At 53.2% G+C, this 69,838-nt stretch overlaps 2 protein-coding genes and 1 long non-coding RNA gene across 7 annotated transcripts in view; 1 reads left to right on the top strand and 2 right to left on the bottom strand.

The window, feature by feature from the left end:
• Window positions 1-29,829: 29,829 nt before the first annotated feature.
• On the top strand, window positions 29,830-32,838 carry LOC129030056 (uncharacterized). Its single transcript, XR_008500537.1, has 3 exons — window positions 29,830-30,045; window positions 31,639-32,056; window positions 32,366-32,838. It is a non-coding gene; the product is annotated as an uncharacterized LOC129030056 (long non-coding RNA).
• A 956-nt stretch (window positions 32,839-33,794) lies between these two features.
• Window positions 33,795-45,586, bottom strand: LOC129016863 (fatty-acid amide hydrolase 1-like). Its single transcript, XM_054456628.1, has 9 exons — window positions 45,468-45,586; window positions 44,158-44,199; window positions 43,369-43,493; window positions 43,157-43,281; window positions 39,808-39,862; window positions 38,695-38,734; window positions 38,195-38,303; window positions 36,410-36,555; window positions 33,795-34,286 (listed from the first exon to the last, which is right to left on the bottom strand). The coding sequence occupies exons 5-9, from the start codon at window positions 39,810-39,812 to the stop codon at window positions 34,158-34,160; spliced, it is 429 nt and encodes a 142-aa protein (XP_054312603.1). The 5' UTR covers window positions 39,813-39,862; window positions 43,157-43,281; window positions 43,369-43,493; window positions 44,158-44,199; window positions 45,468-45,586; the 3' UTR covers window positions 33,795-34,157.
• An 18,207-nt stretch (window positions 45,587-63,793) lies between these two features.
• The window catches only part of LOC129037329 (fatty-acid amide hydrolase 1), a 19,550-nt gene continuing 13,505 nt past the window's right edge, over window positions 63,794-69,838 (bottom strand). For 3 of the 5 annotated variants that reach the window (XM_054489353.2, XM_054489327.2, XM_054489320.2), the window contains 8 exons: window positions 69,056-69,181; window positions 68,442-68,539; window positions 67,141-67,240; window positions 66,784-66,824; window positions 65,986-66,025; window positions 65,386-65,494; window positions 64,417-64,562; window positions 63,794-64,189 (listed from right to left, as the gene is read on the bottom strand). In XM_054489353.2, the coding sequence (XP_054345328.1) occupies window positions 64,061-64,189; window positions 64,417-64,562; window positions 65,386-65,494; window positions 65,986-66,025; window positions 66,784-66,824; window positions 67,141-67,240; window positions 68,442-68,539; window positions 69,056-69,181 (789 nt within the window). In that variant the 3' untranslated portion in view covers window positions 63,794-64,060. The remainder of the gene's footprint in view (window positions 64,190-64,416; window positions 64,563-65,385; window positions 65,495-65,985; window positions 66,026-66,783; window positions 66,825-67,140; window positions 67,241-68,441; window positions 68,540-69,055; window positions 69,182-69,838) is intronic. The other 2 variants (XM_054489345.2, XM_054489336.2) reach the window with 1 other exon arrangement.

The following is a 69,838-nucleotide window of genomic DNA, read 5'->3' on the forward strand; positions in this document are numbered from 1 at the left end:
ACCCCAGACTCCCAGCCCCTCAGCCACCCAATATCCACCTCTCCTGATTCTCAGCCCACAATCCTTAACTCTCCATCTCACAACCTTCCAGCTTTTCTCCCCCAGTTCCCCACCCCAGGCTCCACAGAATGCCAGCCCTGTTCTCCCAGCCCTTCCCCTCCTGAGCTGGGCAGACACCCCTGCCTTTCCATGGGATGCATCTGGCTCACTCTGCCCTATGCCATTCCACCTGACCAGGCTTCCCAGTACCCCAGGGACCCAGACCTGTGCTCAGTTTGGCCATGAGAAGACGGAGGAGGGAAGTGATTCTGACTCGACCCTGATTAAACCTGTGTCGTGTACCAGACACTCTCTCCACCCATGACCACTTTGAACTCCTGATGCTTCATTCCGGTCTCACAGGTGAGCAGCATCACTGCCAGAGGAAGGGGCAGGGGTCTCTCCTGGGCTCCACGGCTTGAGAAAAGCAGCCCAAAGGGCTAGTTTCTTAGGGAAGAGGGTGTTAACAGGGCTGGGCATTCTGCTGCCCTATCACTCTCCTAAGCTGAGGAGACCCAGGATGCAGAAACCTCCACTAGGCTTAGAGAGGGCCAGGTGCCAGATGGGTCACCCAGGCTGGCAGGGGCCACTGAGGAGCCAGGATGGCCCTGGGGCCCACAGGGGAGGAGGTGGGCAGGGCAAGAGGGTGGATTCCCAGGAGAGAGGTGGGGGCCAGGCCGGCCCAGAGCATTTTCCCACCATAGTTTCTGCTGTCTCCGCTCCACTAATCTGATTATGATATTTACCAACCTCCCATGGCCTGCTTGGGAGGTGTGGCATGTTACGCTGAGGATCTCAGTTCCAGTTCCCAGCATCATGGGAGGCCCAGAAAGGTGTTTATGGGACCTAAAATGACTGCACCAGGCCGTTCCTCCTGCCTGCAGTCACAGGGATGTCTAAAAGACCCCGCCCCATCAAGTCCAGCCTTCTTCAGGAAGTCTCCATTGCCACCCTCTGTGTCCAGGTTCCTGGGTCCTCTCCAGTACATTGGGTTCTCATGGTGTCCCATCACATTATTAATGTAATATAATAATTATATTATTCAAATCTGAGGCAGTGCCTTCCTTCCTGAGGATAAAAACTTTAATAGTGAGTTTGCAGGCACTGAGGATAAAGAGGGTGGTAACACAGGCCCCAGAGGGCTACTCCACCTAATTGGCATCAGTGTCACACACAGTTGCTGTGACCTCACACTCAGGCTCAGCTCCTTCCTTAAAAGTGGGGTTAGGGAGCACTGAAACACTCGTGTCAGGACTCACCGAGAGAACAGACCAGACTGTGGTGTCTCTCTCATACACATACACCTGTGCACACACTGCGAATGCACCTGCTGTCACACTGTCACATAGGGAGGGCCCACTCCTCCCAGACCCTTCTCCCTCCTCTGTGCCAATTAGCATGGGACAGGAGGTCTATAGGGAATGTCTTGGGCTTGCTCCCTTCCAGAGCTGGTGTAGGTATGAGAGTTCCGTGGAGCGAGGACGCTGCCTGTAGATGAGAGAGGGGGATTCTTTGGGGGCTGGGAGGGAGACTCTTACTCCTTCTCTAACCCAAAATAGGACCATTTAAAAGGCAAGATGCCAGCCTCCCTGAGGATTGAGGACAGAGGAGGTAGCGCTCCCCAGGAAAACCAAAATGCCTTTTTCCCCTCCCTCTCCTCCAAGGGTCTAAACCCCAAGCTCATTCATCCCTTGCAGGATTTCAAATAGAGAGGGGTTTTTGGGGTAACAGATAAGGGTTTCTTTAAAAAGCTAACAATCCAGGACCAACTTCAGACTGGGAGAAAGCTTGCCCCTACTGAGGGCCCTAGGGTTCCACCCACAATGTACTCAACACTTAACCCTTTGGGTAATTCCAGCCAGGGGGTTGAAGAATAGGAACAAACCAGACGTCACCAAGGATCGGCCGCCCCCTGCTGTCTGGCTCTCACAACTGCACCCTCTCCCCTGGGTGCCCCTCCCAGGCTCTTTATGTACTCCCGCAATCACACAAGGCCTTCACCTCTCACCTCCACATGCCCGTGGTTGGGTCAAAAAACCCATTCTGCCTTGAGGTTCCAATCCCCCCACTGGCAGCTGCCTCGAAAAGGAGAGGGCCAGGCTGAGGTAAGGGCAGCGAGGTTGGAAAGATGGAGTTTCAAAGGCTGAATCTTTACTTTTCCACCCCTAAGGTACGGAGTGGGAGGGAGAGACCGACACGGGAAACAGGAGAAGTCAGTCTGGGGCAAAGTGGCCCTGAGACTGGAGAGGAGGGGCAAGGGAGAGGGATCTGATGAAGGAAGAGAGAGGGGACAAATCAGAGGGGCACAGGTGAGAAGGGCCCAGAGACATGGCAGGTAAAGTAGACCCAGGTGCCAGGGGAATGGAGATATGGGCACAGGTGAGGGCACAGGTGGGCTGGGGGAGAGAAAGGGGGCAGGGAAGGCATAGGGAGGCCTCCAAGGCAGCCCATGTGTAGCAGTCAGTGCCCCCTGCCGCCTGCCATCCACTGGTCCACATCCAGCTCTGCATGTCCAGCCCTGAGGACTGCCAGCCTTGTGACTGATGGCTAGGCCCCTGCTGGGGGCACTGAGGGTGGCCACTCAGCAGAGGCAAACAGCTTGGACATCTGTGGCCTCTGGACTATGAGACATGGTGGGGGCAGTGGGCAGAACAGACTGAGTTCAGTGCCGCGGTCTGAGGCCCAGACCTGGCAGGGGTCAGGGGAGGTTTGTGAGCCAGGCCTGGCTCCTCTCCCTCCCTCTCTGGCCTGTCCCAAGGGTCCTTTCTCAGGCAGGCCCAGCCTTTCTCTCCTGTTGTGAAGCCCAGAAGGGAGCTTTGTCCAGCTGGCCCAAGTGCCGAGGCTCCTAGCCTACCAGGCACCCTTCAGGACAGGACAGAACCCTGACTTCCAGCCCCTCCATGGGTGTACCCCAGCACACAGAGTCAGGCCCAAGAGCCCTCTTTCTTTTTTTCTTTTTCTTTTTCTTTTCTTTCTTTCTTTCTTTTTTTTTTTTTTTAAGACAGGGTGTCACTCTACTGCCCAGGCTGGAGTGCAGTGGTGCAATCAGTCACAGCTCACTGGCAGCCTCAACCCCCACCTACCAATCCTTTCCCGGCTCAAGCGATTCTCCCACCTCAGCCTCCCAAGTAGCTGGGACTGTAAGTGTGTACCATCTATAGTCCCAGCTACTGGCTAATTTTTTGTATTTTTAGTAGAGACGGGGTTTCACCATGTTGCCCAGGCTGGTCTCAAACTCCTAGGCTAAAGCAATCTTCCCACCTTGGCCTCCCAAAGTGTTGGGATTCCAGGTACGAGCCACTGTACCCAGCCCCAATCCCACTTTCTACTCTGCCTCATTTTCTTCTATCCACATGGTGCTGTGTATGCATAGGTGGAAGGAGTATTAATTAGACTATGCTTATAGACTGTCCAGCCCCAAATTAATAACTTTTACCCCCCAAAGCATTGATCTACCCAGTCCCCTGAGGGAGAGAAGCTGACTTCATCATCCTCTTCTCTCAGCCAGGGCCTTTGTTTTTGTTTTTGTTTTTTTATCATTGTTGTTGTTTTGTTTTTTGAGATAGAGTCTCGCTCTGTCACCCAGGCTGAAGTGCAGTGGCCAACCTCTGCCTCCCAAGTTCAAGAGACTCTCCTGCCCCAGCCTCCCGAGTGGCTGAGATTACAGACATCTGCCACCACACCCACCTAATTTTTGTATTTTTAGTAAAGATGCGGTTTCACCATGTTGTCCAGGCTAATCTCGAACTCATGTCCTCAAGAGATCCACCCACCTCGGCCTCCCAAAGTGCTAGGATTACAGGCGTGAGCCATCATGCCTTGCAGGCCTTTGTTGAGGGGGTGTTGTGGGGAGGCAGACTAGGGTGAGCCATGTGGGTAACTCACCCATGGTCACCAGCAGATGATTTGGGTTGGAACCCGGGTGTCCTGCAGTCACCCAGGGCTCCTTCCACTATCTCCCCTGCCTCTCCAGGGCCCTGTAGTGGGTCCAGCCATCTACCCCCAGACTCTTATAACATTTCGACATATATACTATACATCAATCAGAAGATCTGTGGCCAGGAGGAAGGATGAGGGCCCAGGTGAGCAAACGAGACGTACCTTCTGGCTCCAAAACCCTGGGAGGTTGTCTTGGTTGTGTGGTGAGGGCCTCGGAGCAGTCTTAGTCTAACGTAAATCTTGGTCTAAGGTAAGTCCTGAAAGACCAATCAGTACTCCAAATGAGGAGGCACTTAGCAATGAGACAGGCAGCCCAGGGAGGGGCTGAGCTTCCCATGCCAAAGAGAGTTCCAGGTGAGGCCAGAGAAGGAAGGCTGGATGGGATGCTCCTTGAGGCTCCTTAGACCTGAAACCCCAGGCTGCTCTCAGGGAGTAACGGGAAAAATCACCCACCTTCAGACAGACCACTTGCTCCCCTACTCCTCTTCCTCCCCAGACACATGGTCAGAAGGAAGTGTCTGAGTGGCCTCATTTCTTCAGATTCCCCCTCCTATCCCCATGTCCCCCCAAGAGAGGCTGGTGTCTGGACTTGAGGATGGCTTAGCCTAGCCCCACCCCCGCAGCTGCCTTCCTTCCTGCTCCTCACCCCAGCAGCCCCCAGGCCTCTTGCTGTGCCTGGCTGAGCGGGGATGGGGACGCCAAGGGGCTAGGGAGGGGGCTCATCAGCGGTTGCACTGCTGCTAATAGACCATCCTCGGCCACATCCTATTACTGCACATACCCTCCCCAGCACCCCCCAGCCTGGCTGGCCTGCGCCTCTCTGCGGCTCCGGGGACCAGGCATCAGATTGGAGTCAAGATTCCGAGAGTGTCATTTGCCGCCGTTGATGGTGTTGATAATAGGGACGAGCTGGCGGGTGGGGGGCGGCAGCACAGAGGCGGATTCTCTATTAAGGCTTCCCCTCAGCACAGCAGCAAGCGAGAAGCAGGCCAGGGTCGGCTCTAGGCGGGCGCGAGGCAGGGAGGTTCTCAGATGGGGTGGGCGGCTTACCTCTGCTGCTGTCTGCTCCATTAGTTCAGATCAGGCCCTGGCATGGAGCATGCAGACTTGGTAGTTATGGGGTCAGAGAATGCCAAATCGCAGGGAAAAGGTGGAGAGCCAGTGGAAAACCCTGCCCACCCCTCTACCCCTCTACCCCTCTACCCTGAGTCTGCCTGTTTCCATTCCACTTCACTGTCTGGGACCTACAACCCCCAGCTGCTGAACAGAAAGTGAGCTCCTTGCTGTCCTCCCTGCTCTCAGAGCACAGCCTCATAGCAGCAGCTGCAAAGCCCTGCTGGGAGCTGGGCAGTGGGTGTTCTTGTAGCTGGCCTTCACTGCCCCCTCAGACCCCATCACCTTCACCTCCTCCATCACCACTTCACTGCCACCTCCTTCTCCTGTCATCACCACAGCCACTGCTGCCCAGGCCACCTCAACCATGGTCTCTACCCCCAGCCCTGCTTCCACAAGGACACCGTAATCACTACTGCTATCGCCAACTCCATCCTCATCCCCACTTAGCAATGGTTATGAGCACAGGCTCTGGAGTGCCTCCATTTACTAGCTGTGTCGCCTTGGATCACATATTTTAACCCCTCGGTGTCTAAGTTTCATAGTGTTTAAATGAGGGTAATATTAGCCGCCTCAGAGGGCTGTCATGATTAAACAAGTTATTACACATAAAGTACTTAGAATAGTGCAGGGTGCATAGTTAGTACTCAATAAATCTTATCCTCATTATTATTATCCCTATTCTCACCATTATCAACTTCATTGCCACCACTCCCACCTTCATCACCACCACCTCCACTGCCCTCCTTAACAGAAATAGCAGGCCAGGTGCAGTGGCTCATGCCTGTAATCCCAGCACTTTGGGAGGCTGAGGTGGGCAGATCACCTGAGATCAGGAGGTGGGTGGATCACCTGAGGTCAGGAGTTCGAGACCAACCTGGCCAACATGATGAAACCCTGTCTCTACTAAAAATACAAAACTTAGCTGGGTGTGGTGGCATGCGTCTGTAATCCCAGCTACTAAGGGAGGCTGAGGCAAGAGAATCACTTGAACTTAGGAGGCGAGGTTGCAGTGAGCCGAGATCTCGCCACTGCATGCCAGCCTGGGCGACAAACTGAGACTCCATCTAAAAAAAAAAAAAAAAAGTAATAGCAGCTATCACTTACATAGTATTTATTATGGGCCAGGCACTAGTCTAAGTATTGTGTATATTTTATTAACTCATTTAATCCTCACAAGAACTCTATGAGGTAGGCATTATTAGCATCCCTATTTTATGGGAGAGGAAACTGAGGCAGAGAAAAGTTAAATTAGTTGCCTGGGGTCACATGGCTAATGTCAGAACCAGAAGTCAACCTATCTCCCATTAGGGCCTACTTTGCCCACAGTATTTTGACTATATCCATCACTTCCCTGTCACCTTCATCATTATCAACATTCCAGCTCTTCCCCCACCTCCATCAGCATGTTAGCACCACCACCACCTCCATGGCTATCCAATATCTCCACCTCAATGATGTCATCGTCTCCATCCCACTCTCAACAACCATCAGACCCTCAGCACCGTTGCTCCTTACTCACAGCCCATCTAAAACAGATTCTTGTTTTACCCTCCCTAGGCCCTTTGCTCTGAGAGGTATGCATGTGCCCTGTGATACAGACCTGTTAATGTGGCCAGACCTGGAAAGGACAGGCAGAGAAATTTAAATTGCTACAAAGCTATTCAGGTGCCAGCTAGAATTTAAGGTTGGCTGGAGCCTGCAAGATGTGCTTTGCAAAGCTGACTTCTCAGTTCTCCTAGGAGGCCCAATGTGGTTTAAACACCCTTTTAGCATTCTGAGAGCCTCTGATGTGGAAAGATACCTTCCACCTCACAAATAGCTAGGCTGAGAACAGATTTGTCAACACAGACACAATCCTTCTATTTGGCTACTTAGAAGTCTGTCTTCTCCACCAACTGAAAGCCTTGAGAGTGGGAACACGGCCTTGTTCTTCTCCTTGTCCAACTTCTCACTTACATCCTCCACCCCACAACACATACCCAACATCAGTGAATAAGTGGACAGAGGTGCTCTAGTTAGGCCTGGAAGGGAATGGGATGTGTGTGTTGGGGGGGTCGGGGGTTGGGGGGGGGGGGCTTGCTGTCCATGGTACTGAGACAGAGCTTTATTCTTTAGGGACCCACAGGAGGGATCTCTTGTCCTTTAAGAATGATTATTCAGTTTTTTCAGAGCCTATCGTGGCTTGCCATCACTATTTGCAAAGCCCATTACCCTTCACAGAATCTCTCCCTCTTTATAAGGCTCATCATTGTTTGCAGAGCCTTAAAGTTTGCAGTCTGCCATTGTTTGCAGAGCCTGAAATCATATGCAAAGCTCATCAGTATTTGCGGAGCCTACTACCATCTGCAGAGCACATCCCATCACTGATTTCTGAATCTGTCACTGTCACAGATCCAATGATAATTTGCAGAACATGTTACCATTTTCAGAACCCTAGACTTTACAAAGACCCTATTTGCAGAGCCAAACCCCACATATAGATCTTATTATTGTTTACGGAGCCTGTCACCATTTGCAGAACCAGGCTCAAGGCTGGGTGCATACAGGATGCTCAAAAGGTTCTCCTGGCCCATTCATCCATAGAAGGAAAGGGAGCCAGAAGGAAAATAAGGAAACAAACAACAGAGAACTCCGCATTCATTCAATAAGATTCCTATGGGTCTACGCATGTGTTGGGCTCTGTAAACAAAAAATCAAGGAAATGCAATAAAAATGGCTTCCAGTTCTTGAGTCAGGCTCTGTGTTAAGTGCTTTACACATTTTACTTCACCACAATCCAGAGAGATAGGGACTGTTCCTATCCCCATTTTATAGATGATGAGGTGTCCCTGGCTGAGAGAGATCAAATACCTTACTCCTTATCACAGAGCTTACTACTAGCAAGTCCAGAACTTGAACTTGAGTTTGTTTGACTCCAAAAATCATTTCTCTATTCCTTCTCATTTTGGAAAAAAAAAAATGGAGAAAGGGGGAAATTGCAGAGAAATTGACTGCCTGTCTGAATGGAGGCAAGGCTCTTCCCCTGAAACATAGTATAAAGTGGGAGGCTAAGTCTTTGGAGCCTTCAGAGTGTTCCGGACTGACCTAGACTGAGTCCAAGTACAGATTCTGAAGAATAAAGCCCCTCAGAGGGGACACTAGGCATCCAGGACACCCTGTCTCCCAGCCTCTTCTCTCCATTCAGCTCCTGACCTACAGCATCCTTAGAACCTGAGCATAGGCCAGGCTCAGTGGCTCATGCCTGTAATCCCAGCACTTTGGGAGGCAGAGGCGGGTGGATTGCTTGAGGCCAGGAGTTCAAAACCAGCCTGGCCAACATGGTATAACCCCGTCTCTACTAAAAATACAAAAATCAGTCAGGTGTGGTGGCACATGCCTGTAATCCCAGTTACTCGGGAGGCTGAGGCACGAGAATTGCTTGAACCCGGGAGGCAGAGGTTGCAGTGAGCCAAGATCATGTCGCTGCACTCCAGCCTGGGTGACAGAGCAAGACTCTGACTCAAAAAAAACAAAACAAAAAAAACAAAAAACAAAACCTGAGCACAGAGACCACATCGAGCCGCACAGAGGCTTGCCGAGGGCAAGATGAGCCTTGAAGCAGAGAGGTACAGATGGAGAGACACCAAGATTTAGAGACAGACAAGGAAGAGCCGGAGATCGTCACAGAGACAGAGAGAGATACAGCCAGACAAAGACAGGGACACAGATTCACAGGCCCTTGACAAGACACTAAGAGGTAGAAACAGGGACATGGAGCAGCCAAGAGTAGAGAGGCCAAGAGGATAGAAGCCAGGAGGGCATGAGGCAGAAGAGGACTCAGTGGCATCCGTCGCACTCAGAGGGTCCAAGCACCCAGCAGAGATGGGGAAGGTGCTTGCTGAAGAGGCAAAATAAGCCCTTTCCAGGATGCCCTGCATGTGGGCTGCACACAAACCTACAGTCCCACTCCTGGGTAAGAACGTGCACACAGCCCACGCCCGGGGGTTCAGCCCATCCCTGACGCCCTTTACCCACCTTGGGGATGACCCAACAGACTGCCATCTTGAGCTCAAATGACTTCTGGGCCTGGACTTTTGTAGGCCAGTGCTTTCCCTGAGCTTGACCCCACTGGTGTCCGGGTGATTTAGGCAGCACTAGCCCTTCCCTCAATTACCAGCAGTCCTGAGCAGTCCTAAATAGGCAGGCAATCTTCATAAGACAGCACATTTGCTATGCAAAGCCAGCAGGCAGAGTCTCAAGCCCCCATCCCTCCAGTCCACACTCCAGCGTCCCTCATATGGAAATCTTCCCATTCCCACTGTCCAGTCACGCCCCCAGGCTAGATAGTCGGATGACTTTCTTGAAAAGGTCCCTGCTGGTTTCCAGCTGTGTCAAGGGTACAAAGTAAACAGGAGATGCCTGGCCCCTAGCACACAGTAGGCACAATCAATGACAATCACAGAAGGCACTGCGGGCAGGGACCCCTCTCTCCTCCTGGTCCCCTTCTCACCCCACCCCCTGGGCCAGTGCCAAGCAGACCCAAACTGGAGAAGAGCAGGGACTTTGCCTCTTCACCTGGGCAGACAAGGGGAATGGGGAAGGCAAGGAGGCCCCAGGGTGGGCCCGGAGTCTCACTCCGATCTGTACCCCAGCTTGCCCCTGCCCCAGCCTCAGATGGGCCATGGGCTTCTCTCTCCGGGAAGGTAATGGCTTCTGGCCTGAAACAACTGAGCCACTGAGCCACTTCAGATTCAGCCTCTCCTCTTCTCACCCACCCCTACACACACTCTTGGGGACTGGAGGGAGGGGAGGGAGTTCAAGCTCCCCTTCCCACAGGGCAGGCTGCCCCAGACTGGCTCCCCACCCCTCTGTGCTCTCCTAAGTGATGAGCCTGAATGGGGTGGGGAAAATTGCAGTGGATCCCAAAAGTCTCCCTTCTCCCCAGCCGTCCTCCTTTGGGGGAGGGGGTTTCAAGAGCTCATTGGCTGTTGGATTCTTTCTGCAGTCTGCCTGTCTGCCTGTTCTGAACTAAAAACCATAGTAACAATAATAGAAGTTCCTACAGCTTGAGCACCTACTAGGTGCCAGCCACTCTGCTACCTGCTTTACATTTTCTTTTATAGGTCCTATGAGGAAGGTATTGTTTTCATCCTTATTTTAAAAATGAGGCCTGAGGCACAGAGAGGCTAAGTACCTTGGCCAAGGATACACATCCACTAAGCGGTGCAGCAGGATCTGGACCAGGGCAGGGCTCTGGGGAAGGAGGCCATGGCCCAGCCCCCACCTGGAGGTTCCCTGGGTATGTAGGGGCCTGCTTTTTCCTGTCCTCACTCCCTCTAGCTCCATAGGGATGGAGGCATCCAGGGAGGATGGGGCTCCTCCCTGGGTGGGCCTCTGCCCACAGCCTGGCTGCTGATTAATTGTAACCAAGCACTCTCTGCAGCCGCCTAATCAGATCTGCCCCATTGGTGGCCAGAGGAAGCCTTGCTAAGCTTCCTAAGCTTCCTTAGGAAGCTTCCTAAGCCTTCCTAAAATTGGGCCCGATTGCCCCATAAGGGGCTAGACACCTTAATGGGGGGGTGAGGCTGCCTGGTGGGTCCTGTCCAGTGGGTCAGGGATGCCCCAGAGAAGAGGGTTTGATGGGATTTCTTCTAAAGGGTCTGACTCTTCTGGCTTCTCCTCCCAGGGACTCCGAACCAGAAAGGCTAGAGGAGGAAAAGCCAGTGAGAGACCCAGGCCCAGACAGGGCCAGGGCTTAGCTATGGCTACACAGGGAGGGGCACATGCCTCTCTCCCCCATCACTCTCACTGACCCCAGTAGACTAAACTACCCAGCGCACATCTTCATCCTGCCATAGAGCACCCCATCCCACCATGACTGGGATCCCAGGGGCCAGCCCAGGCCACCTCGAGGTGGATCCCAGATTCTGGAGATAACACACACACACACACACCCCCTCTGTGTGTGTGACAAGAGTGATGGGTGTGATTGACACACAGGTGTACACATGCACGCAGCATGGGGGCTGGAGGCAACAGCCGGTGCCCTGCTTGCTAAAGACTTATTGACCCTGACCTCTCTTTCCTCATTGATCCAGTCAGCCACAGGGTCACTCCATCACTGCCTAGGGCATGGGGTGGGGTGCCCTCCATGCCACAGCAATTACCCTCTGCCACTCTGGGTTTTTGATTTTTAAATTTTTTTTTTTTTTTTATAGAGACAGGGTCACACTATGTTGCCCAGGCTGGTCTCGAATTCCTAGCCTCAAGTGATCCACCTGATCAGCCTCCCAAAATGCTGGGATTATAGGTGTGAGCCACCACGCCCAATGCCCTGTGCCACTATGGCAACAATTCAGTGTCCACCATCTGTCCATTCAAAGGACTGGCCTCTATCAGGAGTTTTGTGTGTGTGTGTGTCAGAGAGAGAACAGTGTGTCCATCGCCATTGCATGTGTCCATGATGAGTGCCTGTCTGTGGTCAGTGTGTGTCCACAGTCATTGTGTGTGATGTGATGTTTGTGCGAGGGGTGTGAGGCTAGAGATACACATTCCACTGACCACAAACACATGCTGTATAAAAACATATATATTACCATGGACGTACACAAAGACTGTGGACACACACTGGGCATGAACACATGTATGGACCATGGACACACACTGATCACACACAATGGGCGTTTTACAAATGGAACGAGTCTGAGCCTTTCTCACATCCTGCGTTGGGTAGGCTTGGAGCTGGGTTCTGTGTCCTTTTCCTAGATGGATAAAAGGAAGCCACTCTCCCTCTCCCCCGCCTCCTCCCTGCTAGCACCTCAGGGAAGGGGCAGACCCAGAGGGGCCTGGTGAGGAATGTCTTGGATCCCCAGCCCTGCAAAGAGGACCCCTTAGCCAGAGTCACCAAGAGGACTCGGCCTGTTTCCATCCCAGCGTCCTGCCTCAGTCTCTTCCACCTACCCTGAGAAGGCCCCAGTTGCAGAAGCCAAAACTGGGCCCAGACTCCAGAGACAGGCCACACTCAAACACACACACACTCACAGACACTAACACACACTTGTTCTCAAGGTCCTTCAGAGGAGAGGAGCTGCAGGGAGGTCCGTGGGAGAGCACAGGTGGAGGGCTGTGCACCAATCCTACGTCTACATAGGCTGGCAGGGACACCTTGTGTCACCGAGTGATTCTGCTGGAACCACAGGGAGGCAGGCATCCGAACATCAAATTGTCTGTGAGTACGTGCATGCTCGTGTGAGCACGAGGCAGTGCTGCGTGCGCGTGTGAGCCGGCGTGGGCCTGGCTATGTGGGCTGGCGCGGCCCCGCACGTTCGCGAGTGTTTTGTGGCTTGAGAGGGTGATCGTGGGCAGCGCGCGTGCGCCCGTGGGCTGGTGCAGGCACGGCTGTTGTGGCCTGGGTGTGCGTGTGAGTGTACGCGCCTGCAAAGTGTGGCTGTGGCTGTGGCTCAGCAGGCGCGCCCGCTCCACCCTTTCGCGGCTGCTCCTGCAGGCGGGTCCTCCATTCACTCGGCTGGGAGAAGTCCCGGCCGCCCGCCCGGGGGAGTCTCCGCCCCCTCCGCCAGAGTAAACTTTTCCCAAATCCGCGAGCCGCTTAGGGCGAAGCCGCCCCCGAGGCCTAATCCGCGCCCCCCGCGGATCTGCATAATCGGGTTAGCGGCCGCGCTCCCTCCCGCTCCCGCCGCCGCTGTCGCCGCCGCGCGCGATTCTCTCGCTGTCACTTAGGGAGGCTCAGCGCGATTTGCGGCCTAATCCCCCGGGATCGCTCGGCCGCCGCTCCCCGAGGGGCCGCCAGATTGTTCCCTTCATAATTGATTGACTCTATTTGCCGGATTGGGACTTCAAAGCGCCGGCGGCGCGGGGGCGCCTGGGAAGGAGCTGGGCCCGAGGCGGGCGGGGCGGGGGCCTGGCGGGCCTGGCCCGGAGATGCAGCCCCGCGGCCGCGTCGCCCGGCCTGGGAGGCCAGAGCATGAAATGCGCAAGTGACGAGGCGGTGACCACGTCCGGGCCTGGCACTGCGCTCAGAGCTCGCCCGGTCCCCTCTCTGAATCCCCCTCACAACCACCTCAGAGGCTGCAGGGTATGTGATTAGCCCCACTTTCCAGGTGAGGGAACAGGTTCAGAGAGGCCTCTTCCTTCTCCCAGTGCCTTCTGTGTGCCCAGCGCTGTTTGGGGTTCGGCAGGTACCCCTGTGAGCACACCGACCCCGTCTGTGCCTCCGTGGAACTTGACTCTAGTGAAGGAGGCAGGCGACACACAGGAAACAAGAAATAAATGAACGGAAAATAAGGCAAGGTGATGTGGCAGTGACTGCAGGGGAAGGGGAGGTAAATGAGACTGAGTGGTCAAAGATGGCTTCTTAAGGAGGTGCGTTTTGGCTGAAATCTGCATGGCATGAAGGAACCTGCTCTGGGAATGTCTGGAGGACAAGCATTGGGGCAGAGGGTAAAGCATTTTGGGGGGAGCCCTCAGCCAAGGGCACACTATTAGCAAATAGTAATGCAGAGACTGAAACTCGGGGCTGCCTGACTCCAAAGCCCAGAGGCTGAAATGCCACATTTTTTTTTCACCCACCCAGCGTGGACTGATCCCAGCCTTGACACAGGCTAAGCACTTCACAAAAATGCTCCAGACCCACAGGCACAGGCACCTGTTCAGTTCCACACAGCCCACTGTGTGGGCTTGTAAGGGTTTATTTTATTTATTTATTTTTTATTTTTTATTTTTTTTTGAGACAGGATCTCATTCTGTCACCCAGGCTGGAGTGCAGTAGTGGTGTAATCACGGCTCACTGCAGCCTCAACCTCCCAGGCTGAAGCAATCCTCCCACCTCAGCCTCCTGAGTAGCTGCCACCATGCCCAGCTAATTTTTTGCTTTTGATTTTTTGTAGAAATGAGGCCTCAACATGTTGCTCTGGCTGGTCTTAACTACTGAGCTCAAGCAATCCTCCTGCCTCAGCCTCCCAAAGTGGTAGGATTACAGGCAGGAGCCACTGTGCCCGGCCCTCACTGTGTGGTTACATATCCCATTGATCAGAGGTTGCCTTAGTGGATGGACAGCCCTTTACTCAGAACCTTCCTGCACCTAGGGCCTGCTGTTTCCCCAACTCCTGAGGAGCCAGGAACAGGGTAGGGGGTAGCTAGAGGGGCCCCACTCCCTACCCAGCCATCGCCAGGCTCCCAGGAATCCCTAGCCCAGACTTGGGAATCCCCAGAAACGCTTAATTAATTCTTGATTACTCACTGTCTCTGCTGCTGCCATTAACTGCCTCCTCAGCCTGGGCCCAGTTAGGCCATGTAATTAAATTAGCACAGCAAGAACACTTCCAGGCGAGAGCAAGGTAGTCCTGCTGGGCCTTGCAGAACTTTTAGGGGGCTGATGAGGAAATCAAGGCTCAGAGACACCAAGGGGAGCACCCAGGGTCACTCACTAGGGCTAGAACGGAGGCCCAACTGTACCTTCCCGGAATTAGTTCTGGCCCCCTCATCCCACCTCTCTTGAGACCTCTACTCTCAGCATGTATTTTAAACCTTAAATGTCTTTAAAACGACAAGAGATTTGCTGCTGTCCTTAATTAAATTTATGCCAATTCACTGAGCTTTTGGAGGGATGGATTTGGGACAGGGGAGGGGAGACCGGGATTTCTATAAGGTGGGAAGCAGAAGACATAGGCTTTGCAGCCTGGAGGCTTTTCCCACTTACAGGATCAAAGGGGTGGGGCAGGGAAAGATGGGGGCAGGATTCTCCTAGCAGGGCGGTGGCAAGGGAGGGAGAAGGGCATTAGAGGCCCTGTCCACAGAGGCTTCCTTGAGTGAAGGGAGGGGAGGAAGTCATTTTCCTTTTTACAGAGGAAACCAGAGAAAATAGAATCTAGCCTAAAAGAACACCCTAAGGTTGGAAGTATATGCACTATCAGCCAAGGCAGAAGGGGCTGGAGAACTTGGCCTCCCTGTTCAGAGTGAGGAGGGCCTAGCCAGAGTCTCCACCACTCCATCCCACCAGCCAGGCCTCCCTCCCTGCGTCCTTCCCTCCCTCAATCCTGGGAGATGCTGGCTGACAGCCCTCCCTCCCCCCAAACCCAGCTCCTTGTCACTTCAGAAAATCAGAAATAAGCCTTAGTGATTAGAGGGAGACGAGAGTGAGATGGGGCTTAGAGGCCCAGGCTCAGGGAGGTGTTAAGAGGCGAGTGGGACTCAGAGTATTAGGGGGGCAGAGCTAATAGCTTCTCTGGCTGCCCTCCCCCAGGGACTGCAGTATCCAAGGGAGGAGGGAGAAGAGGAGGGGAAAGAAAGAATGAGAAGATATGGGGAAGAACGTGTGGAAGGGACAAAGGAGGTGAGGAAAGAGGGGGCTGAAGGAGAGACAGGAGCAAGGCAGGAGGGAGGGAATTGAGGAAGTGGTGAGGCACAAAAGTAGTGGAGAGGTGAAGAGGGAAAGGAGATGAGGAAAAAGAAGTACAAATCAAATAAGATTAAAATAAAAATAGTAATCTTTTTTTTTTTGAGATAGCATCTCACTTCATTGTCCAGGCTGGAGTGCAGTGACACAATCATGGCTCACTGCAACCTCAATCTTTGGCTGAAGCAATCCTCCCAGCCTCCCACCTCAGCCTCCCAAGTAGGTGGTACTACAGGCGTAAGCCATCACGCCCAACTAATTTTTGTATTTTTTGTAGAGACGGGGGTTTCACCATGTTGCCCAGGCTGGTCTTGAACTCCTGGGTTCAAGCCATCCACCCACCGCGGCCTCCCAAAGTGCTGGGATGGCAGGTATAAGAAACTGCACCTGGCCAATAATTATTTTAAAAAAGATAATACCCAATACTGATGAAAGTAGGGTGAAATGGAGACTCTTGGGAGTATAAATTGGTACAACCTTGGAGGTTCTGGAGATAAAGGGCAATTATTGATTAATTATTTGGCAATAATTATCAAAATTTTAAATATGCATCCCCCGTAGCCAAATAATTCCAACTCTAGGAATCTGTCCCACAGAAACTCTGACTTCTGCACATAATGTAAGTACAGAGGTGGTCCCTGCAATGATGCTTGTCATTGCCAAACATTAGAAACAACTAAATGTCCATCAAGAAGAGGCTGATTAAATATGTTAGAGGGTGTCCAAACCATGGAATACTATGTGTCCAAGGAGAAGGATGAGGTATAGAAAGATGCAGGAGAGGTACAGAGGGAAAGTAGATGAGGGAAAAGAGAAGTACGAACTAAATAAGATGTCATTGGTTGGTGAAAAGAATAAGTATGGGCCAGGCACGGTGGCTCATGCCTGTAATCCCAGCACTTTGGGAGGCTGAGGCAGGCGGATCATTCGAGGTCCGGAGTTTGAGACCAGCCTGGCCAACATGGTGAAACCCTGTCTCTACCAAAAAATACAAAAATTAGCCAGGCATGGTGGGCATGCCTATGATTCTAGCTACTGGGGAGGCTGAGGCAGGAGAATCGCTTGAACCCCGGAGGCAAAGGCTGCAGTGAGCCAAGATCGCACCACTGCACCTCCAGCCTGGGTGATGGAGCAAGATTCTGTCTCAAAAAAAAAAAAAAAAGAAAGAAAGGAAAGAAAAGAAAGAAAGAAAAAAGGAAAAAAGAGTAGGTACGAATAGTTATATGACTATTCATATATAGTGTGATCCCAATTTGAAGATGTTTAAAGAACACTTAAAACTATGTTGGGGGGCGTTGTAAATGTATAGAGTCCAACATAGGGAAGGAAGAACCCCCAATTACTGACAGCAGGATTTACAGGATGGGAAGTAGAGCGGGATTTAGTTTTTCATTTTCTTTTCTTTTGCATTATGTTTTTACGAGTTTTTGCAAACTTCATGTATTGGGTATGTACATTTTAAAACAATGATTGTTTTTAGAGAGGTGTAGGAAAGGGGTCAGGACAGAAGAATAAGAAGGAAAGAAGGTGGTATAGGGCAGGAGGGAGCGCAGAGGGGAGCAGGCTGGCTGCAACAGGAGTGCTAGTGCATGGGTGGGGGCGTTGGCCAAAGGGCAGGAGTACCACCCAGGCAGTGTCCAGATGCATTCCTCACCCCTGTCCCCACCACAGAAAATCTGACTAAGGCCTGAGTAATTGAAGGCTAATTGGGTTTTAGGCTTGTTAATGCTCCTGTGAATGTTTGCACTGAGGAGAGCCAGTCGATCGGATAAATGACTCCCCGTGGGACACAACGGTGGGAGGAAATGCAGAACAAGAAGGGCCTTCTGGATGATGAGCAGGACAGCAGAGTTTTTCAGCCCACTCCAGAGGTGGGGGGTGCTGTGCATGGAGAGCTGAGGAGCCCTTGGACTTCTGTGGGGCAGGGGCAGTGAAAGGGAGGGGCTGGTCCAGGTATATTCTGAGGCCAAGCCCTAGTTGGGGCAGAGTTCTGGCAGGCAGTAGGGAGGAGACCAGGAGGGAGGCAGAGACTGGCAACCCCAGCCCAAACCCTACAGACTGCAAGGTGAAGGGTCTGGTCTCCAAAGGGAGGGAGGAGATAGGTCTACCAGTGATAGGCACTGGGGGGCTGCCAGGGCCTCTGCCCACACCCAGAGAGAAGGTTATTTGGTTTGCAAAGAGATAGGGTCCCTTTTAGAATGATTTCCTGGGCTGGGCTGGAGTAGACCCCTTCATATCCACTGGAGCATCATGCAGTGCCCAGGAGCAAGGCCACAGCCTGCTCTCTCAAATTCCTCTCCACTGAGTCCTTGTTTGTGACCCATCCCTTGGGCTAAAGGGTCTCTGAGGCTCCCCCATCTCTGACCAGCAGGTGTTGTTGGCTTCCGATTGTTAACACCAGAGGAGGCACCCTGAAGGGGTGTCAAGCCCAGGCAGCTAAGGAAGAGAGAGGGAGATTCTTAAAGAAAATGGAAGGTTTTGTTTTCTAGAGTTGTTGTTTGGAGGAGTTGTGGGTGTGTTATAGGGGCTAGAAATGCTAGCTCCCTAGGAACCCACAGAGAGGGCCTTCCAGGGGTAATCCTCACCCTCAGTAATCCCCTCGTCTCTTCTCCAGGGTCAGAAATACAGGATGTGCTTTTAAAGGATCAACTGCACATTTGTTTCCTCCTCCTCCTCCTCCTTCTCCTCAGGCTTGACTCGGGGACTAAGGCCCCTGGGACAGGGCAGGGAAACGTTTAATGAGTTTGTATTCCCAGAGAGCACAGTGACTGACGGCCGCCCTGGGGGTCACTGTTCTTCTTGTGTCCTGGAAGAGGATGCCGCAGCTGCGGGGCAGGCTCTGTGTGTCCCTGTGAGTGCCCGCCTGTGCCCCTGTGCAGGTGCACCTGGAGCGGGGCTACAGAGGGACTTCCCAGGACCGCCCTGCCTGTGAAGAGACGCTGCTGCCAGTATCTGGGAAAAGGGGAAGAACTTGGGGGACTGCTGTCCTTTGGGCAGTGGGGTCCCTGTGGTCTGAGCCACAAGCCTCAGCCCTCCACCTGGTCCCCTCAGGTAACCCCCTGCACATGCTACTTGGGCAAGGTTGGTGGGAGGGAAGCCTGAGGCTGCCCACAGTGGGGTTTGGAGGAATCGGGGGACATGGTCGATGTGGAGGCTTGAGTCTGCATGGGTAATGAGACCAGGGACTGGCTTGTCAATAGCATTTAAGTACTTTTCTCCCATTTTCAGGCCAGACTGAATTATTTATTCGTTTCTAGTCAATCGCTGGTAATGTCATTAGCATTTGTCCATCAAAGGTAGGGAACAGAGTGGGAGTGGTCCCCCTCCACTGACCCCACATCCCAAACTGACTCTCAAAGGTCAATCCATCCCCTTCCCTGCCCCTGCTCTCAAGTTACCCTGGGACCAGAATTCTTCAGAGACCCTGCATGCAGGAAGGTCTCCATCCCCACAGAGCTTCAAGCCTGATGGCGCCAAGGAGCCAGCTATTCTTCAATGTCCTCTCCTGTTATTCTCCAACGCCCTCCCATTATTAACACATTGACCCATTCCCCCACATGCAGGCATCACACCGGCTGCCTGCTTGGAGAGCCAGCCAAGGCTGGCAAGTGAAGACCCAGCTGATGGTGGGGCCAGGGACCCAGTAGAGCAGGCAGTTTGGGTTGGCACCGGCCTCTTCTCTTGGTCTAGAGGCCAGCCTGCACCCTCAGACTCAGCTCTCAGTATAGAGTCCTTCCTCCCTGCTCAGAGCAGTTTCCCAAGTCAGACTTCTGCCTCTCCTCTCAGGCCAGACTCATGGGGAGTTGAAGGGAGGCACGATTTGTTTCCATTCTCAGATGAAGCTCTCATTCCTTAATCAGCTCCCTGGACAGAATCTGCCTCCCCCTTGAGACCAGGATCCCAGACTGGCTCTCCAGGGCAGCACCTCTCTCCCTTCTCAGCCCATGGGGCTGCTACCTACACCACTAAAACTAAAGGAGCCCCGAGGAGAATTAATCCCCAGGGAAAGGACTGCTGGTCCTCACTTGATATCCAGATCAGGAGCTCCTAATCCAGGCCCTTCCCTGATCAATCTAATCTTCCATCCTCGAACCTGGGACTTAAGAAAGTGAAAGGTGAGATGTCTTGCAGAGGATCGGGAAGGGAGTATGCAGTGGGGTCTTTGGAATGCTCTGGGGAACAATGGCCTGGTGAGGCAGTAAGGACACCGCAACAGCCAGAGGGAGAGGTTGAACTGGGCTACCCTTGCAACAGTGGGCTTGGCCAGTCTCACATCCCATTCTGCTGCTGGAATGGCCTTTCAGAGATGTCCCAGATTGAAGTGGGGAGGCCAGACTCCCACATTGACCAGTCGCCTGTGGACTGCCCCCAACAAGGGGACATAACCTTGGGAGAGGCAGCTGAGGACACTTCCCCGGGAAGGAACTCAACCGTGAGGGCACAGCGGCCAACACTCCCAGCACTGCAGGAATGTCTCGGCCCTCAACGGCAATCTGGGCAGCACCACAGCATCCACTGCAGACTTTCTGGGCAGAGGGATGAATGGGCCCTAGCGATGGCTCGGTTCATGGAGATGTAGGTGGTAATGAAGGTTGGTGGACATGGCTAGATGGGGCAGTTTGGGCGGGCACAGCAGGATAAGTTTTGAGGTTATGTGGAGGGCTGGGGCTCTGTGGAGGACAAGGCAGAGCAGGATGGTTTGGAGGGACACGAGACAAAATGTTTGGAGGACAGAGGGAGTGGATGGGTGTTCATGCTGCTCCTGTTGGGCCTGGGCAGCCCAAGAGGATGGGAAGAAGCCCCCGTCAGCATGACAGCTCCTCAGTCGCTAAGCAGGATTAGCCTCCTCTTCCTCAGAAGGAGGGGCTCCGCTCCTGCATCAGCCACCAGCTCTGGCCCTAATCCCCCTCGCTTTCTAATCCACCCACGACTTTCTTAGGCATTAGCGTTGGGCTCTCAGCTCCCTAAGCCCCACCCTGAAGATGGGAGCCGGGCTCTGAAGGGAATTAGGCCAGCTTCAGAGGATGGCTTTCCAGACAACTGGAGGAAGGCTGAGAGCACCACCCACCCTTCAGCCTTTCCTCCCCTGTGGCTCACCCCCACCCCCAGCCAGGGACCAGGGTCTCAGAGGGATCCCTACCAGCTCCCTGCTAGGACCAGGTGAGGACGAGGCAGAGGGGGCTGAAGAGGAAGAGGCTCCCCACCTCTCAGGTCCATGCTGAATCTAGAGGGGGTGCTAGGCAAGGATACAAGGGTAACCCACAGCTTGGCAAAGGCAGACAGAGTGGAGCTCAGGAGAGTGTGCCAGGAGAGAAACCGGAAGGCAAATGAGGCCAGATTGTGTAGGGCCTTGAATGCCAGCTGAGGGATTTGGCTCTCCCCTGGGGATGCTGAGGAGTCATGGTGGGATTCAGAGCAGTTGGTTTGGTGCCTGTGAAGCCTGGCTGGGGTGGGCTGCAAAGGAGGAATGGCAAAGGAGTGGGTGGCACTCTCCAGCTCCCTACGGTTGTCTGGCAAGCCGTCCTCTGAGGCAGGCAGAGGCTGGGGTGAGGCTCTTGCTGTGATGTCAGCAACAGGCAATGGGACCCAGAGAGAACAGCCAGCACTGGCTCCCAGGCAGCCAAGCAGCACAACACCCTGTGTGGCAGCAGGGACAGGTGCAGCCTGAGCCTGGGGGATGGGGGCATCCACATGCACCTGTGAGGGAGCAGAGCTGGGGGCACCCAGGGAAAGGTAAGGTAGGGCAACAGCCCATTACCTCTCGGCAGCTGCCCTCCAGAGCCTCATAATCATCTATTATTCCAACTACTAAGAACAGGCAGCAAGAGCCTGGCTGCAGTATGGGACGGGAAGGAGTGGCCTGGGAGGCGGGACCCTCACCTGCCCAAGACACCCCTTCCCAGAGTTGGGAGACCCATCAGCCCTACTCCAGGCCCTGAGAATGGCCATGAGCTTCTTTCCTATTAGAGGTGTCCAGGCATGGAGCTGAGAAGGCAGGGGAGGGTGCCAGTCTAGAGGTGTCCAGGTCCCAAGCACCAGGAAGGGCCTGTGGTCTGTTCATGAGCTGCTTCCTGGGAAAATCTGGCATCTTTCTCTCCCCTTCAGACTCATCCCTTCCTACCCCCACCCCCCCGGCTAAGTTGTCTGCAGATATTGCAGGGGTGGTTATGAGTATTCATTAAGCCAAATACTTACTAAAATTCTCCTTACCCTAACCCTTGCCCTGGGCAACTGTTGTTCACCCATTTTTTACCGATGAAATAAACAAAGTTCAAAGGGAAGTCACTTTTTCTAGACCCACACAGCTGGTGACAACACTGAAAGCAGGCAGGCAGAAAGGAAGGACAATCATTTACAATCCAGGAAGGCAGAGTAGGACAGTGGTTACAAGTGTGACTGTTGGAGTCTGATGGACTGGGGTTCAAGTCCGCACTCCGCCTGCCTCTTTCTAGCCGGGCAACCTCCCTGAGCCCCAAGTTTCTCATTCGTGAGTTAATCATGCCAACTCACAGGACCCCTACAGTGTGGGCCTTGTAGGAGAATAGAAACACTGTGATCCAGTGGGATCTCTGGGGGAATGGTTGCTGTTGTCACTGCCCAAGGCCACTGAGTGGACAGGCAGAGAAGCAGGGCCTGGTTCCCAGCTCTGTCTGCTTCCAAAGCCCTCAGATGCACCTTCCCAGAGGTGGTGGTAGGCAGCTGGGGTCCCCAGACTCCGTGAGGGGTTGGGCAGTAGGGCAGAAGAGTCAGGGTATTGAGCGGGTGGTGGGATGCTAAGAGGCTGAGAGGTTCATCATGACAGGTCCGTTAGGCCATCCCAGCAGAGCCCTCTCATTGGGCCTCGCTAATGAGCCTCCACTGGATTATCCGCTCCCACCTCCGCTCCGTTTACTCTGTCAAATCGAGTTTGCATTTTAAATGGGAATTTGACAAGATGGGCAATTTGTCTGCTGACGAGGTTAATGGGTGTTAGCCCTGCGGACTGGGGAGGGAGAACCCATGCCCCTGCACAGTGTGGCCTCTGCTCAGATCAATGACCCCGGCTGCTGCTCCTCTCTACTCTGCAGCCACTCTGGGCCTCTGTGTATCCAGAGGTTGTCCCTGTGTCTAGCTCACCACCTCCAGGCAGCCTTCCCAAAAGCACCCTGACCTGGGCTACCTCAGTTAGTCAGGCTGGGTGATGTCCCCTCCACCTGAATGCAGATAGGATTGCTGAGGGGTGGGCCATGTCACCCCCTCTCAGAGGAGGGGCCTCCTGTCTCAGCCCAGGCTTCTAGGGCAGGGCCAGATTTTCCCTCAGAGTTGGGATCCCAAGGGCTGGGATGTCTTTCCTCCTGCTTCCCTCTACTCCCCGCTCCCATATGGAACTTGGAATGGAGCCAGCAGAGCTGGTGTTGCCACATCCTGAGTTTCAGTGCCGGGATGGGGACTGGTTGGCAAGAAAAGGTTTTAAATCCATCACCTCCAAGCCAGCGCCTTTGTGGAGCAACTCCCGATGTTGGGGCTCACAGGAGAGCTGGGGAACCACCTGAGACTTCCTGATGAGGCCCGAGTTGACCTCTTCCACATGGGTTCCTTCCCAAGATCCTCTCCCTCAAGAATGAGCAAGAATCCAGAACCCAGGGGCTGGGCCAGGCCAGGATGAGTTGTGGCTATAGAAGAAGATGCCTTGGCCTCCCCCTCCTCCCGGGGGCCCAGCGCCCTTCCCCGCCCCGGCTAATGTGCCACAATTACCTCCTAAGTGCCCAAACAAATGTGGCTGCTGGGGAAAGTGACACGGGCTCCAGGTGATGGATTCGTGCCATCGGGGAGCCGGGCGGAGCGGGCTCTGAAAGGGGGGGCAACACTAATATTGTATCAGCGTCGGCGCCGGCGCCACGAGCCGGTGATGAATATGTGTCACTTTACACGGCGCACACTCGGGGGCCTGGCTGCGCAGGCATGGAAAATAGAGTGTCTGGGATTAATGATATTGAAAATGATAGAGAGCAGATTGGAAATAGCTTCGCCCGCCCGACCCGCAGAGATGGAAACGTACCTCACAGCTGTCTGCCCAGGTCTGGCCCCCCACCTGCCCCCCTTCACCTTCCACAAGCTGCAGAGGCCCACAATGAGGACCCTGAGTCTTGGTCCTGCCAGGGGCTCCTCAGGGTGGCACACATTGGGGTGGGTACACCTGTGAGCAGAGACACAGAAAGCAAGAAAACCTCAGCCCCAACTCACCTTTGACCTTGGTCCCAGATGAGCCTGATCCCAGCCACCCAGTGAACCTTGGCCTTGTCCACAGACCAAGCCCTGACCCCAGTTCCAGCCGAGACCTGCCTCTGGCCACAGAGTGAGTCTGCAGAAGCTTGAGTCTCTCACAAGACCATGACGGCAGGGGTAGGGGAAGGGGGTCAGGGGTGGGGGTGGAGAACATGGACCCCTCAGTGTAACACACCCCACTGCCAGAGGGGAGGTCCAAGCCCAGTCTGTTACTCCATGGTGTGGATGCCCCAGCCAGCAAGCAGGTGAACAGGTGTCTTCTCCATTGATGTCATTCTAAGTGTTTATGTTGGGTTTTTGACTGTGTCTGCACACATACGTACCTACTTGCAGGTATGTGTACATGTATGTATATATCTGCTCACAAATACACCTGTGGGATTCTGTCTGGCATGTGCAGGAATGTGCATAACTGGGTTTGTCACTTTGTGTGCCTAGGTGTGTGTACAGCATCTCTGAGCACTGTATGTGTGTGAGTGTGGCTTGCCTGAGACCACTCTGTGCATGGAGATGCCTGTGGTGAGCACACATGTGTGTCTGTGTGTGTGAGTGTGTGTCTGTACGTTTACCCACAGATGAAGGGACTCCAGAGTGTGGCCGTTAGTTAAGAAAAACTCTCTTTTATGAGGCCTGACCCTGGTCATAGGCTAAATTCCCAACATCAGGGCAAGATGCCTTTCCATGTTGGAATAGATCCTATCACACTGGAATTTTATCAAATTTCCCAGATGGACAGCAACCCTGAGACCATCAGTCCAACCTCAATATCCATCCCAACATCAGTCCCCATCCAAACCAAGGTCAGAGGATGCACCTACATCAACATCATTCATTCAGTCAACAAACACTCCTTGAAGGCTCATAACATGGCAGGTGCCATCTCTGGTGAGCAGAACAAACACAGCTCCTGACCTCATGGAGGTACAGCCCATCAGAGGAGTCTGACACTGAGCAAGTACACAGATGAGGAAACACAATGACAGTGGGCAAAAAGGGCCACAAAACAGGTGTTCAGAAGACCATGACAGAGATTCATGGGGTGACCTGGCATTTGATCAGGGTCGGCTCCTCTGTGCAGTGACATTTGAGCTGAGGAATGAGGAGCCACCTCTGTGGAAAAAGGGGAACAGAAAGAGCAGAGACACTGGACATATTCTTGGTCTTATCAGGAGACAGAGGTCCATGGAGAAAGAGGAGGAGAGGCTGGGGCCAGCAGGGGCTTCGGTTTTGTTCACCATGGGCGGTAGAGCCACTGGAGGGGTTAAGCAGGAGAGTGTCATGATCAGATTTGCATTGTTTTCTTTTCATTTATTTATTTAGAGATGGGGTCTTGCTCTGTCACCCAGGCTGGAGTGCAGTGGCTATTCACAGGTGCAATCATAGTTCACCGCAGCCTGGAACTCCTGGGCTCAAGCAGATCTTCCTGCCTCAGGAAGATCACTCTGTTAGGTGGAGGGACACTTGGAGGTATGGATAGCAGAAGCTGGTAAACCTTTCTGGAAGTTCTGGTACCCACACCAGGCCTAGGGTCCATACCCTCCCAGCAATAGCAGCAGTGTGCATACATCACAGCCATCACTAATACCACCAGCTGGTGCTTCCCAGACACATCTCGGAGGCCTGGGGTTCCCTGTCCACTTTCTCCCAGTCCTGCTACTTTACTCCTGCCTGGGAGAGTGACCCTTCCTTAACTCCACTCTCTGTCCCATGGGGTTACCTGGAAATGCTCTCTCCCCAGACCACCTGGATCTTCCCAGCTCTGCTCTGCTCTGCTCTCATCCAAAGAACCAGTCCTGCAAAAGCTAGGCGTTCCTATGGAGATAGGAGAGAAGAAGGGAGCTTCAAAATGGTGGTGAGAAGCCCTGGTCTGAGCAGAGAGTCCCTTGTGCCCAGAGTCCTTTTCTGGAGAAAGAGGCACGGCTCCCAGGGCAGCTCCACCCCCAGAAGGAACTCTGAACACACCTGACAGTGTCCCCACGGAGTCCTATTGCACAGCATAGCAGTGTCCCCTTGGGGCCCTATTGCACTGCACAGCAGTGTCCCCACGGGGTCCTATTGCACTGCACAGCAGTTTCCCCTCGGGATCCTATTGCACTGAACAGCAGTGTCCCCACGGGGTCCTATTGCACTGCACAGCAGTGTCCCCACGGGGTCCTATTGCACTGCACAGCAGAGGGCCTATTGCACTGCAGAGCAGAGAGCCGGCCTCCTGAAACGAGAAAATACCAGCACAGGGCTGGCACAAGGGTGGTGCACAGGAAATGTGAGTGGAGGGGAAGGACAGAGTCCCATAATGGGTGCAGGCAGAGCTGGGCGACCTGACTCCACCCCAGGCTCAGCACCAGCCCCCAATCCTACCCTGTTGCCTGCCCCACCCCCGGCGCAGGCAGGCTCCCTGTTGGCAGTGACCTCTGTGTTTGGAAGAGGATGAGGGGCTGAGCCCTACCCCGGGCTGCCTCTCTCCCTCTCTGCTTCCGTCTCTTTCTGCTCACTTGCTTTCTCTCTCAATCTCTCTTCGTCTCTGCTCCTTTCTCTCCTTCCTTGCCTGCCTCTCTCTCCCTGAGTCATTTGCAGAGCGGAGATGGCCTAGCCCATCTGGGAGAGAGAGCGCGGCCCGGTGACGGAGGCGCAGGTAATAGCCGAGTGGAGGAGAGAGACGTGGAAATTTATGACATTGAAAATGACTGAGAGAGAGCGTGTATGTGAGTATGGGAGGAGGAGAGGGCGGGAGGGGAGAGGGAGGGAGCTCGGGTGTGCTCTCACCGCACTCACGGCCCTCCCCCTCCCTCCAAGGGAGACCAACCTTGTGGAGAGGAGAGGACAAGGGGGAGTGGGAGGAAGCAGCCAGACCAGAGACAAAGGCAGACAGACAGACAGACAGACAGATGGTAAGACAGGGACGGAAGGTGGAAGGAGGGGAGGGAGAGGAGCAGGTGAGCCCAGGACACAGAGCAAGGCTGAGAACCACTGTGGAGAGACGCCCAGAGTGTCTGGCTTGTCCCTGCCCTGGCCCCCGTCTCAGGAGCTCTGCTCTGAGGGGAGGATGTCCCCGTGGCATATGGTAACATGTAAGCTGGAGTCTGAGCTGGAGATTTGATAAAGCAGGAGGCCCAGAGGAGGCCAGGCATGCTCCAGGTTGCACAGCAGGTCAGTGACCACATGGGGCCTGAACCTAGAACTTCCTCCCAGCTTAGGCTCCGTGTCCCACAGGTGCTGGGGTATGGGGAGCCAGGAGGTAAAGGAGCTAGATCTTGTAGCCATCTGTCCCTCCAACAGCTCTTCCCTCTGGACCACGGGAGGCAGGGGAGTGGCCAGAATGACCTCTCCATATCCTCTGGTAGTCAGAAGAGAATCTGTTTCCTTGGGGTGCTAAGCCCATAATCCTCTCTTCCATAGCCACCCTCAGACCACCTGGGACTCTGTTTCTGAGGACATAAATAACTAGACATCCTCCAGAGAGCTGAGCCCCTCACCTCCACCCATGGCCACCCAGGCCCACAGACGATACTCCACCCCTCAGCCCCACTTTGCTTCCTCTTGGCTGTCATGCTGCTGAGTCCCCACCCCACCCCAGTCACCATCCCTTGCCCTGGGACTCCATTCTTTGTTAAGATCCCCTCCCTTTCTGGGCCTCAGTTGCCTCATCTGTAAAATGGGAATAACAATGCCTTTCCATACCCATCATCCTGGAGCTGGAGAAGCAATGCCAGGACTCAGAGCGTGGACCTCAGTCTCCTCAAGTCTCAGAATTTTTCACTGGAACATGGGGGGGTCATCTTAACTCCAGAGGAGTTGGCAGTAGCTGTGGCCGATTTTGTGGGTGACGTTGGCGGAAACAAGACTCCGAGGCATCCCAATATATATACGCACTCAGCCATCTCCCAAGGAAGCTGGTATATCAAGTAGTCAAAAGGTAGAATCCTCCATGCCCATGTGCAGGAGAAGGTTGAGTCCTAAATATGAGGGGTGCTCTGGCCCAGGCATACAGCTGAGGAGGTCTGAGCTAGGCCCTAGTCCTCTAGCCCAGGCTCTGGCAAGACAGGTAGCTTCTGGCTCTTAGAGACCTTACCCCCTACCCCCAGCAACATGGGGCCTGACTGAACAGGTGTCCAAGTTTCCCTGACTGGAAAGCAAAAGAGGTTACTCCCTACTCCGCATCCCTGCCCACTTCTCCCGATCAGCCTTCCACAGGGGCCCCCCGTCCTCCCCTCTCTTTATCTCCCTCTCCTGCTCCATAACACTCTGGAAAACTTTCTTTGATTAACCTCTCCCAGCCAAGAGCATTCAAAGAGGCTGTATAGTGCAGTGGTTGAAAGCACCAGCTTTGGGGCCAGAAAAGCCCCAAATCACAGCTCTGCCCTTTGGCTGGGTGATCTTGGGCTCTTCATTTAACGTCTCTGAGCCTTGTTTCCTCATCCTCATCTGGCAAATGGAGCCATAAATGCCTGGGCCTAGGATTGTGTGAAGATCATATGAAGTCACGAATGCAAAGTGACTGGCACAGAAGAGATGCTCAGCAAATGCCAGCTGCCATCTCCCCACAACCCCATACTACATCTAACTGTGTCTTAGTTTTCTGCTGCACTTAGAGGATAAGGATGAGAGCTGAGGGTGGGGAGAGAAGGAAGAGCAACAGCAGTAGCAGCTTCAGGAGGCCCCTGATCACTTAGAAGAGATGAAGGCTGAGCTACAGTAGGAGAGACTCAGGTTAACCCTGAGAGGGACTTCCCACACTGAGACCCTGGAGGAAGCCACATTTCAAAGGCCCCGCGTAAGTCCAGTCTGTTCCCAGGACCGTATCCTCATCCTAGAGGCAACTCCAAGGAGGCAGCAGCTGCCCTGTCTGGGGAGCAGTGGGGGAGGTGAAGAGTTCACTGGGCTCCGGGGCTGTGGGCTTCAGGCCTCCCACCCAGCCCTGGTGCCCTGGCCTGGCCCACTGTGGCCACATAAAAGGTGACGGACGGTTAATAGGCGAGATAACAGGATTCATAAGGGAAATTTATCGGTCACCCCGGTGGTATAAATATGTTTATAGCGGACCAAGGGGAAATGAAGCCCCAATAAATCACCACGAAGCCACCAGCCACTAATAGGCAAGCAGCAGTGGGAACCCCAGTGTTGGCGATTGCAGACACCCCCTCTGGCTGCCCGCTAATGGCATGGCGGGGCTGGAGACTCATCAAGCTGGACAGACGCCCAGCCCACGCCATGGCAGGAACAAGACCCCAGGGGCCACCTCTGCTGGACCTGAGCTGCCCTGCCTGCTGTGCAGCCCCCACTTCCCCCAGTCTGGACTTGGCCAGGCTGGAAGGGCTGAGGGAACAGGGCAGGGCGTATATGGACCTACCTAGGAGGCTTCATGGTGCACAGGTTAAAGAGACTCTGGAGTCAGAACTGGCTTCAAACCTTTATCTGCCATTTCCCAATTCCTGCCTGTCTTAGAATTTCCTTGTTTGCAAAATGACTTAGCAACCTTAGAAAGCTGTTGTGAACAGTAGAGAGATAATCCATTATCATAGTGCTTGGTATTTTGTAGCCTCAAAAATGGCACCTCAGCCTCCTGAGTAGCTGGGACCACAGGCATGAACCACCAAGCCCAGCTAATTTTTAATTTTTTTCATAGAGACAAAGTCTGTTGCTCCTGAGCTCAAAAGTGCCAGGATTACAGGCGTGAGGCACCTCCCCGGCTATCACCATTTCATAGATGAGGAACCTGAGGCTCAGAAGTTGAGGCTTGCCTGGGATCCCACAGCTAGAAGAGAAAGGCTCTGTTTGATTCCCAAGTCTAGAATCTTCTCACCGCCCCAGTGTAGGCCCCATTCCTTCCTCAAAGTCACTGGGGGTTCCCTGAACCTCTTCCCCCAGAAGAGACCTAGGATTTCAGGGGCCCTGAAGCATTCAAGTCAAAGCCCCGGGGCTCTGGCAGTGACTTGCTCGTGCTGATGACAGCTCTCCATCTACCCCTTCTCTCCCTGCCCCTGCTACTTCCTGTACCCCTCTCCCCAAGCAAGGGCTGGACTCAGCTTCTGTGACCTCACCCCAGTACTGTGGTTGCCTAAAGCCTTCCATCTGATCCGTACGGGAGGCCCATATCTGGGCTCACCGGTCCTGCCGTCTTTGTCACAGCCTCTGTCCAGGCCAATGTGTCTCCAGCTCAGCTTACTCCTTCATTCATTTTTTTCAGGAAACATTCAAGGACCTTCTTCCAAGGGCACAATACTGAGCAACATGGACAAGCTCTGGCCCTATGGTAAAGTCAGGTCTGGATCATGGAATTGAATGGGATGTGTTGCCAGGTATCGTGGGACTCATGCCTGTAATCCCAACACTGGGAGGTTGAGGTGGGAGGATTGCTTGAGGCCAGGAGTTCCAGACCAGGCTGGACAACACAGCAAGACCCTTGTCTACAAAAAATTTAAAAAATTAGCAGGGCATGGTGGCATGTGCCTACAGTCCCAGCTACTTGGGAAACAGAGGTGGATCACTTTAGCCCAGGAGGTTGGGGCAGCAGTGAGCTATGATTGCACTACTGCACTCCAGCCTGGGTGACAAGTGAGGCCCTGTCACTAATAATAATAATAATAATAATAATAATAAGTGTATTGTGTTGAGGCTAAGGCAGCACAGAGGCTGGGGAGGCCTGGAATCACAGAATGGGTAGAGGGAAGGCAGGAAAAGCATTTCCAGAGGAGGCAACAGCTTGAGCGGGTGGGGAGGAAGCAGGACTTCCTGGGCCCACTGAGGCTGGCTGGTCTCCCGGTTTCTCTCTCAATGCCGAAAGGCTGTGCATCATCCCCTACATAAGCTCCACATCACTTTGTCCCTATCCTCAAGCCCTCCTCCCTTTACTCGTGGTCATGCTGTCCAACCATCGTTCTTACCTCCACCCTGGATGAAGCCGCGGCCTCCTCCCCAGTTTCCTGCCAGGACGGCGGGTCCCTCTGCAAACTATGCCCAGCCCAGCGCTGCCTGAGCCCCAGATCTAACCCCAAACCCCCAGTCTAGGGGCCTCCCTGCCCAGTGCCACAGTCAGCAGTGTGGAGGGCCTGCGTCCTTACACAAATGCCAAGGGAGGGGAACAGGGCCTTGGAGGTCCTGAGACCCCACCTCTCCTCCCCTGCTCGGGGGAGAAGAGGGACTGAGCCGCCTTGGCCCCCGTCCGGCCCTCCGCGCGTCTTGCTGAATCTCGGTGTCTCCCCGACTCTCCTTCGTGTCCCAGACTCTCCAGTCCCTGCCTCTCCGGCTCTCTCCCGGTCTCGGGCTCCGTTTCTCCGTCTCTCTCCCTCCCGAGGCCTCCTCCCCAGCCGGGCGGGGTAGATCGCTCCGTAAATAGGCGGATGGCCCGGGGCGCTGCGGGCGCAGACACTCGTTTTTAGAGCCGGTAATTGACTCCTTTCAGTTGATAATTCATGGCTTGCATATGCGCTTTAATGCGGGCGCCCCGGGAGGCGCGGCAGGCGGGGCGGGAGCGGGGCGCGGGCCTGCGCGGCTGCCCGTCCGTCAGTGTCCGCGGGAGACGTGGGCGCTCCCACCCGAGCTGTCTGCCCAGCGCTCCCGAGGCCGCGCGCAGCGGAAGAGGCTTGCGCTGGGTGGGACGCAAAGGCCGGGGGGGTCCCTGGGCGGCGCAGGGCCTGCTGGCTGGTCCTTCGAACTGAATGCGGGCGGGGGCATGCGGGCACCCCTTCCCCATGCAGCCAAAGGGGAAACTGAGGTTCAGAAAGGCGATAGGTCTTAGGCAGAAACGAGATCAGAATTCAAGGCCCCCTTCCCGTAACATCCTAGTCAGGGCCCTTAGCCCCAGCTTTTCTAGAGCCCCTCACCCTGGGAATGCTCCTGTTTCTCAGCTAAATTCCTCCGCTGGAGTGACCCACCCTGTTGCTCTCTCACAGGCACCCGCATGAGGGGCCGGCTCCTCCCCGTGAATTCTGGGCACAGACACCCAGACCTGAGCAGGCCCCTCACCCCACAGCGACTGGGGAGCGGGAGCCCGAGTCCCTCCCACCTGCTCCCTCGGTTTCTGAGGGTCTGTCTCATCCTGCAGCTGGGCAGACGTGATCTTCAGCCCCATGTTACAGACGCTTAGAGAAGCTGGAGACTTGCACAATGTCTCAGAGGAAAGGGAGCCAGAACCTGGACCCGTGTGTACCCCGACCAAACCCTTCATGGTTGAAGGAATAGGAGTGGGAAGGGGAGGAGGTTCCATATGTACCCACACACGGACTTCAAAGAGGCCCCCACAGCAAGACAGCAAATGACATCCACAGTCACAGATCACGGAGTGATTTCAGGTGAAGATGGTGCTGGCAGGTAGTTGTCACCAGTCAGAGGTTAGGGGTCAGCGCTGGAGCTGGCGCTGGAGGTGGGGAGGTTGATGACTCCAAACATCAGCTCAGGCGATACTAGAGAAAGCCCAAGCCGAAAAGAAGTCTGCGCCTAGCATAGGGCTTCCCATTTATTCAGTCCTTCGAGCTGGTATCTGCCACCCCTTTTCCCCAGGCTAATTCCAGCCAAAATAGAATTCTACCTCCTACATCTTAAAATCTGCAAATATTTAACCTAAAGCCAAAGTGCCTGCTAATTCCTGCATCCCTCTATCTCTGTCCCTCCACTCGCTAGTTTCCCCATCAGTGCAATGGAGTTTGAATAAAGGATCTCACTGGAGAAGTCGCAGCGACAGTGGGTCTGAGAGCAGAGGGAAAGGACTGTCTGGGCCTTGTGAAGCTCAATGCTGCCCCCTGGTGCCCAGAATGCCGCGCCAGCAATGGGATGCAGGAAGAAGAGGCAGGAGACACCTGAGGTCTCTCACCTTTTCCAAGCTATTCAGACCTCCCTCGTACAGGGCAGGGAACACAGGGCACCAGCCCTACTAACCCAATCTGAGGGGAAACTCTGAGGCTCCCTCTCCTGCAGAGATCTCAGACTCTGTGGTAGAATTGGTGTGGGGGGACACGTGACGTCTGCAATAGCCCTGTCCATCCTGCACCTGGACACCCCGAGTGGTTCCTTCTATGGGAGGCAGAGGCAGGGCTGCCCCCTCTGCTGTGCAATTCCTGGGGTCTTCATCTGAGTTAAATTCTTTTAAGTCAGGATTTTTCTGCCTGAAATTTCACATTTGTGTTCAGAGGGGGTACTCAAAAAATGTAGCGTGGATGGATGAATTCCATTCCTTTGCATTGTCTTCAGAAGATCTGTGCTATGATGCACGGGGAAAAGTGAGTTCATCAATTTGCATAGTTGGCAGAAGTAGGGCTACAAAGAGGAATGGGATGGGGGAAGGGAGAGATTTGATGGGAGGAGGATCTCAAGAGTTCAGATGAAGGGAAAATAATGGGGAGGGATCAAGAAAGGCTTTCTGGAGGAAGTGGTATTTGACACAGGGTTTGAAGGACACAGAAGACAGCAATGGTGTTCAGGTGGAGGGAACAGTCTGAATAGCGACATGGAGCCCGAAGCATAAGGCGGGCTTATGCTGGTGAGAAGGCTCCAGTTTGAGGGAACGGAAGGAGGCAGTGCTGTGGTGGAACCATGGGAGAGGAGGCTATGGAGGATCCTGGAGACATGCTGATGTCAGACCAAGGAATTGGTGTTTTGTGGCAAAAGCACTGAACTGTGAGCCAGGGGTCTAGGTCCTAACCCAAGCTCCACTCTGACTGGGTTCCACTGTCTCAGCCTTGCTCGCTGGAACCCTCTCCAGACATCAGTGGGAATCATGGCAAGTTCTTAATCAGGACAGTGCCCAGAAATCACAGCTCACAGAATGGTCAAGCTGGTAGGTACCATAGACCTTATCAAATCTAACCCCCTCAATCTGAAACTCAGATGAGAAAACTCAGGTGCAGAGAGATGAAGGGACTTCCCAGCATCACACAGCAAGTCAGAGACAGAGTCAGGACTTGGACCCAGATCTCCAGCCTCTCTGTTTGGGGCTCTTTCCCCACTGCAATCTGGGGTAGCATCAGGGAGACTGAATTGGAGGAAAGCAACTAGAGGCAGAAGACCACCAGGAGATTACAGCCTCACCCAGACCAGAGATCATGAGGCCAAGGCCAGTCAGAAAATGTTTATTGAGCTCCTCACCCTGCTCCCCACCGTGGGCCCATCTGAGGAATATTGAGCACCCACACAGAGGGACCAACAAAGAAAAGGAACCTGGTGGGGTTCCAGAAGGAGACATAAGGTGGACATCGTATTCATGAGAAGGAAGGAGCACACTTGAGTGAGGATCTACAGGAGTAACACCAAGAAAATGTTTTAGAAACAGGGTTTCGCTATGTTGCCCAGGTTGGTCTCAAACTCGTGGCCTCAAGTGATCTGCCAGCCTCTGCCTCCTGAACTGCTGGGATTACAGGTATGAGCCACCACAACCAGCCCCATGTTTCGTGAGCTGTTACTCCATTCCAGGAGCCTGTCATTTGGGCCCCCTCTGATTCTTGACCAAGGTGTCCACCTCCTTCATGAACCGGAGACACAGCTCCTCTTCCCATGGCAAAGCAAAGCACTGCACAGTCACCGGAAGTCCGACGGATCCTGTTACCGCCTGCCAGGAGAGAAGGTTGGGAACTCAGAGCCTCCTTCCTGCTCACAGGCCCCTTGCCTGGCTCTGTTCATCACCCATGCTATTCTGGGCCTCTGTACCACAGGTTGGTCTAGGTGATGCTTTAGTCCAAACATCCCTTTCCCTATCTATATTAAGGTAAAAATGACCTAGATCTCAGAATTCCAGGCTTCCTCAGCTCTCAGTGAAACCTGAAAAGACTGTTGTGATTTTATTGGCCATAGTTCTTCAGGGTTAACATGTAAAACTTGCTCCGTGTGCAGAATGCTGATTATAATGATGAAAGAGAAAGCCGAGCATCCACTCAATGTTCAAGCAAGAGAAAGAAGAGTATGCTAATCCCTGATCCAGAGCCTGGTTACCCTTCCACAGTGAAAGTATTGCCTTGGCCCAAAACAGGCCCAGGAACATGGGGGCTAAGCCTGAGTCCCTGCCACGAAATCCAAACATCCTTGTAGGAATTCAAACCTGTTTTCATTGCTTTATGATGATATCATTTGAGGCTTTATTTGCCTTTGTCTCTGGAGTCAGATCACCTGCTTCAAGTCCTAGCTCCTCCACTTCAATTGGCTGTGTGGCTTTGGCCCGGTCCCTTAATCTGTCTGTGCCTCCATTTTCCTCATTTAAAAAACCTCACAGGAGAGTTATTGAATTTAATGATTTAATATTTATACACGGCACTTTTAAACAGCTCCTGGAACAGAGTAAGTGCTCAAGACACATGAGATAGTGTCATTATTGTTATTTTCTCAGAATTCAGGTCAGCAGTTCCACTGGGTAACTCTAGCACTAAAACCAATTTCCAGAAAAAGTAAGTTACTTAATGTCTGACTCGGATACGTGCATATGTTTCGGAGTTGGCCTCTTTCTCTTCCTCTCTCTCCTTCTCTCTCTCACCAAAGTCAGGTGTGTTATTTTAGACCCTGCAGTTAAATATTTGGTAATATTTTCTTTTCTGAAACCACTCTGACTTACTAATCATAGTATTTATTGAACACTTCCTACACGCAAGACCTTATACAAATTGCTTCACTCTCTTTTTCAAATTAATTAACCTTTAGCACAACCCTACAACGTAGATGTTTTTATTCCCATTTTCCTGGTGAAGAAACAGAGGTCCCAAGAGAGGTCATATCCAGAGCAGATACACAGTAAGCTCATAACCAGCGGCTTTTGCCCTGCTCTGCCCTCCCTGCCTCTGAGATTGTTTTTACCTACAGCAATGCAAAGAAGGCCAAGCGCAATGGCTCACACCTGTAATCCCAGCACATTGGGAGGCCAAGGCAGGCGGATCACTTGAGGCCAGGAGTTTGAGACCAGCCTGACCAACATGGTGAAACACTGTCTCTACTAAAATTACAAAAATTAGCCGAGCGTGGTGGTGCATGCCTGTAGTCCCAGCTACTTGGGAGGCTGAGAGGCAGGAGGATGGCTCAAACTCAGGGTGTGGAGGTTGCAGTGAGCTGAGATCGCACCACTGCACATCAGCCTGGGCAAAAGAGTGAGATTCCATCTCAAAAAAAAAAAAAAAAAAATTAGCCGGGCGTGGTGGCAGGTGCCTGTAATCCCAGCTACTTGGGAGGCTGAGGCAGGAGAATCACTTGAACCCAGGAAGCAGAGGTTGCAGTGAGCCGAGATCGTGCCACTGCACTCCAGCCTGGGCGATAGAGCAAGACTCTGTCTCAAAAAAGAAGGAGAAGGAGAAGGAAAAGGAGGACGAAGGAGAAGGAGGAGAGGGGGGGAGAAGGAGGAGGAGGAGGGGGAGAAGGAGGAGGGGGGGGAGAAGGAGGAGGAGGAAGAGAAGGAGGAGGAGGAGAAGGAGGAAGGGGAAGAGGGGGAGAGGGAGGAAGAGGAGGAAAAAGAAATTTAAAGAAAACCACTGGTTTTGCAAAGTTTTCTCCCTTGACATGGATGGGGCTGACAAGAAGGTCAAATGATGTGTCCTCAGGGTTGGGGTGAAACTAGCATAAGTGCCAAAGGGTGAACACCAGGAATGACCAGCCCCGCCCTACTCTCTCCACCACCACCCGTCAGGGGCCCCAACCCGGATAGAGCCAGCCCTGGTTTGTCCCCGCTGCGGGAGAGGCTCGGAGAAGGAAACTGACCTCCGAGAAATTTTTATCAGAACTATCTCCGTAGCACCCCTTGCAGAAGGCCAGTTCCTCCTCGCCCTGTAGTGTCACGATAGTGACAGGCACCACGCCCGCGGGAAAGTCCAGGAGGTTGTACAGGGTCACGTAAGACTGGCTTTCTGCAGGAAGATCCAATAAGCCCAGGAAATCGTCAGCGCAGACTCAGGTGGGGAAGAATGTGGGTGGGCGCCCCCTCCCGGTCCTTCTGGGAACTTCAGCGCTCTGGGCTCGGACTAGCCAGTTTGTGTCAGGAGTGCCTCATGCTCTCCCCAGGGTGGAGGGAAGGACGGAATCTGCATTGCAGACGCCTTACTCAGTGCCAGGCACTGTGCTGGCCTCATCATATTGCTGATCCCTTGAATCCTCTCCACTCTGTGAGGTGTGGATTACTATTGACTGTGTACAAGTGAGGAAATCGAGGTGGCAGAGTTAGGGGCTTTTCCAAGGCTACACAGCTAGTGGATGGCGGAGGATTCAGCCCATGCCCTCCTGTGCAGCGGCCTTCAAGATAGTAGGGGTGCACAGCGCCACCTGGAGTTGAAAGGACAGCTTTTCTGCAGCAGCCACATGTGTGCAGGGAGAGTCAGGCGTGGGATGCGCCTTTGGCTGGCCACAGTCGGGGGACCCAGGAGGACATGTTCTTAAGGTCAGGGGAGAGGAGTCCAGACTCGGGTTTGGAACTGAGTTTTATCCTGCCTTGGGCAGCACCTTTGAGACCAGCACCTGTGCATGGGACCCAGGGATGGCCCAGATATTACCCTGTCCTGAGCCCATGTTTTGGTCAGGCTGGGCTGAAGACCCCTTTTGAAGTAGGGCAGCAGAGGGCATGTTAACAGTAAATGGATGGGCCGGGCACAGTGGCTCACGCCTGTAATGCCAGGACTTTGGGAGGCTGAGGTGGGTGATCACCTGAGGTTAGGAGTTCGAGACCAGCCTAGCCAACATGGCGCAACCCCGTCTCTACTAAAAATACAAAGATTAGCTGGGCGTGGTGGCACACACCTGTAATTCCAGCTACTTGGGAGGCTGAGGCAGGAGAATTGCTTGAAATCAGGAGGCAGAGGAGGTTGCAGTGAGCTGAGATCATGCCACTGTGCTCCAGCCTGGGTGACAGAGCAAGACTGTCTCGAAAAAAAAAAAAAACTAGTAAATGGATGTGCTAGGTGGAAAAAGCCAAACACAAAAGCTTCATACCCTTTGATTCCATTTGTATGAAATTCTAGAAAAGGCAAAACTATGGTGACAGAAAGCAGATCAGTGGTTGCTGGGGTTAGGGATAGAGTGAACTGCAGAGACATGAGGGAAATTTGGGAGTGATGGAACATATATCTATAAAATCTAAAAATATATTCTGTTCTGTATTTCTGATTATAGTGGTGGTTATACAACTGTATACATTTGTCAAAATTCATCAAATTATACTTAAAATCGGTGATTTTTATTGCGTGTAAATTATACTTCCATAAAGTTCATTTTTAAAGTGAATGGAAATTGCTAACAGGTACAAGCTTTCCTTTCAGGGTGACAGAAATGTTCAGATATTAGATAATGGTGGTGGTTGCACAACATTTTGAAATTCTAAAAACCACTCAATTGTACACTTTAAAATGGTGAATTTGTGTTATGACTTTTATCTCAATTTAAGAAATATTTTTAAAAAGTGAATGGAGACAGAGGGCAAGATCACAGAAGCTGGGGCAGGACTCGGGAGTCCTGGACTCCCAATCTCAACGCCACCAAGACCCAATGTGCTCTCACCTGATGCTAGGGAGGAAGAGCCTATATAGAAGGCAGAGCCCAGAACTGGCACCAGCAGCACATCCAGGTCCAGGGACCTCCACTTGGCTATGAACTCTTGCTGATATTCCTGCAGGGACAGTGAGGGATGGTAGGGGTAGGACCGGCAGGGGTTACTGTTCGCCAGACAAGGTCAGATGCTGCCAGGCAGCACTGAGTTGCACACCAGGAGGAAGTCTCAGGCTATAAGCTTCGGCCTGAGATACCTGTGGAGGTTCAGGATCTTCCAAGGGACAGAGGTGAAGGGATGGGAAGCTGAATTTCAGGTCACAAGGATTTGGGGACAATGCTCTAGGGAGATGGACTAGAATAACTTCTGAGGTCACCAAGCGCCCCCCAACCCAGGTCCAGCTGGGCCTCCTCTGCAGGCCAGGCCATAACTCTGACCACTCAGGGCACTACCCAGGTGTCTGCAGCCCCAGCTCCAGCAGCCCCTCAAGGTCTTCCCAGGCATGCATCACCTCCACTGCTGTGTGCTGCTCCCACAGTTTCTTGGGTGTCCTGAAAGAATGAGGAAGACTCTGACAAGTTCAAAGGTCAGCATGGGAGGGAACTCTTTTATACAAATGGGACATGACACCCAAGGCCTCAGTGCACGCTGCAAATCAGCTGATGGGCTGGGAGTGACCCCGTGTCTTGTCCCCTGGCCAAGACATCTTGCCTGCTCAAGGTCCCCAAGAGCACACATCCTCTGGTCAATCTACCCCCCATTCCACCAGTCACAGGAACTCATGGGCTGCCTCAAAGGCCACAGGCTCCTTACCCTAATCTGTGAGGCACCCAGTTAGCCCTCAGGCCACTCCAGCCCAATTCTGCCCAGCATCTCAACACCAACCCCACCAGGCCAAGCCCAACAGCAAACCCAAGCCCATACCAGCCTCTCCCAACCTCATCTCTAACCCTAACTCTAGCCCCACCCCAACTCCAGGCTCAGTCCCAACCCTCTTCCAAATCTATCTTCGCCCCACCAACCCCAACCCAAACCAACTCCAACCCCAGCCTCAGTCTTAAGCCCATACCCAAATAAAACCTAATCTCAACTTCAGTCCCAAATTTTACCTCAACCTAGCCTTAATTCAGATTTTTTTTCCGTTGAGACAGAGTCTGTCTCTATCGCCCAGGCTAGAGTGCAGTGGCACCATCTTGGCCCACTGCAACCTCCACCTCCTGGGTTCAAGTGGTTCTCATGCCTCAGCCTCCCGAGTAGCTGGGATAAAGACACGTGCCACCACACCTGCTGATTTTTGTATTTTTAGCAGGGACGGGGTTTCATCATGTTGTCCTAGCTGGTCTTGAACCCCTGGCCTCAAGTGATCCTCCCCGCTCAGCCTCCCAAAGGGCTGGGGTTACAAGCGTGAGCCATCACACCCAGCCTTAATTCAGATCTTAACTCCAAATCAAGTCCCAACACCAGTCAAAAGTCTCAATCTAACGATAATGTCAGGCATGATCCTAAAACCCTAATTAGAGTCCAAAATCTAAATAGTTACCCACTAAGTGGGTATGCCCCTCCTCTATTCCCACCATCCCATGGACAACCATTGTGAGCAGGAGCTGTCCCTAGGGAGACTCACCCCATTCCACGAATCTCTTCAAGATGCTGGCTAGTTTGGGGATCTTAGAGGGGGGCTGAGAGAGGGAGTTCAACTTCAGAACCGACAGGGAAACAGCCAGCCTGCCCAGGAGGGGGTCCAAGAAGGGTAGCATTGCTTAACACACTGACATGGAACCCTCCGATCCTCAATAAGCCTACACCGCTTCACCAAGCCCTGAGCCTCTCCGTGCTCACACTGGCCCTGTAGCCCTCCAAATGCCCTTCCCCCTTTCTAAGCCTCCTCTCTGAAACCCCCTCCCCTCTCTGTGAGCACCCTACCCTTTTAGCCCCATCCCCTTCTTTCATTATTTTTTTAATTAATTTTTTTTTTTTTGAGACAGAGTCTTACCTGTCACCCAAGCTGAAGTGCAGTGCATGATCTCAGCTCACTGCAGCCTTGATCTTCTGGGCTCAAGCAATCCTCCCACCTCAGCCTCCTGAGTAGCTGGGACCACAGGCATGCACCACCATGCCCAGCTAGTTTTGTTTTGTTTTGTTTTTTCCATTCTTTTTAGAGAATGGAGTCTCACTATGTTGTCCAGGCTGGTCTCAAACTCCTGGGCTCAAGTGATCTTCCTACCTTGGCCTCCCAAAGTGCTGGGATTACATACATGAGCCACCATGCACCCAGCCCTTCATTCTTCTTTCCCATTTTGAACCCCTCTCTGAGCTACCAGCATTCTCTGGGCCTCATCCTCCTCTCTGATCCCACTTCCACTTCTTCTGTGAGCTCCCTCTGCTTTCTGAGCCCCTCCTACTCCCTGTGCCCCCTGCCCTTCCAAAGCCCTCCCTGACCAGGGCCTGCATTTACTGTGTACTTCGGGATCCAGGTCAAGAAACATTTGACAGGGACTGGCAGGCAGAGCTGGTTGACCATGCCCTTTATGCTGGGATCCACAATGTCCCCCTCTCTGAGGAACCAGTCGCAGATGGGTAAGTCACAGCCCTTAGCCAATGTGTGACCTGCCCCCACAGCCACCCAACTTCCACTCCGTAGACCAGAAGGAGGCCAAACCCAAAGATGCACTTCTGCTCTCAGCCCCACCCCCAGAACAGGTGCATCCTAAAGACAGGCCCAGTGTGTGGCTTGCAGCATAAGGTCACACTGTTAGCCAGAGGCATCCCAGCCCAGGCCCCCAGTTTCCCTCCTGGGACTCAGGTTGGCTCCAGCCCACTCCCCTACCTCGTTTCCACTATGCCCCACCCCAGCAGATAATGTACATCTTCTCTAGAAGAGTGGCCCCTCCATCAGTAAACATTCCCCCCATGTACAAGTCTTTGATGGCGTACTCTGCCTGGGGGATGGAGAAGGGGATAACCTGGGGAGGCAGAGGCAGAGTCAGGGTCTGGAGCTTCCCCAACCCTGCCTGGTTCTCTGTCTCTGCATCCCCCAAGATTTCAAGAGGGATGCCACATCATCTCGTGCATCTCCATCCACCTCAGCGCCTGAGCATGGTATGGGAGGCCTGTGTCACTGGTTGGTCTCCTGCCACCCCACTCCCTCACCCTCACACACAGATGCGACAGAACAGAACGAGAGCAGCCCTCATTTCCTTCATGCTTCACTGTGATCCAGCCAGCATGCCAAGTGCTTTATCTATGGAACCACATTTAATCTTCACAGCCACCCCATTGGGTAGAAAACAAGCCCAGGGAGGTTAAAAGGCTAGCCCAAGATCACATGGTAGAATCTCAAAGGGGAAGTGAGGCCAGGACAAGCCACTGGGGGCAGGGGAGGTGGGGGTAGGGCTAGGGTGGGGATTTTGGAGACAGAAAGCTCCTTACGGCCACTTGATGGAGGCAACAGAGACCCAAGCTAAAGGGATTATAGGAGTGAGTCCCTGAATCTCCACCACTGAAGGAGGAAGCACAAAAGCTTGATGCCTTCCTTATAGGGTAGGGTTCACCCTGTCCCCACCTCCACTCCATCAGTCTTCTCCAGGAAGCATAGGGGGAACACAATTATCTCAGCACCTCAAACTCAGATGTAGCCACCTTTGTCTCCAAGGATGGCCCCACCCAGCATCCTCGCACTGGCCCAGCCTCTCTCTCACCTAGGACCAGGTGAGACTACCTGGTGTCATGCATCCTGGAGCAGCCAGAAGGTGAGCTGCACAGCCCTGGCCATGCTAGGGGATGGCTGGATGTAACCATCTGATTCATGTAGCCAATTCGAAGGGGCCAGTTACTGGTGTAAACCTAGGGGCACAAGGGGCTGGATGGAGCTCGGAGGAGAGATTGTGCTGGGGACAAGGTGGCCCCACTCTATCCAAGAGCCAGACTTTAAGGGCAGGGCCTTGGTCTACAGCTGTCCTCACAAAGGGGGGAATCCACGTGGACACCCCAAGACCCCCTGGGAGCCTCCCTATATACTCTCCAGGCTCTAGGTGCTCTGGGGAAACCCCTAGAAGAAGGAGAAATGGATGAGATGGGTGGTTGGGCAGATGGGGTGGATAGGAAATAGATGGTAGACAGACTCCTGGGTGGGTGGGTGGATGTATGTATGAGATGGTGGGTAGTTGGGTGGGCAGAGGGTTGAATGCATATGTGGGTGAGTGGGTGAATGGACGGTTGGAGTTGAGTGGGTTGGCAGGTGAGTAAGTCATGCATAGACACAAATATCTTTAAGCTAGAGAAATGTTAGGAAAAGATGAGGATGGAGATCTATAGGGGCAAATACCCAGACCAGGGTCGGGGGTGGAGGGCCCCTAGTCCTGGGAAGTGGGGTGCTGCCAGAAAAGCAGCCGCCCCTCACCCGTCACACAGCACATGTTTGTAGGGGCAAATCATGGATGATATACAATGATCTCAGGTTGATAATGCTAGGAGGGGTGTAGGGAATCCGAGGAACAGACATTGCCGGGAGGTAGACAGAAACTGCCCTATGGAGAGGGTTCTGCAGTTAGATAGGGCTGGGTTCAAAGCCAGCTCTGCCAGTTACTAACTACATGATCTTAGGCAAGTCATTTCACTTCCCCTCAGTCTCCCCAGCTGTAAATGGGAGGAGCACTGCTCACTCTATAGAGTGTGAGGATGAGACACACGGAGCCTGGCACACAGCTGGTACAAGCAAATGTTGTTGAATGAATTAACGAATAAATGAAGGCTGCTGTAGAGAGAAGGGTGTGGAGTGATCTCCCAGCCTAACCTCTTTATTGTACTGATGGGGAGGCTAAGGCTGAGAGAAGAGATGTGACTTGGCCAGGGTTACCTAGAGGGTTAAAAACCCAGCTTAACTGGATGCCACACCCTCTGAACCACACTTGCTGAGTATTCTGCCTGCATGGGTTGGGTATATGGCACTGGAGGCCCTCTTTGGGGGCACTTACAAGCTATGGCTCCAGATAGCCAAGAGGCCAAAGCAGCTGGCGTCCAGCAGGGGAAGGAAACAAACTGGACTGAGCATGTGGGCTTCTCACTCACTGCAGCCTGGGGTGGGAAAGGGGGTCTTCACCTGGGAAGGTAACATGGCAGACAGGTCAGGGAGGAATGATGGTGGGGGGCAAGGAAACCCCCATGTCTGCTCTCTCACCTGGCTTACCTCCTCCCTAAAGGGCATCTGGAGCACAGTGGGGTCCAGTCGGTACATGTCTTCACTCAGCAGGGCTTGCAGGCACAGCGCCAGGCTCTCCACATCCCGGGCCTTGGGGCCAGCCACCGTGGTCACTGCACAAAGAGGACGGGAGAGAGACAGGCACCTCTCATTTTGTTTGTTTGTTGTGTTTTATTTTTTGTTTGCTTGTTTTTGAGACGAAGTTTTTCTCTGTCACCCAGGCTGGAGTGCAGTGGCACGATCCCTGCTCACTACAACCTCCACCTCCTGGGTTCAAGTGATTCTCCTGCCTGAGCCTCCCCAGTAGCTGGGATTACAGGTGCGCACCACCACACCTGGCTAATTTTTGTATTTTTAGTAGAGACGGGGTTTCACCATGTTGGCCAGGCTGGTCTCGAATTCCTGACCTCAAGTGATCTGTCCACCTCAGCCTCCCAAAGTGCTGGGATTACAGGCATGAGCCACCGTGCCCAGCAAGCACCTCTCATTTGTTGTGCCCTGGGGATCCCAACTGCCTGGCCTCAGAGAGTGGGTTCCAAGGTCATGGTCAGGGCGAAGGAAGAGATTAAAGCTGGATAGCAGGACAGAAGCCCTTCTCAGAGGGCCAAGAGTCACTGGACAAGGGGAGGCCAGGTGGGAACCATGCAGTCCGCCCTCTCAGTCATCATCTGTGGGGCTGATCTGTCTGGAGATATGAGCTGAGCGAAATGTCCTTGGGAGAAAGACTGGCAGGTTCATCTTTAAATGGGGTGGCCACAGGCACAGACCAGGACTTACCCAATTTTTTTCCCCTTTATGGCAGAGGCGATTCCAGTGTAGCTGCAAAACATTCTGACCCAGAGCCCAGCTCAGCATGTGAAGGGAGAGGCCTGGGTGCCAGGAGGCTTGAGCATCCAGGCAATGTGCTCCCCCAGGGCGCAGCCCACAAAAATGGGAGCTGCTTCAACCTTCCCTGACTCTCTGCTGCCCACAGCATAAAGTCTGATCTCTTTGACTGCTTTTCAAGACTCTAACTCTCCACGGCTTCCCCTTCTAGCCCTTCCACACGTGCATATTGCTGCAGGCAAAGTCAGCCGCTTACAAACAATCTTACAGCCTTCTAGACGCCACATCATGTTGGCATGTCTGGCCCTCAAAACCACGTTCAAATGCTGCCTCCTCCAGGAATCCTTCCCTTCCCTTGCCCTGCCTCTGAAAGTCAAGAGTATAAGCTTTTAATAAATCTCTGTTGAAGAAAATGTCAGCTTCCTCTTGTGCATTCCCACAAGCTTTGACCCTCTCTTAGAGACCTGATCACTTTCTGACTAACTCATTTGTGTGTCTAAGAGCACAGCAGGGGCAGGGGCTGGGTCCAAGAGTGGTCTATGTCCCCAGAATAGGGGCCATGGTGTGGGTACACAGAGAGGGGTTGAGAGATGGGTGGATGCATGCATGCATACACGATGAACGGATGGATGGATGGATGGATGGATGGATGGATGGATGGAGAGATACAAATGTGGATTGATGGATGGATACACAAATGGATGGATGGAAAGATGGATGGATAAATAAATGGTTGGAAGGAAGAGTATGTGTAAGTTTTTCAAGGGCTGAGATATTTGTCTCTTTTGTTCACTGAAGTAACCCAAGTAGCTAGTACCCAAGGAGCTGTTATGTCTGACACAGTAAATAGTCAATAAAAATCTTTTAAATAAATAGTGGATGAATGGTAAAATTGATTGATGGATAGAAACTGAGATGATGACCACGTGGGTGATTGAATGGATGAAGGACAGATAGGCAGATAAATGGACAGATTGATGAGTGAGTAAGAGAAGGGGTATGTGGATGGATAGCTGTATAGATTAATGAATTAATGAGCTGATGAGTTAATGAGTGGAAGGTCTATTCTACTGCCACCTGGACAAAACATGGTACGTTTAGCATGGCTACTGCAGGAGTTATTTGAAGCCCTCCTACCCACTTCCCCTACTACTGAGCTAGGTAGATGAAAGTTGATGGGAGGAGCAGACACCTCTACTTCCCCACCCCCTAGTTCCCTTAGGCAGGTCCAAGCCCACCCCACCACCACCATCAATGAGTACCTGAGGCGGGAACCTGTGATCCAGAGACCATAAACACCACAGAAGCTGGCTGGTATGCAGATGCTGTCACCTGTGTCAGTACCCATGCCTAGGATGGACCCCCTTTCTGCCAGCAGAGCTCCCTCACCCCCTGAGGAGCCCCCACATGTCTTCTTTAAGTTCAGTAGTTCAACATCTGGCCATAGATGGAGTTGCCGCATTCAAAGCTAAGGGAAGCAGAAGAAAATGAGCTGAGGGTGAAAGCCTCACTGGGCAGACCCCTCCCCATATGGGGGCCAACCACCCTCCAGAGTCAACCCCAGGGCTTCCTGGGCTCCATGAGCTCCTCCCTAAAGCTGAGGCTTCCTGGGCTCCCTTCCAGCTGGAGTGAGGGGCTGCTCCTGCAAGAAAGACCAAGATCAGACACCAGCCATGACTCCTAATATCAGGACCAAAGAGCCCACAGCTCTGCCATCAGAACTGAGAACATGTTCCTCACAAAACACAGATGCACCACAGGCTGAGTAGGGAAGGGAGAGAATAAGCAATGGGGAGAAAAATCAAAGAGAGAAGCCTGGGTAGAAATAGAACAATTTGAGAGAGAAACTGAGATAGAAACAGAGTGTAGCTTTACAGAACCTTGGAGCCCGAAGGGCCCTTACAGACTGTGGAGTCCATCCACATGTTCTATGATAAAGAAACTCAGCCCCAGGGACAGAAAGGGCTGGCCCAAGAACCCTGGTCTTTGAAGTCTGCATGACTAGCCCCCTCCTCACCCTCTGCCCTGAATCGGGACTTTAAAGAGCTGTTTCAGCCCTGGGCTCAGCCCAGCCCCAGACCCCAGCTAGCCCACTTCAGAGACCTGAGCAGCGTCTGCGGGATGTTGGTCTTAACAAAGGGGTTGGCTCCTTGGGCCTTAAGCACTTTCATAATGACCCCGTCCTTATGAAGTCCAGGCTTCTCCAGGAACTAGGCCAGGCGGCATGTACAGTCATGGCCCTGCAGGGAAGGAACATTACCTCCAGCCATGGGGGTCAGGGTGGAACCAGCCAGCTGGCTCATTTTCAGCCCCATTCCACCCCGACTCACACACACTCTCACATCCTTGGGGACACAAGCGCAGCACTTCACGGATGGCAAAAGAGTGTTGTGGCTGAGAATTTGGGGTTTGGAGCCCAAATTCTGGGTTTAACTCTCAGTTTGCCGTTTTGTAGCTGTGCAGTTTTAAATGACTCACCCAGTGTCACACACTGAGCCCCCCAGTGTCACACACCAAGCTCCAGGCTGGTGGCACAAGCATGCATATGCACATTCGTGTGCATGTACACCCCAGGCTCACCATGCTGTCATAGGTGTCCTTGAGGCTCATGAGGACCCCATAGAGAAGGCCTCTCTCACTCTTCTTAAGCTTCTTTAATGCCTGCAGTTCCTCCTCACATTCCCCCAGGAAATCCATTAGGCAGTTCACCTCCTCGTGCACCTTCAGTGCCTGAACAACAGTGAAGACAGCAGACAACAGCCCCAGGTGAGGCCAGGGCCAAAGCAGGGCACTCGGTTGCCCCAGCCCCTCCTGCCACCCTGAGGTAACTGTGGCATGTGCCACCTCCCAAGTCAGTGGCAGAGTTACACCTGCCCCTCAGCTCCTCTGAGTAAAACAATGACAAGTGACATCCCCCACTCCAGCCCAGAGCCCCCGGCTTGGATCCTGTGCCCGGGCCACCACCTGCTTTAAGTAGCTACAGAGGATGCTCTCCAGATTCAGCTCTTCAGTCCGAAGCTGCTGGGCCAGCTCTGCCAGGGGCAGCTCCAGGATTGGCTTGGGATCCAGATCTGGCTCCTGCAGAGATGAGATGGAGTAGGCAGATATCAAAGATGGACCCGCTAAGGCCCACTCCCACACATTCCACATCACACCCCATACTCCCCTACACACACAGCTGCACATACATCCATGTCTCTCGGTACATGTTCCGGCACTCATGCTTAGCACTAAAAACATCTGTTGTGTCTCCAGGTTGTCATGAAAACCCTCCAAGGGCACGATGTTCTCCTCTGCCTCTGCCCCCAGTGGCCAGCCCAGGGCCTGGCATGGAGAAGGGCCTGCCCCTTCATGCTGCTCTTCAGAAGGGTCACAACTGGAGTGGGGGTGACTCCACACGTGACATCATGAGACTGGAGGTTATGGAAGTGAAGTTCAGCCCTGGGTGGCTGGCCTTCAGGGGCATCCCAGGCATCCCACCTCTCCTCCCTACCCCGTCCTCCCCCTGCTGAGCTGACTTTAGGGAGGCAGGAGTCCAGCATGGGTGGCAAGAGAGTTGGCACCATCTTGGCCATGCCCTTGGTCAGCTGGGTAACTGGAGGCGGTTCCCCTCTCTCCCGTAGCCTAGGTCTCCTCAGAGAGGGAAGGACTAGGAGTCAATCCCGAGTCTGCCCCTCAACTGCTCTGAGCCCCGTCCTTCAGGATATGAGGGGAGGTCTGATACCAGCCCCTCAGGACTGCTGTCCCAGGCAAGTGTGATATGACAAAGGTCTAGCACACAGCAGGCACTCAGGAAGTCAAAGTTCTCTTCCTCTTGCCCCCCTCAGCTCTGGTTAAGACCCCAATGCCCCCAAGCTGGAGTATGGGTTGGGCGGGCTTTTCTTGGTCCTGGAGGTGGGGGGAGGTGGAGACAAATAAATTTCCCTGGGAGGTTAGGATCCCCTGGCTCTAGTCTGTCTTCTTTCATTCCTCAAAGCACCCAGTCTGACATCTGTCCTCCCCTCTGCACTGGGCCCCTTCTCACCAACGGCACCAAGACTTCTCGGTTACTAAATCTTATGGATTCGGGTTAGTCTTCATCTCACTCTCCTCAGCAGCGTCTGACACTCTCCCTCCCGAAGCTCTCTATGCCCCCAACTCGGCTGGCCTCCTCCTACCCTCAGGTGGCTCCTTCTCAGTTGCCTGAAATGTTGGTGTTCCTCAGGGCGTGACCTTTTCTCTCCCTGCCTGCCCACTCTCCATGGGTGACCTCGGCAGCCAGGTGCACCCCAAGGATACGCAGGCCACCTGTTTCTCTAACCTAGGCCTCTCTTTTGCCAGGACTCAGACCTCTTTACCTACCCACATATACACGGACTCCCCAGGACTCACCTTCTTTCAGCCAAATCTGTTCTTCTTCTTGAAATTCCCAATTGACCTTTGTTCATGTGTTTATCTGCTGACCTTCTCTCCACTATTATCCTATGACCCTGCCATATCCCCCTCTCCGAGAAACACCCAAGAATGATCAATAAATACTTCATAAATTAAAAAAATAATAATAAAAAAAAGAAAAGTTAACGGCAATGTACTACTGGTTATAAAATGTTATTGTAACATTAAATTGTTTCTAATGTTGAAAAAAAAAAAAAAATAAGAAATTCCCAATTGATGACATGCATGTCACCAAAGCAACAAACCTCAGAATCATCCTAGGTCCTCCCTCACATCCATTCTGCTAATAGTTACACTAGCTAACATAATCACACTAGGATGTGTTCTAACACTTAATAGTGCCAGGCCCTATTCCAAACACTTTGCATATAATCAGCCATTGCCTATAATGAATTTTGGGAGGCCGAGGTGGGAGGATTTCTTGAAGCCAGGAGTTTGGGGCTGCAGTGAGCTATGATCGCACCGCTGCACTCCAGCCTGGATGACAGATGAGACCCTGTCTCCAAGAAAATTGTAAATTAAAAATTTAAAATATATAATAACTCATATTACCCCTTGCAACAACCCTAAGAGGTAGGTCACATCGTTTTCTCGTTTCACAGCAGAAGACAACACTGAGGCACAGAGACCTCCTCCTCTTTGCCCAAGGACACACAGCCAGTAAGTGGCAGAGCTGGACCCAGGCAGTCCAACACCAGTGACCACATTCTTAACTGCACACACTGCCTGCAGGTGGTTCTACTCCTTCATATCTCCCACCTCGGACCCTCAGGCCTCCTGCCTGCCTAAGGACCTCTCTCTGTTAGCTCATCGGCCTCCTCACTGGCCTCCTTGGCTTGGCCTCCACTCCTCCAACTCAGCCTCTTCACTGCAGCCTGGGCAATCCTTTTAAGATCTTATAAGGCCCACTCTGAGAATAGGTCCCAGTAGCCCTCAGGATAACATTGCAACACCATTCTCACCAGCACCACTTGTAAAGCCTTCACTGGAAACGTGTAACGTGAGTTCCTGCTTCGATGTACACAATTCCCGTTGACCAAGTACTCAGAGTATCACTGTGGGGTGGGAACCCTCTCAAGCCCTTTACTGCACCGTTTCATTAAATCCTCACGAAAACCCTTGGCAAAGTGCTGTTATTACTGTTTCCATTTCCCCAGTGAAGGCAACTGAGACCCGGAGAGACTAACTCTCTTGCCCAAGGTCAGAGGACGGGGAGCCTGGGCTTAAACCCAGGCCGTCCATACCTTAACCACTACCCTGTCCTGGCTCTTGGGGCATCTTGTGGAAGGGAGGCTTTTTAAGGTGCCAGGCACCGGACCAGGCTCTTTCCCTGCTTGGGTCCAGTGGGCCTGTCTCTCTCGGCCTCTCCCATGCACGCTGCTCCAGCCACACTGTCCAGTCCGTCTCCTTGCTGTGCCTCAGCTCAGAGCTCCCCGGCTGGTGTGCCACAGGGACTCTCAGGAGGGTCCAGACAGATCCCTCGGACAGGGCTAGCATTCAGCCAGGATGCATCGCCACAGCCATGCCAGTGGCTAAACTACTGAAACATTTCTGAGTCACTTGGCAAAAAGCCGCTCTGCTGGGCACCCCCCCCCAACCACCCCAGTTGTCCTAGCCCCTCCCCAGGACTCCACCCTCTGTACACAGTCCAGCAAGTAAAGTTAATGCCCAGCCCAGCAGGGACCCTCTAGGCATAGGAACTGTGGAGGGCCAGCCTGGGTTCATCCCTTGCCCTACGCCCTCCAACCCTAAGGAGCCCTAGCGGGCCCCGCCAGGGACCTCCCTGCACCCACAGGTCCCCAGACGCACCCCAGAGACATCAGCAGCTGCACACAAGCCCCCCTTTCTATATTTCTACCTGGAGAGACAACACCCCTGGTGGCACCCCCATGGGCAAGTGCCCAATGTGTCCCTCTGGGCCCCTGAGGCTAGCCTTCCCCTGCAGCTGTCCTTGCATGGCCATTTGTGGGAATGGCAGCCTCTGGGGGACTTTGAATCTCAGGGAGCTTGGGGAGAGGTGGGAACAGCAGGCAAGGGCAGGGGTTGGGGAGTGGCTAATGTGACCTCTGCAGGCGGCTGCTGAGACCACAGCAGGTGCTCCAGGGACCTGGGAGGACAGAATGTCACATCCATCTAATAGAACATACTCTGCTCACCCAAAATACCCACTCACCATGGACAACAACAGTAGCTTCATTCCTAAAGTGAGAACTATCACTTGTACAGACAGTCCCAACTTACCATGGTTCAACTCACAATCTTTGACTTTACGGTACTGCAAAAGCCATTGATATACATTCATCGGAAAGCAGTAAGAGCCCAGGCGTGGTTGCTCACGCCTGTAATTCCAGCACTTTGGGAGGCCAAGGTGGGGAGATCACCTGAGGTCAGGAGTTCGAGACCAGCCTGGCCAACATGGCAAAACCCTGTCTCTACTAAAAATACAAAAGTTAGCCCAGCTTGGTGGCGTACACCTGTAATCCCTAGCTACTTGGGAGGCTGAGGCAGGAGAATCTCTTGAACCTGGGAGGCAGAGGTTGCAGCTGAGATCGTGCCACTGCACTCCAGCCTGGGAGACGGAGCTAGACTCCGTCTCAAAAAAAAAGAAAAAGAAAAAAAAGCAGTAAGATACTCTCTTGATTCTCGATGCTGGACAGTGCCGGCAAGCCTAGCTCCCAGTCAGCCACAAAATCACAAGGAAAACAGTGGATCTTCTACAGGGTACTGTGTTGCCAGGTGATTTTGCCCAACTGTGGGCTAATGTAAGTGTTCTGAGCACATTTCAAAAAGGCTAGGCTAAGCTATGATGTTAGGTGGGTTGTGTGTATTAAGTGCAATTTCAACTTACAATATTTTCAACTTAGGATGAGTTTATCAGGATGAAGCCCCACGGTAAGTCGAGGAGCATCTGTATGGTGTTTGCTGTGTACCAGGCACCACTGTAAACATTTATTAACTTGTTTGAGTACTATCATTACAATCATCATACCATTATAGAGACGAAGAAGTTAAGATACAGAGTAGTCATTTAAGTGTAAGTGTTTGCTGGGTTTGGTGTCTCATACCTGTAATGCTAGTGCTTTGGGAGTCTGAGGTGGGAGGACTGCTTGAGGCCAGGAGTTCAAGACAATGTAAAATGATAAAATCAAACAAAATAAAAAGTGTCAAGAGTCAAGATTCAAACAGCCAGCCCAACAACAGAAGCCACACTCTTAGCTGCCATGCTAGACAACTTCTAATTAGTGTTAATGACATTCTAATAACAATGTTTATTACTTAGTTGACAACAGAGATGCTTAACTACATGAAATCTAACGCTGTATTAGAAAAGCTAGAAAATTGTGAGTGTAATTGCTACTGGTTCAGCAAAAGCTGAGAAAGGACTCCACCCAAGGAACAATATCACTAACGTTAAGAGAAAGACTCTCCTTAATCAGACTGCAAGCGACCTAATGACTCCAATGTATCAGGAGCGCTTTGAAAGACAGGGACATCTTTCAAAACATGATAGCTACATCACAAGATCCTCACAACAAATTCTAAAAATCAACAAATTAGCTGGGCGCGGTGGCGAGCGTCTGTAATCCCAGCACTTTGGGAGTCCGAAGCGGGCGGATCACCTGTGGTGTGGAGTTCGAGACTAACATGGTGAAACCCCGTTTCTACTCAAAATAAAAAATAAAATAAAATAAAAATTTAGCCAGGCGTGGTGGTGAGCGCCTGTAATCCCAGCTACCCAGGAGGCTGAGGCAGGAGAATCGCTTGAACCCGGGAGGCGGAGATTGCACCATTGCACTCCAGCTTGGGCAACAAGAACAAAACTCCGTCTCAAAAAAAAAAAAAGAAAAACAAAAGGCCGGGCTCAGTGGCTCATGTCTGTAATCCCAGCACTTTGGGAGGCCGAGGTGGGCGGATCACCTGAGGTCAGGAGTTCCAGACCAGCCTCAACATGGAGAAACCCCATCTCTACTAAAAATACAAAATTAGCTGGGCGTGATGGTGCATGCCTGTAATCCCAGCTACTCAGGAGGCTGAGGTAGGAGAATTGCTTGAACCTGGGAGGCGGAGCTTGCAGTGAGCCGAGATCGCGCCATTGCACTCCAGCCTGAGCAACAAGAGCGAAACTCCGTCTCCAAAAAAAAAAAAAGCTAAAAATCAACAAATTATTTGAATAATTTGATGAAAAATTGAGCCTCAAGTTATATCACTTTTTAATATATAATTTAGTTTGGAGCTAACCCTTCCCTCCAGCTCCATCCCACAGCCCCGTGGACATCTGGCCTTCTCTGTACTCAGGATGCTGCCTCCAGCCTAGTTTGAAAAACAAAAAAAAAGTAATTTAAAGTTTGTAGTGAATTGATGTATCATTAATATTTACAGCCGGGTGCGGTGGCTCACGCCTGTAATCCCAGCACTTTGGGAGGCCAAGGTGGGAGGATCACGAGGTCAAGAGATCAAGACCATCCTGGCCAACATGGTGAAACCCCATCTCTACGAAAAATACAAAAATTAGCTGGGCTTGGTGGGACTTGCCTGTAATCCCAGCTACTCTGGAGGCTGAGGCAGGAGAATTGTTTGAACTCGGGAGGCGGAGGTTGCAGGGAGGCGAGATTGCGCCACTGCACTCCAGCCTGGGCAACAAAGTGAGACTCCTCTCAAAAAAAAAAAAAATTTCCAATGTGGTGGTTAATAGTTTAGTATCATAACAACCATCAACTCTCAAGGCGGCCAGGCTCTGCCTGAGGTGAGCAGAGCTTCCTGGCCATGAGCAGCTTGAGCAGTTCCAGCCATGAGCAGCTGGTCCATTTACCCAATGGGTCCTAGGAATATTATTTTCTATACATTCTACAGAAACACTGCCTCATCTAGGACTTCTCCCTCCCTGGTACTGCCTTTCTCGTTTCTCCTTTCAGAAAACTCCTACAGGTGCCATGAGGTTCAGCTCACTCACCACCTCTCTGGGGAGCCCTCCCAACATGATCCTCTCCAGACAGACCAGCCACCCTCCTGCCAAGTCACCAGTTCTGTGGGCATCTGGCCTCACCACACTGCTGTGCTGCCACCCTGCATGGTCTGCACAGCTCTATCTCCACCCAGGTTGGGAACATTTTTAGCACAAGTGTGAGTCAGGCATCAGATTCATCTTTATAATGAATGTGTCCCCAGAGTTCAGCACAGGGCAAGACCTGGAGAAATTCCCTGGGAAATTTTACTAAACTCAGCAGAATTGGATTTGTTTGCCTGAGCCTGTGAGGGTTTGATCTGTGTCCCAGCTTTGCACCTCCCCAGGACATAAAGGTGGACACCTGAGGTCTCGAGGGTGTCACTGGCAGAGAGAAGGCGACATGACTGAGAAGGTGCCCAGGACAGACCTGTATAGCTTGTTGGGGAGACAGCAAGGTGCTGAGAGCCAAGAAGCCTGAAGCCACAATGGGAAGCTGGAGACACCACGAGTGACCTCACCCCAAAACCTCTTCCACTCCTCCAGCCAGCCAGACATATACCCCTTCCAGGTCCCCGGCCCAACAGCCCAGACATCCACATGTTCACTAACCAGATGCCCAGACACACACCAAACCATCTGCCCCCACGCATCAGACACACAACCACACACGAACACTCTCTACCAGACATTCAGACCCACACCAGCCACATGTAGCTAGATGTACACACTCCAACCAATAACCCAACACATGAACACCCAGCCAGGCACATAACCACACAGCCAGACCAGACACACAACCAACCACGACACAATGAAATGCCAGCAGGAGGCACAAGAAAGCAGGCCCTCGTCCGTGGTAAAGGAAGCTATACCCACCACCGCACACAGATGGGGCCTCCACACGCACACAGGACGCCTCCATCATGCCCATTCGCCACTGCAACCCATTAGCCCAGACTTCCTCCTCATCAACCAGGGAGGGGCAGCTGCTCTCTGGGGGCAGATTGATTTATCCAACTAATTAGCCCCAATTAATATTAATACACATACTCAGCAACTGCAGCAGCTCAGACAGAGAAGCTGCCCGTTGGGGCCATCAATCACCGTCCAGGGGACGGCAGAGGACACTCAGGAACTCCAAAGCATGGGAACAGCACCTCAGGCACTAGCCCCAGCTCCTACCTCTGGGCTCCCAGACTGAGTCCACCATCGTCAACCAAAGCTGGAGACCCCGAGAGACCATGAGCCCATCCCCCCTCGGGCAGCTGGGGAGTCCAAGGCCCAGAGACGGGTTGTCACATCCTCCAGGCCACGCAGCAAATCCCAGGCTCAGTCTATGTTTGTCTCCATGTCCCTCCTTCTCGCCCTTCTCTCTGCCACCTGGGGCAGGCTTTACTGATATATCTATGGCTCAGCCACTTCGCCTGCCAGTCTCAGCCCAGCCAGCCACAGAGGCTATCCCGGTGAAATACCCCCACTCCGAGATGCCAAAGCTGCCTTTTAAGACCTGCAGCTTCCTGGAAGACCCCATCCCCAGCCCCCTGTGCTCTGCACTTCTCAGGGCTCAGCAAGTGTTTTCAGAACTGAATGGGGTGGGGGTAGGAGGGGACGGGTAGACTAGGGTTCCTGCCTTGGGGGATTTTGGAGTGCTCAGGGGCTGAAAGAGATCGGGCCTCCCTCCTCCAATTGCCTCCATCAATTTATCTTATTTCCGCAATACCCTAAGTGGGCACTTCCCATGTTACTGAGCCATGTGCCAAGTGCTGGGAGAACAGAGAACGAATACGCTGCCCCCAATCTCCAGGGTCTCAAAGGCCGGGGATGGAGGAGAACTGACAACCACACACAGAGCTGGCATGGGGAGAACTGGGGGTGGGGAAGTGCCCACCTTCTCCCTGTGTCTGCAGGGGCTGGGACCGTGAATGGGAGGGGCATCCTGAGGTGTAGTCCTCCTGTTGGGATTGAGGGCCAAGGCCCCCTGTGGCTGGGGGCCTCCGGGACCCGTGTCGACTCACCTGCTGCCGGAGTTTACTGGGCCAGGGCCTCCCTCTTCTGCAGTGCTACCTCCCTCCACTTCTGGGCCCTAGGGATCTTGTTCCGGGCTGGAGCATGCCACCAGGTGAGCAGGGAAGCCCCCAGCAGGGCAACCCCCAGCAGGGCCAGCAGGAGTAGCATCACCAGGGAGTCAAACAGCCAAGCTACCCTAGGTGTGCATCCAGCTGCTCTTTCTTCAAGAGTATGTCTCATTTATTTGTCAGGGATGCTGCCAGGGCACCCATGCACATCTGGGTCCCTGGGTGTGGCAGTGATCAACCTCCTCCTAGTTCTTACCCCATCTGGACTTCCTGGGGACAAAACCCCTATCTCCCGGGCCACACAGAGGAAGAGGCTTTGGCAGGCGAGCCTGAAGAAGGGCCCAAGCCTGCAGCTGGGCAGCTGACCTCACCTCTGTTACATCCTACTCCCACCCATCCTACCTCTCAGCTCCCGCCCCTCAGACTCCCTACTCCAACCCTCAGGAGTTATGGATGGGGTTGCTCCTGGGGTTCCCATTGCCTTTAGGATTCTCCTGAAGCTCCTTTGTTCCGCGTAAGCAGACACATGGAGGTGGAACTGAACAGGCCATGTTTGCCTAGAGTGGAGGTTCTGGAGGACAGGCAGAGAGGAAAGGAAAGAACACCTGGAGGAGCAGACAGGGCTCATCAGGCATCCACCCCAGCGGAGATGATGCCAGGACATGAGACCAGCCCGCCCAGCTGGGCTTCCCCCTTGACTCCAAAGCAAGGCCACGACTCTGATCTGGGGTTCCAGCCTCCCCAGTCTATTGACTCTCCCTGCTGGTGGAGGGGAGTTGTGGGGGTAAGGGAGATGACTTCCCAGAGGAGGAACAGAGAAGACATGAGGAGACTGGAAAAGTGGTGCAGAGGGGCCCTGATGTGGGAACCATTCTGCTCTCCTCAGGGGCCTCCATCCAGTCTCCATCTCAATGGTCATCACTGAGGCTGCAAGTCACTGTACCCAGGAGAATGGCGCCTTTGCCCTCCAGACCAGGAAGCCAGGACAGCAGCAGGTTAGGGTGGGAAGGAACTGAGTTCGTGGTTGGTAATGTTGAGTCTGAGTACCCGAGGGTCTAAAGGAACAGATGCGAGGTCAGCAGTTGACTAAGGGTGACCCTGAAGTCGCCCACTCTGTAACACTCTGTCATCTCCCTGGGGCCTCCAGACCAGCCCTCCTCTGTCTTTCTGCCTCTTTTCTGACCATTTTCTTCCATAGCCCCCACTCCACCTTCATGAACTCCAGCTCTCCCCCATATCCTCAGCTCCCCCAGGCCACTTGTCACCCGCACCACATCCCACGGCACAGCACTCTAGTCCTTGTGACCTCACCTTTTCCTGGGTTACACCCTTCCGTTACCACATACCTCATTTTATCTCATCATTACACTTATCATTAGCTGAAGTTTTCTTGTTGATCTGTTACTTACCTCCTGCCTCCCTCCCTAGAAAATAAGTTCTGTAAAAGCACAGATGAGTCCAGGCACATTGGCTCACGCCTGTAATCCCAGCACTTTGGGTGGATCAATTGAGCTCAGGAGTTTGAGCTCAACCTGGACAACATGGCAAGACCCCATCTCTACAGAAAATGCAAAAAAATTAGCTGGGGGGTGGGGGGAGCATAGACCTTGTCAGCCTTTTTCAAAACACCTGGCACATGGTATATGTTCAATGATATCTCTTCAGTGAAGAAATGATGGCAGGTTGAGCCCTCCATTCCTACTTTGACTTCCCCCCTCTGGGCGTTGCTGCTAGCTCTTTCCTAGCAGCATTTAATATGCTAAGTCTCTCCTATCTTGGGGGATGCAGGATGATTCCCTCAGATTTACACCCTCCCTCACTACTACCACGTCTTTTGTCCCCTTCCTGAGCTTTTCCAGTTTTCTACACAGGCTGCCTTTACTTCTTCACCTTTCACTCACTCCCCCACCCAACAAAGTCTGGCTTGTGCCTATATCATCCCAGTGATTTCCTCAAGGGTAAATCTGCAGCATTTACGTTGTCAGCTTCACCCTCCTTGAAACACACTCATTCCTTGGCTCGGGTGACAATGCAGTTTTCAGCTTCAATGTTACTTCCTCCAGGAAGCATTCCCTGACACACACATACACACATCTCAGGCTGGATCAGGTCCCACGTGGTTTATTCTCATAATACCCAGGGCTTCTGCTTGATTGCACTTCTAACGAGTGTTTCTGTGTAATTCTACATTTGATGTCTGTTTCCTGGTAGAATGGAAGCTCCATTCAGGCAGGGACTATTTATGATTGGTTACCCTGAACATACTGTGGGAAGAATTCAATATTTTTATTGCATGGATGGGAGGATGAATGGAGGTAGCAAACTTCCATTGTTGTTCAGAGAGCAACCCTCTCTGAATTTCAGTTTCCTTATATATGAAATGGAAATAATAAGCCCATTTTACAAAGGAGATAATGGGTTCAACTCCACAGCCTAATGGATGTTGGATTCTATTAAGACACAGTCCCTGCTTTCTACCAAGTGCAGAAGCACAAAGAAGCTCTTTCAACAGCCTGAGAGAGATGAAGGAGTTAAGAGGATGAGAGAAGTGGATAGATGAGGATCTGCAGACCAGGAGAAAGCTATAGGTTGAATGTAGACTGGGAATTATTTGTCCTCATGGGCACTAATCAAGATCATGGCTCCTAGCATTTTGGGAGGCTGAGGCAGGTGGATTGCCTGAGGTCAAGAGTTCGAGACCAGCCTAGCCAACACAGTGAAATGCCGTCTCTACTAAAAATACAAAAAATTAGCTGGGCATGGTGGCAGGCGCCTATAACCCCAGCTACTCTGGAGGCTGAGGCAGGAAAATCGCTTGAACCCAGGAGGCAGAGGTTGTAGTAAGCCGAGATCCTGCCATTGCACTCCAGCCTGGGCAATAGAGCAAGACTCCATCTCAAAAAAAGAGAAAAAAAAAAGATCATGGAGGTAGATACAATAAATGTGAAAGGAGCAAAGGGTCAGGGACTGATTGGAAAATTCCCTATTGGAGGTAAGAGGAGGAAGTAATCAGAATGGACCAAAATGGGTTCCCTAATAACAAGTCACCCATTGCTCCATTCAACAAGCCTTCTCTGGGTACCCACTGAGTACCAGGCACCATGCTGGGTGCTGAGCATACACAGCCCCGATCCCAAGTGGCTTCACCTTCCTGAGGTGCCCAGGGTCACCACCCCAAATCTATGTGTAGGAAACTTGGGAGGGCCCAGCTAAGCCCAGCCAGAGAAATGTGAACTAAAGATACATCTGGCTGGGAAACTCAAAACTCAGTTATGTGTTTGTCTGTTAAGGGTGCAGGTCACACCCTTTCCTTGGTCTGCTCTGATCCACAGGTTTATGGGTGACTTGGGTGAAGTTGCAGAAGTCCAGTGCTCAGATTTGTGGATACATAAGCACAAGTTGGGAGGAAGAGCGGAAACAGCCAGAGCCCTTGGGATAATCCTCAAAATGGTGTCCAACAGGAACAAATGGCAAGTGCTCTGGCTGTGTCCTAAAACTCCAATATCGCAACCGCCAGGAGAGAAAAGGGAGGGTGGACAGGGACATGGCGGCTATCTCCTGTAAACAGATATTGGCAGAGTGCACAGTACACAGGATTGCTTCTGTCTTCAAAGTGTTGTGGTCGCCTAGCACAGAGGCTTGTGCTCGAAGAATGTTGAATGCATGTTCTTGTGATGATTGTACAAATGAGGAAGGTACAGTAAGTTTAGAGTTGAGCATGTGGGTTTCAAGTCTTCTCTGTAACCCACAATGATCAGCCTTCAACAAGTCAGCAACCCCCTCTGAACTTCAGTTTCCTTATGTATAAAATGGAAATAATAGGGCCAGGCATGGTAGCTCACACCTGTAATCCCAGCACTTTAAGAGGCCAAGGCGGGCGGATCACTTGAGGACAGGAGTTGAGGACCAGCCTGGCCGACATAGTGAAACCACATCTCCACCACAAATACAAAACATAGCTGGGCATGGTGGCGGGCGCCTGGAGTCCCAGCTATACTCGGGAGTCTGAGGCAGGAGAATCGCTTGAACCCAGGAGGCAGAGGCTGCAGTGAGCTGAGATCGCACCACCGCACTCCAACCTGGGTGGCAGAAGAAGACGCCGTCTCAAAAAAAAAGAAAAGAAAAAAGGCCAGGAGCAGTGGCTCACGCCTGTAATCCCAGCACTTTGGCCGAGGCAGGTGGACCACCTGAGGTCGGGAGTTTGAAACCAGCCTGGCCAACATGGTGAAACCCCATCTCTACTACAAATACAAAACATAGCTGGGCGCAGTGGCAAGCGCCTGCAATCCCAGCTACTCGGGAGGCTGAGGCAGGAGAATCACTTGAACCCAGAGGCAGAGGTTGCAGTGAGCCAAGATCACGCCATTGCACTCCAGCCTGGGCGACAGAGAGACTCTGTCTCAAAAAATTAAAAAAATTAAATTTTAATAGTAATGCCCATTTTCCAAATAAGATAATGGGTATTCAACTCCACAGCCTAACAGATGTTGGATTCTATTGACACAGACCTTGCTTTCGACCACGTGCAGAAGCACAAAGAAGCTCTTTCAACACAGCCTGACAGAGTTGGAAGAGAAGAGCAATTGCCCTCACCTTGGACGAGTAGGTGGTCTTTAGGTGGAGACCCCAGGAACAACACTCCAGGCACAGCAAGCACCAAGAGCAAAGGGCACGGAGGTGGGAGATCACTCGGTGTTCTGAACATTACCTGCAGGCCACATGGCCGGGCTGTGAGCACTGAGGAAGGGGAGATGAGGCCACAGGGGCCAGCTGCAGGGTCAGGTTAAGCATGACCTTGCAGGTCATAACAAGGCATCTGGACTTGGCACAAGTGAGTCCAAAGATTTTTAAGCATGAGGTTGCCTAACTGCCATGTGAAGGACTGTTGGAGATGTCCAGTCTGGAGTGCAGAGAAGCCAGGCAAAAAGCTGTGGCAGGCCGGGCACAGTGGCTCACGCCTGTAATCCTAGCACTTTGGGAGGCCAAGGCAGGCAGATCACCTGAGGTCAGGAGTTCGAGACCATCCTGACCAACATGGAGAAACCCCATCTCTGCTAAAAATACAAAATTAGCCGGGCATGGTGGTGCACGCCTGTAATCCCAGCTACTTGGGAGGCTGAGGAGGCAGGAGAATCACTTGAATCCGGGAGGCAGAGGTTGCAGTGAGCTGAGATCTCGCCATTGCACTCCAGCCTGCGCAACAAGAGTGAAACTCCATCTCAAAAAAAAAAAAAAAAAAAAAGCTGTGGCAGTGGACCCGGTGAGAAGGGGAAAGGCCATGAAAACAGGCAGTAGCCACCAGCACACTGGTGGTCAGGGAGGTATGAGGAGGAGGCTGACTTGTGCTCTTACTCTTCTGGCCATCGTACTTGCTGGGGCTCGGCATCTCAACAGAAAGACCTCATGCAGTTGCTGACAAAGACTGGCCTAACTTTCGGTTCCAAGCCCCCCACTTCTAGCTGTGGGACCCTGGGCAAGATACGTAACCATTCTGTAAAAGGGGGGCAAAAATGCCTATCATAGGGTTAACACAAGATTAAATGGCATGACTGTAAAGTACCCAGAAAGTAGATGGCTAATAGTAGGTACTCAGTAAATGTGGTCTAGAGTTCCCTTTCCCCCTTTCTCCAGATCAAAAGTCACGTTATCACTCCAGGCATTAAATATTTAGGGGTCTTCATTAGCACAACTCTCTGTCCCCCTTCTCTTCATTCAACAAATCCCTCCAGAATGTGAGCTCCACAAGGACAGGGGCCAACGCTGCCTTATTTGTCACTGCCAGCACCCAGCACAGTGACTGGCCCCTGACACAGCCACACTTTACCATCCCAGAATTTGTGGAGCACCATCCTCCAAGCCAAGAACAAGTGATGAACAAGACAAAGCACGGCTCTCAGGAAGCTTATGGTTTAGCGGAGGAGACAAAAAAACATAAAAGAGCTCAGAGAGTGATAATGCTATAAAGAACAAAGGGTGGCCAGGCGTGATGGCTCATGCCTGTAATCCCAGCACTTTGGGAGGCCAAGGAGGGTGGATCACCTGAGGTCGGGAGTTCGAGACCAGCCTGACCAACATGGAGAAACCCCACCTCTACTAAAAATACAAAATTAGCCGGGCATGGTGGTGCATGCCTATAATCCCAGCTACTCGGGAAGCTGAGGCAGGAGAATTGCTTGAACCTGGGAGGTAGAGTTTGTGGTGAGCCGAGATCCCACCATTGCACTCCAGCCTGGGCAACAAGAGCAAAACTCCATCTTAAAAAAAAAAAAGAACAAAGGGTAGCCTGTTAGAAAGTAACAAAAGGCAGGGTGTGGTGGCTCATGCCTGTAAGGCCCGGGCAGGCAGATCATGAGGTCAGGAGTTCGAGGCCAGCCTGACCAACATGGTGAAACCCCGTCTCTACTAAAAATACAAAAAATTAGCCAGACATGGTGGCACACGCCTGTAATCCCAGCTACTCAGGAGCCTGAGGCAGGAGAATCACTTGAACCCAGAACCTAGGAGGCAGAGGTTGCAGTGAGCTGAAATTGTGCCACTGCACTCCAGCCTGGGTGACAGAGACTCTGTCAAAAAAAAAAAAAAAGAAAGAAAGAAAAGAAGCAAACAAACAAGGGGTCAGGTGCGGTGGCTCACGCCTGTAATCCCAGCACTTTGGGAGGCCGAGGCAGGCAGATCACGAGCTCAAGACCAGCCAGGCCAACATGACGAAACCCTGTCCTAACTAAAAATACAAAAATTAGCTGGGTATGGTGGCAGACACCTGTAATCCCAGCTACTTGGGAGGCTGGGGCAGGAGAATTGATTGAATCTGGGAGGCAGAGGTTGCAGTGAGCCAAGATCACGCCACTGCACTCCAGCCTGGGTAACAGAGGAAGACTCCGTCTCGGAAAAAAAAAAAAGAAAAAAGGAAAGAAAGTAACAAGGGAAGCCATTTTATAAATGGGTGACCAGGGAAGGTGACATTGGAGCTGTGTGTTCAGAGCAGAGAGAACAGCTAACATGAAAGCTCTGAAGCAGGGCCCGGCTTGAGATGATCAAGAAACCAAGGCTGGGCGTGGTGGCTCACACCTGTAATCCCAACACTTTGAGAGGCCGAGACGGGCGGATCACAAGGTAAGGAGATCAAGACCATCCTGGTCGACATGGTGAAACCCCGTCTCTACCAAAAATACAAAAATGTGCCGGGCACAGTGGCTCATGCCTGTAATACCAGCACTTTGGGAGGTCAAGGCGGGCGGATCACGAGGTCAGGCATTCGAGACCAGCCTGGCCAACATGGTGAAACCCCGTCTCTACTAAAAATACAAAAATAAATTAGCTGGGCGTGGTGGCAGATGCCTGTAATCCCAGCTACTTGGGAGGCTGAGGAGGCAAAATCGCTTGATCCCGGGAGGTGGAGGTTGCAGTGAGCCAAGATCGCGCCACTGCACTCCAGCCTGGGTGACAGAGTGAGACTCCATCTCAAAAAAAAAAAAAAAAAAAAAAAGAGAGAGAGAGAGATACAGATCCAGCCAGGTCACCTTATCTCATGCCGGCCTCCCCAGGCCCATGGGCTCCTCTCCCAAACAGCAGCAGCTCAGGGCCAGCACTTCGGACTCTCTACAACCCAACTCAGTGCTTCCCCTGCTGCCCTATGCTGGCCACAGAAGACAGAGATGTAGCAATGGGTTCCCTGCTGTCAAGGAAAGCCAGCCTGCTAAGGCAGGCAGACACACCCACCAATGCCCACCACACAGGGCAGACTGGGAAGAAACAGCCCATACACTCCAGGGCCCAGAGGGAGGAGGAAAGGCCTCCTGGAGAGAGAAGGATCTGAGCCAGGTCTCAAAGGATAGAAAGCAGAGGAACAGAAAGAGCTTTCTAGGCAGGGTAAGGAGCAGAGGAAGGAAGGAGACAAAGGGCAGTGTCCAGCAGAGCAGGGCTTAGTGTAGGTGAGAGAGGAGGGGCAGGGCCGAAGTGCTGGGGGATACAAGCCTGCACCCCTCCTGTGGGTGATGGGCACCAGGGGAGGTTGTGGAGCAGGAGACTGGCATGGCTGGAGCCTGGGTGTGCACGATCAAGCCAGCCCTGCTCTCAACAGGATCCAACCCCCACCCTCACGATGACGCCCAGAAACCACACAGACCACGAGCTGTTTCTTGACTGTTAGTTGGGCCTCGGCCCATGTCATACCCATGGGCTGCCACATGGGGGTGGAGGGATCAGGACGAAGAGAGGGGACCAGAGCAGGGATGGAGGTCCAGACTCAGGGAGTCGGCGCTCCTTGCAGGGTGTTGGGGGAGAGGACACAGAAGCTCTGCCCCATGCAGGACATTTCCTTGCGGTGGCAGCAGGGCAGCTGTGCCCTGACTAGGCTGGGCTTCAGAGAGTGTGAGTCTCAGGTCCTCCGGAGCCAGAGCCATCAGGATGACTGCTTTTCAGGGGTCATCAGTCGCTCCACCTCCCGCATGAACCGCAGACACAACTCTTCTTGCCAGGGCAGAGCCACACACTGCACGGCCACGGGCAGCCCCACACTCTTCTTCATGCCCTATAGGGGACACAGGCATCAGGATAGGGTTAGTGAGGCAGGACCCCCCACCCCCAGGCCCAGGAAGCACCCCAGCTAGAGAGAGGCGGCAAAGCAGGGCCAAGCCACAGTCCTTCAGGTCTTGCTTAAGAAAGGCTGGCAAACCCACAGTGCTGGTACTGTTTCCTCCACAGCGGCCAGAGTCAGGGTGGGGAATGAGTTCAGTTGAGGGGCAGGCCAGTCCTCACCTTCTGCAGCATCTTGTCCCAGATATCCCCAAAGTAGCCCCTGTAATGTTCCATCTGGGCCTCGTCCTCAGCAGTCACTGTGGTGACAGGCACCACCCCTGCAGGGAAGTCCAGGCAGTTGTAGAGCATAGTGTAGCTGACAGCCCCTGGAACACATAAGAGGCAGCTGCAGCAGGCCCTGGGAATCTTCAGTGCCAACTCCGGGCCTGAGTCAAACCTCGTATGAAATGGCACCCTGCGTCTACAGCCAGAGACAGGCTCTCTCCCAGGACTGAGGTCTGAGTGACAAAGCCCAGGAATTCAGATTTCAGGGCCGGGCTGGACATCCCACTGAGGTTTGCCCCATGCCTTTGCCCATGTACTTTCCCCACTGGGAATGCTGTTCCTGTTTTCTTTTCCTTTTCGTTTTTTTGAGACAGTCTCACTCTGTCACCCAGGCTGGAGTGCAGTGGTGTGATCATAACTCACTGCAGCCTTGACCTCCTGGGCTCAAGCAATCCTCCCGCCTCGGCCCCCCGAGTAGCCAGGACTACAGGAACATGTAACCACACCCGGCTAATTTTTCTATTTTTTGTAGCGACAGGGGCCTCACTATGTTGCCTGGACTGCTCTTGAGCTCCTGGGCTCAAGTGATCCTTCAGCCTCAGCCTCCCAAAGTGCTCGGATTATAGGTGTGAGCCACTGCCCTGGCACCTATTTTCTTGATTTATCTAAATCCCACCTGGACTTCAAACCATCACCTCCCCAAACTAGATTCTGTAACTCAAGATCCCCAACTTGAATAGTGCTGACGACAGGAAAATCAATCTCTGCCAGGGCATCCCACGTGACTCCCATGTCTCCAGTCAGCCAGACTGTGGGCCCCGAGAAGGCAGGGTCCTCCCCGAGGACTCCTTCCATTTCCTGGCAGCCCTGCACAGGGCACATGGCCAGATTCACAGAAGGGACAGGCAGGGTGTCGGGCCTCACCTGTGGCCCTGCCTGGGGCATTCAAGTCCAGAGCAGGGCCCAGCATGGGAGTCAGCACCACATCCAGGTCCAGCGCCCTCCACTGGGCAATCACGGTTTTGCGGTACACCTGTGGCGGACACAGCACACCGGGTGAAAGCACTCAGACCTAGCCCACCCCAGGCTCTTTAACTCAGGGACTGTGGCTGGGGTGGCTCTGGCCCCAGCACCTGCTCCTGGATCTGAACAGAGCCACAGTGGGACACAGGTCCTCCGGGCAGGCAGTGCTGCCTCTCGGAGGGCATCAGTCGTTCCACCTCCAGAATGAATTGCGGATATGCCTCTTCCTGCTGAGGCGGAGCCACACAAACGCAGCTCCAGAGGAGCAAAAAGGCGGCCAGGACAGGAGCCTGGAGCTGACCCAGCCTCAAAGGATGGGCATCTGGGCAAGTAAGGGTCAGAGAGCTGGCCCCAAGTGGTGGTCCAGGGAGTGGAAGGGGGATGAGAGGCCAATCTAGGAGTCCCGTGGGGGCAGTGGCCATGAGACACTGCTAGTGGGTGCCCTGTCCAACTCCACCCTCCCCCCACCACCCTGCTCCAGTCCAGAGGCTCTGGCCTCACCTCGATCTCGTGCTGCAGTTCCCAGAGTTTTCCAGCCGACCTGGGCAGAAGGAGTGTGGTCACCAGCCATGATGGTCACAGCCATGGAGATCAGCAACATCAGACCCCTAATGCCAACCCTCCAGATCTCACCCCTCGGTGGACCCTTCACAACCCCATGGGAGCTCTGAGAGGCAAGTTCAAACCCCTACTGTCTGGATGAGAAAATCAGGCCCCAGAGGGGCACAGGCTGTCACTTGGTGACCTCCACAGCAGAGCCAGGACTAGCCCAGGCCCGATTCCTCGCTACCCTCAGGACACAGGAGAGGCCATGGCTGCCGCCAGACCTGAAGCCTGGTGGTGCGGGAAGGAGTGAGTCCATGGGACGTCAGGGCATGAAACGGTGAGGTTTATGCCCTGCTTTTCCAGCCCAAGCCACTAAGGGGCAAGTAGGACCTGGTGCAGCTCAGGTCAGCTCAGATCTCTAACAGCAGCATCTCTCCCGGGTGCCCCACCCTCGGCCCAGGCCAACCCCCACTTCCTGGTCCTTTCCACTCATGCCCCATCCAGGTCAACCTCCTCCCCTCCAACTCTGCCATCCTCTTGTCCCCCTCAGGCCTTTGCTCTCTAGCCAGAACTGGACCTTGCCAAGACAACTTCAAAGTCCCACCTGAAGGCCACAAAGGTTGCCCCGCTGCCTGGGCCACTTGCAGCCTCAGAGGCTACTTCCCTCAAGTCCTTTCCTGTCAGAAACTACCCAGACCCAGACTCGGATCAGGACAGGCAGGGGCCGGCAGCTAGGCACAGAAGAACCCTCACCGAGACTTCATGTTGCTGAGGAAAGCTGACAGCCTTGGGAGCTGCACAAGACAGACACAGGGTCGGTGACTCAGCTCTGGGCCACGGCAGATGTCAACCTTCTTCAGGCCAAGCCACTGGGGATCCCTCCCTCCATGCCTCCCCTCAGGGCCCAGGTCGGCACCCCTTTCAGCATGCAGGTTGGCTAAAGATCGCAGGGGACAGGGGAGGAGAGCAGTCTGGGTGGGGACTGGAGAGAAGAGGAGGCCATGCCTGCCCAAACCAAGAGAGGCTGAGGGAGGCCATGGGGGATCATGGGATAGGAGGCCCTAGGTTCCCCCGCAGCCATCCTAGCCCCTCCACTCCTTGTGCCCTCACCAGAGGCTTCACCAGGAAGGCCAGCAGTCCTTTAAGCCATTGGGGAAGCTTCAGAATTGAGACCAGGTCCCCCAGGCAGGGGTCCACGAAATCACCTTTGCTGGGAAACAAAAGGCTGGGTCCAGGCATTCCCATCCCCACATCCTTCCCGGCTTGCTCGCCCGGCCCACAGCAATCCCGTTCTCTGTGCAGGGATCCTGTCCACCTCCTCCTCACCAGACTCAGCTCCCTCCTTCCAAACATGCCGTTTGTTTCTGCTGATCCTTTGGGATGCCTGGGCTGCAACCCACATCCACGGGAGCTCCCCAAGTCAGGACTCAGGGTATCCCTCTCCAGCAAACCCAGCTCAGAGCTCTAAGAACTGAGGGCAACATCTCCCTGATGAGGCCTCCCTGAGGGTACCTCCCCTTAGGGAGGTACAGCCTGGAGGCACAGGTGGGGCAATTCAGGGTGGGCTGCCCATGAAGCATGGCTCTGAGGCTATCTCTGGCTCAAGATCTCAGGGAAAGGTCTCAGGCAGCTGATCCTGGGGACTCATTCCCAGGGCCAGAGTGAGGAGTGACCCTTTCCACTGAAGCCTGAACCACACTTGGCTGCTAGGGGAAGGAAAGGAACATGACAGGCTGGGCCCTTGACTGAGTGAAGCTGCAGGGCCAAGCTCCAGGCTGCAGGGCCAAGTTCTCCATTGGTGAAGCGGAGGAAGGGGGACTGTGTTCTGAAGGGTTCCAGTCCATCCGGCAGAGGTATGTCACCAGGAGGCACCTTCGCAGGCCTGTCCTCTGCCCCTGACAACTTTTAAGGACTAAAAACATCCCAGAGGAACGAACTTCTCTAAAAATGAGCTCTGCAAAGTCCCTTAAAGGGAGTCTGGTCCAACCCACCCACTTTACAGGAGAGAATGCTGAGGTCCTGCTCAAAAGGAAGACTTGGCTCAAGTCAGACAGAGCCTGGAGTCACGGCATCAAGTCCAAACCCCCACCCTCCTGCCTGGATCCTGCCCTTGCCCCAAATCCTTCCCAAACAGAGAGGCAACCTCCTGCCCACCTCCTACCTCACAACAAGCTCAGATCAGGGGTAGGCCACAGATACTCAATCCAGCCTCCCCTCGGGCTGGCACCCTGGCAAGGGATCTCCAGGCTCAATGTGCCCAGCTGGAGGGACAGTGAGGTCCCTGCCCAGAGTGCTCAGGCCTTTGTTGGATTCAGCTAAGGCCCATCCAGCCATCACCACACCCTGCTGCTCCCCCTGGGTCTGCCTACTTTTCTGATCCCACCAAGACCCCAAAGCCCACTATCACTCACAAGTTCTGTAGGAAGGTGTGGCCACCATCACTGAAGAGCCCACCTGTTGACAGGGTCTCCAGAGCATGGGGTATGTTGCTTGGCAAGAAGGGAACCAGCTGCAGGGATTGAGGGGTGTAAGGCCTCCTGACCTAACAACTGGCTCCATGATCCCCATGCTGTCTGGGCGGCCCTGAGGATGGATTGGACCAACCCTGTCCACAAGATAGCTCTCACTAGAGCTACAAAGGCAGCCTTACTGACCCCTGAAAACTCACTGTGGAACGCATAGCATGAGAGAAGTCTGGAGCCACACATAAAGTTGTGTAATGACCAGACCAAAACCCACTGGCCCTGGGAGCCTCTGGACAGCTGTGCACCACTGTTTACAGCTGAAGAGCCTCCCTACATGCAGTGCTCACACATCACACAGCACAGGGCTAAAGTTCTCCATCAATAATTCACTCCAATACTCTTGATCAGCCCTCTATATACTTGTCCCACAGGGCCACAGTTCACCCCGACGACAACACCGTCAGAGTGCCAGGATGCCAGGGATGGAGTAGCCATGGGTACCAGGAAGGCTTCCCGGGAGGGGAGGAGATGCCAGTACTTCCAGGACCCTGCAGTCATACCGTGTGCCCCGCAGCCTCAAGGCTCTGTTTGGTCTCCAGCACGGCCCGCCTCATGGCCGGGGAGGGCATGGTATAGTTGTCAGTCTCATAGTACCCCACACGCAGGGGCTGAGAGCTGGTGTAGACCTGAAGGGAAAACACAGGGGACAGGGGCAGGTCAGGAGAAGACAGCCCTAGGCAGGACCCCTAGAGATCAGAGAAACTACTCAGCCCCAGACACAGCTGCGAGGCCGCAGTCAGGGAGGCCAGCCCCTTCTGCATCTGACCCTTTCATCAAACACCTTCACAGTGACTCAGGTGGGCAGAGCAAGGAGAAGGATTCCTACTGCTCATATGAGGAAACTGAGGCTTGAGGTCTCAATAGGGAGACTAGGTGGGACTGGGACTTGCCTAAAGCTACCCAATGCAGAGTGACAAGACAGGTCTGGAATGCAGGCATCCTGTCTTCTGAGCTGAGGCTCTCCACCACCTGTTCTGGCTCTCATGATAAACTGTTCCAGACTTCCAGACAGGGACCTCATCTCCTCCTCTCCTCTGAGGAAGGACTTCACGGCTGCCTATCCCGTGGGTTTGGTTAGAATATCTCCCTCTGCCTGGGGAGGGGGGAGTTCACCCTACCCAGCCCAGATCTGCTCTGCTGCCCCACTCCCAAGAAACACCAAGGCCCACTCTCCTTCCTGTCCACAAACCCTCAGCCTTTCCAAGGCAACCTTGGCTGGGGCGAGGGCAAGAGGTCTGTACAAGATAGACAATTGTTGGACTGCTGAGAAACGGGGCTTACGT

The sequence above is a fragment of the Pongo pygmaeus genome, chromosome 1, assembly GCF_028885625.2.
Source record: "Pongo pygmaeus isolate AG05252 chromosome 1, NHGRI_mPonPyg2-v2.0_pri, whole genome shotgun sequence".
In the NCBI taxonomy this organism is placed as follows: Eukaryota; Metazoa; Chordata; class Mammalia; order Primates; family Hominidae; genus Pongo; species Pongo pygmaeus.

Coding starts and splice junctions, on each gene's coding strand:
- LOC129016863 (XM_054456628.1), bottom strand. Junction 38,304..38,694: donor AGCAGCACACAGCAGTGGAG/GTGATGCATGCC, acceptor CTGTCCCTGCAG/GAATATCAGCAAGAGTTCAT. Junction 34,287..36,409: donor CTGATAAAAATTTCTCGGAG/GTCAGTTTCCTT, acceptor CTCTCCTGGCAG/GCGGTAACAGGATCCGTCGG.